Source organism: Brassica napus, chromosome C4 (assembly GCF_020379485.1).
Source record: "Brassica napus cultivar Da-Ae chromosome C4, Da-Ae, whole genome shotgun sequence".
NCBI classification, from domain to species: Eukaryota; Viridiplantae; Streptophyta; class Magnoliopsida; order Brassicales; family Brassicaceae; genus Brassica; species Brassica napus.
The window spans coordinates 41,763,529-41,835,617 of record NC_063447.1 but is presented as its reverse complement, the minus strand read 5'-3'; the positions used below and the strand labels follow the sequence as shown (position 1 = coordinate 41,835,617).

At 33.8% G+C, this 72,089-nt stretch overlaps 5 protein-coding genes, 1 long non-coding RNA gene and 1 pseudogene across 9 annotated transcripts; 4 read left to right on the top strand and 3 right to left on the bottom strand.

Moving 5' to 3' along the window:
* The first annotated feature begins 17,871 nt into the window (after positions 1-17,871).
* On the top strand, positions 17,872-26,872 carry LOC125585516 (annotated as a pseudogene).
* A 2,632-nt stretch (positions 26,873-29,504) lies between these two features.
* LOC106346577 (beta-glucosidase 42) lies at positions 29,505-33,325 on the top strand. 2 transcript variants are annotated; one of them, XM_013785949.3, is made up of 13 exons: positions 29,505-29,708; positions 29,998-30,064; positions 30,144-30,202; positions 30,282-30,357; positions 30,705-30,779; positions 30,857-30,944; positions 31,103-31,328; positions 31,505-31,620; positions 31,973-32,190; positions 32,286-32,320; positions 32,444-32,546; positions 32,744-32,852; positions 32,968-33,325. In XM_013785949.3, exons 1-13 carry the CDS (start codon positions 29,604-29,606, stop codon positions 33,161-33,163), a joined length of 1,473 nt encoding a protein of 490 aa, XP_013641403.2. In that variant the 5' UTR covers positions 29,505-29,603; the 3' UTR covers positions 33,164-33,325. The 2 variants fall into 2 exon arrangements, with proteins under 2 accessions (XP_013641403.2, XP_013641402.1); XM_013785948.3 differs by having other exon boundaries at positions 30,144-30,357.
* Positions 33,326-35,253: 1,928 nt separating this feature from the next.
* On the top strand, positions 35,254-36,078 carry BNAC04G30030D. Its single transcript, XM_013791106.3, has one exon. The coding sequence runs from the start codon at positions 35,356-35,358 to the stop codon at positions 35,905-35,907; it is 552 nt and encodes a 183-aa protein (XP_013646560.1). The 5' UTR covers positions 35,254-35,355; the 3' UTR covers positions 35,908-36,078.
* Positions 36,079-36,399: 321 nt separating this feature from the next.
* On the top strand, positions 36,400-39,628 carry LOC106346578 (phosphoglycolate phosphatase 1A, chloroplastic). Its single transcript, XM_048754747.1, has 11 exons — positions 36,400-36,750; positions 37,199-37,266; positions 37,456-37,548; positions 37,648-37,719; positions 37,896-37,967; positions 38,080-38,139; positions 38,263-38,315; positions 38,478-38,575; positions 38,824-38,923; positions 39,103-39,206; positions 39,301-39,628. The coding sequence occupies exons 1-11, from the start codon at positions 36,498-36,500 to the stop codon at positions 39,405-39,407; spliced, it is 1,080 nt and encodes a 359-aa protein (XP_048610704.1). The 5' UTR covers positions 36,400-36,497; the 3' UTR covers positions 39,408-39,628.
* A 2,222-nt stretch (positions 39,629-41,850) lies between these two features.
* LOC106351293 lies at positions 41,851-43,779 on the bottom strand. Its single transcript, XR_001271238.3, has 2 exons — positions 42,431-43,779; positions 41,851-42,245 (listed from the first exon to the last, which is right to left on the bottom strand). It is a non-coding gene; the product is annotated as an uncharacterized LOC106351293 (long non-coding RNA).
* Positions 43,780-52,799: 9,020 nt separating this feature from the next.
* On the bottom strand, positions 52,800-54,291 carry BNAC04G30010D (NOP protein chaperone 1). The gene has a single exon (XM_013791108.3). It carries the CDS (start codon positions 53,631-53,633, stop codon positions 53,136-53,138), a length of 498 nt encoding a protein of 165 aa, XP_013646562.1. The 5' UTR covers positions 53,634-54,291; the 3' UTR covers positions 52,800-53,135.
* An 11,313-nt stretch (positions 54,292-65,604) lies between these two features.
* LOC106346579 lies at positions 65,605-71,035 on the bottom strand. 3 transcript variants are annotated; one of them, XM_048754744.1, is made up of 9 exons: positions 70,779-71,035; positions 68,689-70,560; positions 68,477-68,603; positions 68,282-68,364; positions 67,621-67,859; positions 67,401-67,487; positions 67,018-67,117; positions 66,613-66,796; positions 65,605-66,533 (listed from the first exon to the last, which is right to left on the bottom strand). In XM_048754744.1, exons 2-9 carry the CDS (start codon positions 70,522-70,524, stop codon positions 65,917-65,919), a joined length of 3,273 nt encoding a protein of 1,090 aa, XP_048610701.1. In that variant the 5' UTR covers positions 70,525-70,560; positions 70,779-71,035; the 3' UTR covers positions 65,605-65,916. The 3 variants fall into 3 exon arrangements, with proteins under 3 accessions (XP_048610701.1, XP_048610703.1, XP_048610702.1); XM_048754746.1 differs by having other exon boundaries at positions 65,605-66,515; XM_048754745.1 differs by having other exon boundaries at positions 68,477-68,600.
* Between the last annotated feature and the right edge of the window lie 1,054 nt (positions 71,036-72,089).

Sequence of the window (72,089 nt, the reverse complement as noted above, 5' to 3'; positions counted from 1 at the left end):
TCTCTTTCTCGAAACAAACGAAAAGAAAAGAAAAGACGAAACATAAATCATGGATCAACTAAGCTCTCTCGGGGACTTGCTTAAGAATAAGAAAGAGAAATCCCATGTAAATACCATGGTATAAGGTTTTAACCTATTCATGGGGATTTCGTAAATATATTCTCTCATCATCACTTGTGGTATTTCCATTATAGTGTTCTGCAATCTTTTCCGAACTATCGGAGAAGTTATTTCTTGACCAATGCAACTGATACTGGAACCAATTCAACTTGTACTCCGACCACAACTACTTTCTAAGTTATTTACCCTTTGGACTTTGACTTCTCATTTTTGAACACTTCCCTTTCTATTTTGGCTTTCCGGTGCTTCATGAATATCCCAAGACTTTAAACATTGATACAGCCATTCAAATTTATGCACTATTTTCTTATGCCAACGACACTCTAATGCTTTATTCATCTTTATTTTACTTATTAGAACCTAAATTGTTCATCTAAACTTTCTTGGCTCGAATTTCCTTATTCGGTCATCCTTTGGCTATTTTCATGGTCATATAGCAACCATTTTCCGTTCAGCTGTTCTTTGGCTTCATCACGTCCTTATTATTATTCAGAGTTATTACAGTTCTGGTGGTTGCAAAGATGGTGAAAGTGAGAGCGAGTCAAGCTCTAAGTTCTCTTATCACGACGGTGTGGGGCAGTTTTCAACAGCGGCATGAGATAGCGGCGTAAGGAGGTGATCGACAGCAGTGTGAGACGACATTGTTTGGAAACAGCGTGAAGTGGTTTGAAATGATGAAGTATATAATAGTGTGAGGTTCGTGATCCACTACCAAGATTCCAAGAGATGGTGAGAAAAGATATGCATACTGCAGTAAGGAATTTCATAATAACGACAATGAGATTCATCAAACAGATTCCTTGAGGAGTCAAATCTCTTTGAAGACCGCTGAAAATTTTAGGTAACAATCTTCAAATTTTAGATCTAGATCTGAACAGGTGGAAATAAAGATAAGGGAGAAAACAGTGGTTAAAATTAAAGGATGATCAAGGATAAGGTAAGGTCAGGTGCCCGCCATCACGACTTCGAGCCCCGGCCACAGCGGATTTAACATCCCTTCCGCTGGGGCGCTGGACCCCCTACGGGGGGATAGTTGGGACTGTGGCTGCCCAAATACCAGAGTTATCAAAAAAAAAAAAAAAAAAAGGTAAGGTCAGGTGGGTTTGATGGGTCACACGGTTCCAGTAGGCGAACGCTGGTGACACTACAAGGGAAGTGGGAAAATATAGCATACGACAGTGGGCTTCAGAAATCAATGGACATAAACTATTCTCTCTCTCTCTTTTCTCTTCATATAAAGAAGAAATTTTATGCCATATCTAATTTTATTTTAAACATTTAAGAAGGATTGGCAGTGAAACTAAAATTTCTTACTTAGTTAAAAGAAAATGCAGATGAATTTTTTAACTCCATAACATCTATCTGAAAAATCAAAAGAAATAATAAATAAAAAAAAGAGATAAAATTTGCTTATAACAACTTTAAAGGTTATTTTAATTTGATCATGTTTTGGTTGAATGCATATTAAGTATGAGAGCTATCCAATTATCGGTGATACAATGTCCCGTTTGATAGGAGCACAAGGGAGATAAGTGAAATGCGAAAGGTCGAAAGTATTTGTTGCCCGGACTCTATCACCAATGATGAAAAAGTCGTTGTTTAAACATGATGATATTATTAATTGTGATACATTTGTTAGTAGTAGGACTAATCAATGTTTTATACAAAAGTATACATTAATTTGAGTTTTGTTAAATAAATCTAAAATCTATCTAAAAAAACTATGGAATTATATTCATCATATCTTACATTTCATCAATGTTGCGTCTCTAGAGTCCTATGAGACTGGTCTCTGGCGCCTATGATGTAGATTTGTGGCTTTTTCGTTGTGCCTCTCGGTTTGATCTTGTCGGAAGACTTTGGGTTTGTGTCTTGATTCATTTCTCGTGGTTAGCTCATGTGGTGCAGTAAGAGTATCTCCCAGTCTTGCCTTCAACATGGATTCACTATGACGACAGCCACAAAACTGTCCGGGCTGTTTTATTGTTTCACCTTGTAATCCTTCCAAGATATCTGGTGTGGCTTCTCAATATTTACTCTGATGCATGTTTGTTATTTCAAGCTTCGTTCGTTGGTTCTTGAAGTGGCACAAATATATGGTACGAGATGCTCCCGTTAAAGTTTTGTGGTAATTATGTGTCGAATAAAGGCAGTGGCACTAAACTCAGTTGGTTTGCAAGATGAGAATGGCAGTCAGAAGCACCTCTTTTGTTGTTTGAAGAGGTTTGTGTGCAACAGGATGTAGAGTGGAATGTTAGTATTTTTTATATTTTCAATATTTCTAATGAAAAACCATCCATATATGGTAAAATTTTATAAAGATATTTCATTCTTATATTTATACATTCATGATTATATTATTCTGTACTGTTTATGTTTTCGAATTTTTTCATATATAGTAAATACATGATACTAGTTTAGTATAATATCAATTTTAATGTTATGTTTATTTTTGTAGTTTGATAATAACGATCCATATTAATCTCCATGGTTTGATGAAGTTGTTCAAGGTCTGGTTGCAAGGATCACCACATCACCTATGTATTTCATACGAGGATTTACTTTGCATGCATATGAGTATGGAATATGCCAGGCAACAAGTAATTACGAAATATGTGCGAAAGATAAAACAGATTTCTACTGGATCTTGCAAGAGATTATTGAAGTGGAATTTTTGGGTTGGTGAAGATGAAATGCGTCCTCTTCAAATTTGAATGGTTTGGCCCTCTCATCAACGAAGGTGTTCGGTTTAAAAAAATTGGTGTTGTTGATGTCAATTTTGGACGAAGATACAACATATTCAAGATTTTCATATTAGCTTCGCAAACAGACAAATTAGCTTCATTCCGTACCTTTGGATCAAAGATTCGGGAATAACTTGGTTATCTGCTATCAAAGTTACACATCGTGGTCGAATAGTCGGCGGAGAAGAAACACCTTTACTAAAAGAATTGTGTATCAATGAAGTAGAGGTACCTGAATAAGAAACTGATTATGTCCTTCTTATTGAACCGCATAACTGTGAATATAAAGATAATTCTGAATAAATGACGGATGAAGCATGTGATGACGAGTTTGATGAAAGTAATGATCAGTGTAATGATGATGATAACTCGAATGATGAATCCGGATGACGTAATATGCTTAACCATTTTGCTGTCATATATAAATAAATTTCAGATTTATTTCATGTGTGTTTGTTTGATTATGATACATGTTCTCGAAATTTAAGGATTCATGAAATCATGTTAACAGGATAAGGCACTTATTTAGGGTTTAAGGGAAATTGGGGTTTAGGGGATAATATTAAGGGACTTGGGGTTTAGGGATTCAGATACAGTGCTCGTAGGGTCATCGTAATTCAGAAACACGGGATCTGGTAATTTTGTCATAACAGATATGTCGCAACGTCATCGTAGACTAGAAACGTGAGACATGGTAAATTCATCGTAACTCAAATTTCTCGCAACGTCGTCGTATTCTAGAAACGCGATATTGGACCACGATTTGTACCAAATATCTCCCACTACAATTATATGCTATTTATTATAGAGACTAGGTCAAAAGGGTTTGGTTTAATCTCCTAATATCTAGGCTTCATGAGATTACAATAATGGGTCAAAGCAATATTTGTGGAGCACGTGTAACAAACCACCAATCATCCTCAAATCATATAAAAGGACAAGGAGATGACTTTGGTATCTCCTCTCTCTCTCTCTCCGATCTGACATTTTTACAAGAAACAAGAGCAAGAGGAAAAGAGGCTCGCATCCACTCTTCCCCATTCTCTTAAAAGAGGAGCTCGTGTTCGTGAGCTCAAGGGCACGACTAACTCCACTGACGTTCTGTTAATTAAATATGTTCATGTATTCCGAAGCGCTGCGAATAATATTTCCTTTGATCTAGAGCAATGGCTGCTCACACGAAACCCGATCTTACGAGATCGTGATCAATCAATCCGAGATCACTATCTCATTATTCTTGTGAATAAACGACGTCCACCCCAAGACGAGAACCAACGAACCCGACCTCTCGTTTGAGGTAGGAATCGACAAGCCCGATGTCTCTCTCAAGATCTATTAACTCGATATCTCTTTTGAGTTCTTCACACGGCGTCCGATCCAATATGTAACCAGTCTGAGTCCGTAAAGACCCGTCAACCATTCATAAACGGTATGAGACAGACGATGCCGATCTTTCGCCCGAGACAGCCGAACCGATATCATGATAATGGCACGAGCTTCTATTCATACAATTCCATTTATGTCTCACTCAAGACAGATGAAACTGATCTCTCATTCGAGATGATTATAATCGAACTACGTTTAGACTTGATCCCTTGACGGGTACGTAGGCAGCTCGGCCCCGAGTTCAGTCACGATCTTTCTCTCCTCCGAGATCTCGATGTTATTCGACATAAGAATAAAGTCCATTCTTGTCAACTCGAATCCAATTATATCGTTGTGTTCTGAGGATATTGTCGCCTACGAAGTTCTTTCTTCCCTAGTTTTATATCTCAACCACTATCAAATACATAGTGTAGATTTTATGATATACACGCGGGACCTGCTAAATTCGTCGTATTCTAATAAACGAGTCATGGTATATTCATCATAAAATAAAAACACGGGTCCTAGTAAAATTGTCGTAAATTTATGAGGTCTTCTATTTCCCTATATAAACTCGACTCATTTCTCCCTCCCCTCCTCGTCTCTTCCTCTCTACTCTCTCTCTACTACCTCGTGCCAAAATGAAAAAGTTAGTTATTTATTTTAAATATTTAGATTTTATTATAGTTTAGGTTGTTAGTTTAGGTAATGAAACTAAATTAGGTTATGGCATTTATAGATTAGGTAATGAATTTAAAATTGTTAGGTAATGAATTTTCTGATTAGAATATTTTTTAGATGGTTCCTAGGAAATGGTTCCATTATAGCGAGATGTTCGAGACATGCCATGTTGGCACATCTAGTTCAGCCCCGAGACCTTCTTCAGTTCCAGAAATTAGTTCATGGCCTCTCAGTCGTCTCAGAGATCTTCCCAGACATTTCCTCCTGTTGCACCTCTGGTTGCTCCCGTTGCATCACCGGTGGCTCCTCCTATTGCTCCTTACGATGCGCCTTCTTCCCCTGCGGCCGGAGTTCATCCGGATGTTCTGGAGCCGCCATGTGCACCTTATGCTCAATATACCATCGAAGATCTTCTCTCCCAGCCAGAACGAGAAGGTTTAGATGTCTTGGACCCCTATTGATCGCCATGAACTTTATGGTATGCATTTTTCTTAATGATTTATAATTTATATATTTGGTTTTACAATATTAATTTCTCTAACAGGTTAATTACTTTTTTTTTGGTTTGGACTCGACGGCGGTGTGGGAATGAGCGTTACGCCGATTGGTTATTTTGTCAAGGCATATCCGAATTGAACTCTGACACCGAAGTACATTAGGACCACGTTGTTCAAATGTTTTATGGTAAGTTTCTATTTCAAAATAATTTATTTTATAAATTACTCTAATATTGTTTTTTATTTTGTTTTTTCAAGCAAAAATGAAAATTTTCCACAGCGATCAACGAGAAGGCGAAGACAGCGTTTGTTTCTAAGGCGAAGACAGCGTTTGTTTCTAAGGCAAAGACCTGTTTAACAAACACCGTCTTTGACTGGAATGATCTTTGGGAGTTCAAAGGTTATGAAGTGAAACCTAACTTCCTCATGAATGAGGCATGGGTTTCTAATTCTAATCAGTTTATAAGAGCCAAATTTAATCCTAATTGGTTTACACTTGAATAAAAACAGAAATAAAATATAGAATAAAGACCTAGTACATTAACTTAAGAATTTGGCCCATGCTTGACCAAATAGTCGAGATCTGCTTCCTTTTGGGCTAGTAAGGCCTCATGGTCGTCCATATCCAAGTTGGTTCATCCCACTCCAAGCCCAACCCGTACATTTAGCTCATGAATCTTATTCGTCAACGAAATGATTCTCCTATCATCCACCCACGCCCCCTTCAAGTGATCCAAGGAGAGAAAACCATTACAGAACTGTACCACCATCCTTATCACTTCGTTCTATCTCTACACCTTCCCTTTCTTTCTCAAAGTCATGAACATCCTGAGAAACTCTCGCAACACTATGTCTCATCCTAAGAAACTTTACCTCTCCTTCTAGAGTTGTTACCCGATTACCCAATGAATCAACCTTTTCGTTCAAATCGTTCATTCCCGCGACAAAAAACCTCTTTCATTTCATTTAAACGATATCTAAACTCATCCATCAAACAACACTCAAGTGCATTTAAATCCTTACTCCGGGAAAACTCAAAAAGAGTATCTTGAATAACAGAAACTGAAGAAGCTTCTACCCGAGTTGTACTGGCAGTGTAATTGATTCTGTAAAGTTCTTCAAAACAAATTTGTTTATACCCTTTACGCACAATCTCAGTCCAACCATCAGTAATTACATTATCGTTATCATCCCAACCACTCTCCTTGCTCACGATTCTTCGCAAAAGAGTTCTCTCAGTTGGTGTTGCTTGCAAAATACTTTCAATATCATGTCGATACAAATAACATAATTTAAAAACAAGTTCAAAGAAACGTAGTGATAATTAATTTACACGTACATGATATATAATCTTGGTTGTGATAAGTTTCCCATTTATTTCTTTGATATTGAAATGCTTGGTTCCACCTTTGGTTTTATACCTCATCTTGCTCATCTACGGGTTATTAGTCTTTGCACTATCCACATTTTCACAGTAATGGTTCATCAAGAGTCTTGATTCAAGACTGGAATTACCTAAAATGCCAAAAGCTACACAAAAAATATAATTAACAAATTTTACCTAAGTTGTACCAAGTTATACACATATAAATTGGAAATTAACTACCAGAAGAATATTGACATCTCCAAAGGAACAACAAAGCTTGGATGTATCCAAAACGATCCGAACTTCTCCAACAACCAAGAGACATCCTTCAAGTTTTCCTCGAATGCAAAACTTTCCCACGGGAATGTTTTGCACATCTATAGATCATCAATAACTCTTAAGAAGAAACTATCTACAGATGGCGCTCCTTCTCCAGAATTTTGGCTCAAAAGATGACGATGGATAAGAAATACATAACTGCCATCTTCGGATGCTCCCCAGATGACTCGCTATTATTGCCAACAGCTGGTTCTCAACTTGTTTGAATGTAATCTGCTTCCCTATATCAAAATACTTGCTGATGAAGGATGAACTACCAACCCTTTCTTAGTGGTTGGGATAAGAATGGCAATATAGTCCAGAAACGAGTCCAAGTTCTCTGAGAGAGTATCGGATTGCAACGCTATTGGCAAAAAACCATAACTCCATCTTGTTCTCTACATAAGCTGTCCGAAGAATGGGCATCAACATTTCAATCCACTTGTGCTTTGGATTTCTGAAATGGAAGAATTTGAAATGTGTGCTTTAAGAACCTGTCCAGCTCCTTAGGTTTCAGCATCTTATTAGTTATTGACTTCTCGATATAACACTTTGCTAAAGGCTTTATTACTTTTTGATACTCGCTCAGAGGAAAGAACATCTTCCGGGTTGCATGGTACAGTTTCGTTCTCTAGAAGCTACACTCCATCGAAAAACGAAACAAGTATATCAAATATAAATCACCATCATAATACTAAATTGTAAAAAGTTATACAGTCCAACAGTTGAAGTTTTACTAAGTTATACAATGTTATACAATCGAAATCAGTTAAACTTGTAAGAAGTTGTTCAAAGTTATATAATCAAAATCATTACATTTGCACCAAGTTTTACTATACGTCAGACAAACAAGACAAAGATTCACCAAACTTATTCAAGTTATACTAACTCCAACATAGTTATCCCTTCAGCTACATACAGATGCATGCGATTCTGTCTCATGTTACGACACTGACTCGGTTTCTTCTGAATCGTTGGAGGTTGTGTCTTCTACTTCTTCTTCATTTTCCGGATTCTCCTTTGTTCTCTTCTAATATTACGTGTATACGTACACCGATTAACCTAATGTGCACACTACCACAATCGAATGGTATGTCGATGTAGCACTTTAGGATCAAATCCACAGAGATCAACGATTACACTTTATTTCTATAGGATCAATATCAAGCTAAAACAATATGGGGGTTTTAAGATTTGAGGGTTTCGTGACAAGCGAATAACAAGATTAATTAAAGGTTTTCAGATGATTAAGAGAGCTAGGTTCAAGGTGATTCATCGGGATACTTAGGATCATAAGCCACACAACTATTCAGGAAGACAATACAAGCCAATCTAGAACTTGAACAACAAGATTAGATAAACCCACTGTCGTGGTGTCTACCAATTTATCAAGCAATCCTAATGCCTAAACTGTCGTTTGGATTAGAGAATGATGAAAATCATTAAATTTGCAGTCAATTGGTTCACGATTTGCCTTAACATCAGCTTTCTTTGGCTAAGAACAAATCGCCTATCTATGCTTTTTCTAGCAACCTAAAACACTTTTGATGATTATATTAAACCTATGATCAGATGATAAATGGCCAGTTTAACACAAGCATTAAGCATAACAATAGATAGAGATATCAAAGGAATAATCAATCCTATTTGTGTCTAGCTCATTGATCCATGATCCCTAACACCCTAAACCTAACAAGCGACTACTCAGACATGAACAGAGAAATCACAGAGACAATATATGAAGAAAACATGCTGAATCAATAAATAAATAAGATAAGGTCCAGGAATCTTCTCAAGGTGAGAGAGATGAAGCCTTTTCTCCTTCAAGGTAGCAAATCTTCAAGTACAAAAGTCTACAATGGTTTCTTGTGTAAAAACTAGCGTAGAATAATAATAGAAAATAAGAAAAGATATATATGCAAGTCTATGGCGGCCTAGGAGTAAAAGGGGGAAGCCCTAGGTAAAATCCCGAAATATTTGGAAACTTCCTTAAAAATCTCTGCCGCTGGAACAGACACTCGGGGTGTTCCGCGCGATCGGGAACAACCATCAAGACTGTTCTGCGTGAAAATCACCAAATTGCACTTTTTTCTACCTTTTTTCCTCCAACTGGTCTATCTCCCATCCAATGCAACTCCAGACCTGTAATGACTCGAAAAGTATTAGGAAAACTCGATAAAGAATTGAAAACCAATTAGAAAACATATATACAAGATGCCAAAAACACCATATATGATCTTTTCCTTCAGCCTCTTCTCTTTCTTCTTCTTCTTCTTCTCTTCCTTCTAGGTTTATGGCGGTGATAAAAATGATGTATGTAATTGAAGAATCCTTGCAAAAAGAAAAAAAAACGATAATGGTCAAGTTTAGGAAATGGGACGAATGAGTGAAACCTAAAAAGTAAAAACAATTGTTCGATACTAGAATTTTTATAATTGAACCCGGGTTTAATGGATCCGGGTTTGGATAATCTACTTGTTATAGTTTTATTTAATTAGATGTTCTTTGGTTTCGTAGTTTTTACTCTTTTTATAATTTAAATAAATCATAAATAAAAAATTGGAGAAAATATATGAAAGTAGAATTTTGGGAGAGGAGTGTTTGAGAGCATCTGCAACTTCATTCCATATTTGACTTCCAACTTTATTTTGCATTAAATCTTCTCCAACCCCACTCTATATTCAACTATTTAATGGTGGAGTTGAGCTTTTTTTATTTATAAAATGTTTATCTAAATGTAAATATTTTTGCTTTTAATTAAATATTATTACAAATTAGTTTATTAATATTATTTTATTATGTACATTATAAAGTTATTATTATTATTTCTTAAATATATAAATATTAATCTAATGAACTATTTTTATGCAACAAAATATATAAAATACCAAACATAAATATCATACATATAAAAATACAAAATAGGTATCATAAAGGAGAAGTAAGGTTAAATAGTTTCTACAAAGAAGATAATGGCTTAATAATCCGGTAAACTACTTCCGGATCCACCAAGATTGTCAAAATACTGTCCAAACGACGTAGATGGAGGAGAAGCTTTTTGATCTTGTTGTTGAAGACTTCAATTTTGTAAAATCTGTGCTTGTTGAGCTTGAATACATGCTCGAATATTTGGATCTCGTACGGAATTCAAATAAAAAATAATAATTTCCTCCCTTACTTCTTTGAATGCATATTTTTTTTTTAAAAGATCTCGAAATGATGTTCTCTTTGTGCATTTGTCTGCTTTGGTTACTCCAAATTTTTCCTTCTTCCAAACTGTCGATAACGCTGATGTTTGATCATCAAGTTTTCTTTTCAGTTTAGATTTCCTCTTGATCTTTGAGAGGAATATCCACCAATAATATCATCAACATGATTTGAATTCAAATCAAATGAAGGCAACCTGGAGATGCCATGGTAAGATTTTTGGTTTCCAAAGATATATACTCGGAACCGCATGAATCTGACACCTTCTTTTTTGATGTACCACCATTGAACTTTCGAAATTCTTAAGAAAATTCCAAACATGATCTAATTTCCAACCAGTTTTGAATTGTGGATCTTTCCTTACCATTAACTTTGCTTGATTGAATTACACACCATAAAAATAAATAAATTATTCAGACAAAAACAAGTATAATTGAAAAATTGTATAAAAATACTTACAATATCATCATTTGAAACACCACTTTGGTGTCCATTTTCACATTGTTTGATTCATGCTTGGAGCTTCTTTGTTGCTTTTTTAATAGTTTGAACTCGAGATCGTAGAGGATCTTTTCGTACGTTCAGCCCAACTTGTATCTTTTCCATTTTCATAAGCTTGCATCACACGAGACCAAAACTGATCGGATGATTGATAGATGCCTTGTATTGGATCTTGACCAAAACTGATATGTATCGTCGGTCAAGAATTTCAAACGTGTATTGAGCCTGATGTGTTATTAAGAGAGTAACTAATTGTTGAGCCATTTTTAATCGACACATCTAACATATCTATGATTTCTCTTTCCTTTATGTGGTCTCCCCCCTTCATCTCCCCTGCAGTTTCCTGAAAAGCAATTGCATATTTATCGCGGAATACGTTCCTATACTTTTAAAACCATTATCGCCATCTTCAACTCAATAAGAACACATGACGATTCCTCTTCAACTTCCACTCTATCTTTCTACACATGAAGAAATGAAGCCTCAGAGGAGACAATGGAGAAGGAGAATGGACGGGTCACTCGTCTCCTCCGCCAAGAAATCCGTCACATTAGGTGTGTTAGTTTGTGTACATATGTGTATTTCTGAGCAGATTGATTCAAAGATTCGAAATGCACTACTCAGGATCGCTTCTGGTCAGTTAAAAAATGATAACACGAAAATTGTTTTCATTTTTTTAATTCAGGCAAGTTTCATTTTTCTTTCACCAGTATTGTCTTGGGTTTTTTCTCAAACATGTGATAATAAACTTTACTAAAATCTTTGTTAGCTTTCAGCGTCGATAAGCACCACAGCAAATTCAGTCAGCAAAAGCTTGAAAACTGTAATCCAGAAGAAAAATCAGTTGTCTTTGGGAATGTTAAGTCTTACTCATGCTTCCAAGCTAATGACTGATGTGTTCGACAATTATTTCATCAAGAAGGTCTGTTCTTACTTGACTCTATGTGTTACAGTGCATTTCCCGCCAGACTATCCCTTTACTTGATTATTTGTGAAACTTGTTTCAGTTTTTTGAATAGGGGAACCCATCACAAAGAAAGGAAGTCGCAGATCAACTAATGTGAGATCAACTTTGTCAAAGCCTGAAAATTATAATGATGTGGCTTATTATGATAATGCATATATTGATCCTCTGTTTGTAGTAAAAGGGGCACAAGCAATGGTTAGCCGTGGAAACAACGGGTTGAGATCATGCTTGGTTCAGCTCATGGATTGGATTATTTGCAATCCAGGTGATTTTGTTCAGGTTTTAAAAACAGATTCTTTTGATTGTTTTAAAATTTTTATGCATTAAGCTAGATACATGTTTTATTTTTCAAGGTAATATATAGAGACTTCAAATCATCAAATGTGCTTTCCGACACAAGATTTTAGACGATCATTTAAATACGGAAATATCAGACTTTGGTATGGCTATAGAAGGTCCTAAGGAGATACTCATGTTACAACCACAATAAGTACCATTTCTCATCTCGCTTACACATTTGGTATTATTATTAGTGCTTTTTCAACAAGTAATAAACTCACATTGTTCATTTTCATGATTCTCTAAATAGAGAGTCGGGACCAACTGACATGCAGCTCCGGAGTACGTAGAAACCGGTCATCTCAGGAACCACAGTGATGCATATAGCTTTGGAGTTGTTCTGTACGAGATCATCATGGGTCGTCGCACAATCAAGCGAATGAAAATTTTGGCTGAATAAACTATATCATGTTGATAGCAAAAACCTTTAGAATGATAGTTGAGTTGAATCTATGAAGCTAGTTCCCTGTTTCTATGGTCAGAAGAGTGGCTAAAGTGGCTGATCAGTGTTTGAAGAAGAAAAATAAAGAGATACCCACCATGATTGTAGTCAAACCAAAGCTGGCCTCTAGAGAAGATCATCCCTGAAACCTAGAGCAAGGGTGAGAGAGAGCGCGACATTATACTCTGTGTTTTATTCAGCAAACGGTCTGTCTGACCACATATTGATGCAAGGTACATATTTTTGCCCATTGTCCTGAAACCAAAGGCAGAGAGTCATGTCAGTACATAGAACAAACCAAAGAATCCCACGATTGTTTTTTTATCTGTATTTGTTTCCTGAAACAGAAATGGGTAACTGTTATAAACTTATGATTGTGCACCCCTAAAAAAATCTGCATCAAGCCTTAATGAAAATAAAAAGAAAAAATACTTAGCCCATTTAATTAATTCCAAAACCCAATTATATTCTCTACACTTTTTTTGTTAAATCCTAACTATTCTTAGTTACTAGGGATTAACCCGGGCTACGCCCGGGATTTTTATTTTTTTCTAATTTAAGATGTTAAATTATTTATATTTAGGTTATGATATATATTTATATAAATGTTAAGATACATGTCATAATTAAAATTTATTTTTAAATTTTAACACGTTAAATTAACATATTTCTTACTATTTAAATTTTTTTTTTGTAATTTTGTTGGCTATCTAGTTATCATATTTAGCAAAACTATCTGTTGAGTGTTGAAATAAATGTTTTAGATATTTAATTAAACTGCAGAGTATTTTCGGATCGACCACATGCTCAACAATCGATCGATCCGTAAAAAGATGGTCGATCTCCTTGGCCAGGTAAGTACAATTTTAGCAAAAATATCTTTGATTTTCAAATATTAAGTATATATCTATTCTTTTGAATATTGTTTTTTTTGAATTGTATTTTTGATTAAATTATTGTATTATAATGTTTATGTAAATATTTTTTGTGATGTTTGAATTTTTGCTGTTAGTATACTTAACCTAGATGATATTGATGTTTAACAATTTTTTTTTCTGAAAATAGAAAATAATGATATATCAAAACGTATCTAATACTTGTTAAATGATAGTATAATGTAAATTACATCCATTATTTGAAAATAACCATTTGTTGTTTTTATTTTTTTTTTTAAATCAGAAATTATTTTTATTTAAAAACATTATTCATATATAATATAATAGTTTAAGTTTGGAATATTAATCTATATATATAAATTATGTATATTTTTAAAAAAATAATTAAAGATATTATATATTGAGTAACTGAATAAAAGCTGAATTTCTTATCTTGAAAATGAAATATTTATATTTTTTTCTTCATGTTATGCTCACCAATCCAGCATTGATATTTGTAACTCAGTATGTTTTTTAAAAAAACTTAGTTTTAAGTAATAAACGAATTTAATAAATTAAATTCATCACCTATAATGTTCTGTAAACTATATTTGAAAACTCTCTAAAATTATATTTTAAGCATAATATTACTATTATTTAATTTAAGTTATTTTAAGCATAATATTACTATTATTTAATTTAAGTTATTTTAAGCATAATATATGCTAAACCAACTTAAATTATATTTACAATAGGACCATCCAAACCAGTTAATAAACCAAAAACAATACTAAACCAACATGAACCAATACCTGATTCGGCGAGGAAATAAGTGTTTCGGGATAAACGCTTGAATGGTTATTAACTGTAATGGTTTGATCATGAAAGAGTTAGTATGAATATTAACAATAAAATTATGGATTAGATTAATTTAAATTTGTAAGAATACATTTGAGTCTATGAAAAGCAATTCAATTCTCATGAATAAGTTTGGCTTTTGGAAGTTGCGGGTTTCCCAACAATGAATCCACCTCACAAAAAGTTCGTTGTTATAAAAAATCTTCTTCAAGGTCATTAAAGGTTTTTGGGACGGCAAGAGTTGATGGTGGAACCATTTTCCTGATGTAAAACTATAGATTTTTATTTTTTTTGTTTAATGTGGTATTTCTATTTTTATATAATTTACTACCATTTAAAGATAGATGTACATTTTAAGATAGATGTTTAAATCTTAATGTACTTTTTCCATTTTTAGAATGTTTATTTCCATTTCTTATATTTTTTATTTACGTGATATCTATATTTTATATTTTCAAATAAATATTTAAATCTTAATGTACTTTTTCTATTTTTTTAAATTGTGTATTTACTTATATTATATATTTTACATTTTAAGATAGATGTTTAATGCTTAATGAACTTTTTCCATTCTTTTTAAAAAAATTGTGTATTTACTTATTATTATATATATAATTCATATATTATATATTTACATTATTTACTTATTATTTATTTTCCTGTATATGTATTTCCATTTCTTGTACTTTTTATATACTTAATATCTCTATTTTACATTTTAAGATAGATGTTTAAATCTTAATGTACATTTTCCATTTTCTTTAAATTGTATATTTCCATTTGTTATACTTTCTATTTACATAATATCTATATTTTAAATTTTAAAATATATTTTTAAATCTTAATGTAATTTTCCATTTTTAAATTGCGTATTTATTTATATTATATATTTACTTATTATTTATTTTTCTTTATATTGTGTATTTCTATTTCTTATACTTTCTATTTACTAATAATTTTATATTTTAGGATTGATTTACATTTTAAGATAGATGTTTAAACACTAATGTATTTTTTTCATTTTTTTTAAATTGTGTATTTCCTCTTCTTATACTTTCTATTTGCGTAATATCTATATTTTACATTTTAAGATAGATGTTTAAATATTAATATACTTTTTCCATTGTTTTTAAGTTGTGTATTTTTTTTTCTTATACTTTCTATTTACTTAATATCTGTATTTTATATTTTAAGATAGATGTTTAATATTTAATGTACTCTTTCCATATTTTAAAAATTGTGCATTTACTTATTATTGTATATATAATTCATATATTTATAATATTTACTTATTATTTATTTTTCTATATATTGAGTATTTCACTTTCTTATACTTTATATTTAGTTAATATATATATTTTATATTTTAAGATAGATATTTAAATCTTAATGTTTTTTTCTATGTTTAATAGAAAAACTTGGACAAATAGTCAAACAGTTATATTTATGTTTTTTTTTTTTTATAAAATGGTAATGTTACATTATGGAGATAAGCCTTTTGTTTAGTGAAAAACGGTAATCTTACATACGTTTAATGTAGTTTTTCCATTTTTTTATGTTGTATGTTTACATATTATTGTTATTTTTAAAAGTACAATGATAATCTTACATATGTTTAATGTAGTATTTCTATTTTTTATGTTGTATGTTTACATATTATTTATTATTTTCGAAATTATATATAATGTTTTTTTTACAAAATAGTAATGTTACATTATGGAGATAAGCCGTCTTTTTTTTAGTGAAAAATGGTAATCTTACATATGTTTAATGTAGCTTTTTCATTTCTTATGTTGTATGTTTACATATTATTTTCAAAAAATAAAAATGTAAAATGGTAATCTTACATATGTTTAATGTAGTATTTCCATTTTTTATGTTGTATGTTTACATATATTTATTGTTTTCGAAATTATATATAATGTTTTTTTGTTTTTTTTTATAAAACGGTAATGTTACATTATGGAGATAAGCCGTCTTTTTTCTAAGTGAAAAATAGTAATTTTACATATGTTTAATGTAGTTTTTCCATTTTTTTATGCTGTATGTTTACATATTATTTATAATTTTCGAAAATTAATAATATTAAAATGTAAAACTATATTTTATGCCACGTGTCATCTTTCGGGAGAAGTTTTTTTTGCTGATGTGGATGCTCTATGGAGCCTCAAAAGGTCTCTTTTATTAGTATAGATATCTATATTTTATATTTTAAGATAGATGTTTAAATCTTAATGTTTTTTTTCCATTTTAATGTAAAACGGCAATGTTTAATAGAAGAATTTGGACAAATTGTAAAATGGTAATCTTACATATGTTTAATGTAGTATTTCCATTTTTATGTTATATGTTTACATATATTTATTATTTTCAAAATTATATATAATGTTTTTTTTATAAAACGGTAATGTTACATTATGGAGATAAGCCGTCTTTTTTTTTTAAGTGAAAAATGGTAATTTTACATATGTTTAATGTAGGTTTTCCATTTTTTATGTTGTATGTTTACATCTTATTTATTTTTTTCGAAATTATATATAATGTTTTTTTTTTACAAAATAGTAATGTTACATTATGGAGATAAGCCGTCTTTTTTTTAGTGAAAAATGGTAATCTTACATTTGTTTAATGTAGTTTTTCCATTTTTATGTTGTATGTTTACATATTATTTTTAAAAAATAAAAATGTAAAATGGTAATCTTACATATGTTTAATGTAGTATTTCCATTTTTTATGTTGTATGTTTACATATATTTATAATTTTCGAAATTATATATAATGTTTTTTTTTTTTATAAAACGGTAATGTTACATTATGGAGATAAGTTGTCTTTTTTTTAAGTGAAAAATGGTAATCTTACATATGTTTAATGTAATTTTTCCATTTTTTATGCTGTATGTTTACATATTATTTTTAAAAAATAAAAATGTAAAATGGTAATCTTACATATGTTTAATGTAGTATTTCCATTTTTATGTTGTATGTTTACATATATTTATTATTTTCGAAATTATACATAATTTTTTTTGTTTTTTTTATAAAACGGTAATGTTACATTATGAAGATAAGCCGTCTTTTTTCTAAGTGAAAAATGGTTATTTTACATATGTTTAATGTAGTTTTTCCATTTTTTTATGCTGTATGTTTACATATTATTTATAATTTTCGAAAATTAGTAATATTAAAATATAAAACTATATTTTATGCCACGTGTCATCTTTCGGAAAAAGTTTTTTTTGCTGATGTGGACGCTCTACGGAGCCTCAAAAGGTTCCTTTTATTAGTATAGATGTCTACGAGCTAATACAAAATTTTAATCTTTCAAGCTTCTTCTTAAACGTGAAACTTGCAAGTGCAAATCATCAAATCAAAATGAGAGAGTTTTCTTCTCTTGTCTACCATACAAAACTGGTTACTAATTAAATATTATTTATGTTTATGCAATTATGCTTTGAATTGTTCAATTGTTCCAACAATGTCAATGTCTATGATTAGTAATTATTTAAATAGCATCTGAATTTTTTTTTTTTTTAGCATCTGAATTTTTGTTTCAGTCGTACAAGTCCAAGGTCAAAGATAGAGGCTTTACTCTTGATTAGAGTTGATCGTTTACAGGTCTTACTTACTTATAATTTTTATAGGTTTTATGAATAATATTTTTGCTAGACTGTACGTTTTTATTTATGTTATGTTTTTGGTTTTGTAGATTAATCAATAGAACGATACTACAAAAAAACATCAGTTTCACCATCTGATAACACCTTACCATCTAATAATACTGATGATTTGCCGTGGGATCCTGCTAAAAGAAAAAATGTCAAGGATTATAATGCAAATCAAGTCGATGAGGTAAGATGCAAGTACCTTCTTACAGGTCCGTGTCAACCACTTGGTCATAACTTTGAAAAGAGACTTATAGGTGGTAAAATGAAACGATTCAATCCAGCTTGGTTTGGTCTGTGTGGTAATTGGCTAGAGTATAGTGTATCGGAGGAAAAAGCTTATTGTTTGTGTTGCTACGTGTTTAGAGATGATGCGTATCCTGAATTTGTGAGGGATGGATTCTCGAATTGGCATAAGCCTGATAGGTTATCATTCCATGTAGGAGAACTTAACAGTTCTCACAATAATGTTGTCAAGAAGTGTGATGATTTGATGAATCAAGGTCAATCCATAGTACATGCTATGTATAAGAAGACTAATGCGATGAAAAATGAGTATCGAATCAGATTAAATGCTTCCGCTGATGTTTCTGGATACTTATTGCGACAAGGATTAGCTTTTCGAGGTCATAGAGAAGGATTCTTCTAACAAAGGCATACACAACTGATCACAATGATGTTATAAGAAAAGTTGTTTTGGAAAATGCTCCGGGAAATAACAAGATGGTTTCTTCAGAGATTCAAAAGGATATTGTAAACGCTTTTGCAGAAGAAGTGGTGAAATCTGTTAATAGAAGAAATTGATAACGGAGTGTTTGATCTATTAGTAGATGAATCTGCTGATGTGTCTGACAAAGAACAGATGGCTGTTGTTTTCCGATTTGTTGATAAGAAAGAAGCAGTCAAAGAAATGTTCGTTGGAGTTGTCCATGTGAAAGAGACTTCTTCTTTATCTTTGAAGCATGCTATTGATGAGTTGTTTGCTAAGTATGGACTGAGCTTGAAAAAAGTGAGAGGACAAGGTTATGTTGCAGGCTGGAAATCAGGGATGGCAAAATGGTTGATGGAAGCTTGATGGATCGACCAAAAATATGATCGGATGGGCGATATGATGGAATGCAAGTTATGATCCTGAAAACAAATGCAAAAACAAATGAGATATGATTTCTAATATGATAAAACAAGATAAATAAAGATAGATAGGATGGAATTAAGCTGCTGGTCGTGTGACACTCTCAGCCTAATCAGTTGATGATTGAAGTGGATTGAGATGGTGCTTTGCTTGCTGGATGTGTATCACTCTCAAGCTTGGCAAACGAATTGGAATGGAAGGATGGGGGATTGAGGACGCCACAAGACTCTATGGAAAGGAGCCTTGATAAGTCAAGGTGCTTTGGAGTTGCTTCACACAAACTCAAAAGACTTAGAACAATAGTTTTAAGAAAACTAGAAAAACTGAATAATTCTTATTACTTTCAAAATGGGGTGATTTACAATGAAGCAAAGACTAGAGCTTTATAGGCTCGACAAAGGACTCTCTAACAGTATGAAAATGACATAAGGAAAGAAAATAAATCGAAATAAAAGTCTTGGATGAGAAGGCTTTGATGGCTCCATGGAAACTAGCCGTTAGCTCGATTTGTGCCTTCAAAAGGGAATCTTGGATGATCTTGTATCTGGACAGCTTCTGGATGTAGCCACGGTCAAGAAGTCTTCCTGACATGTCTCTGAGTTGCCTTGATGAAGAATATGGCCGTTGGTCTTGAATAAATATCTGTAGAGACTTCTTCAAAGCATTTAGTGTAGTTGCTGCCAAATATGGAAGGTTGATGGGAAGAGAGATCCGCCTGATCTCTTGGGTGATGGTGCAGCTGAGGACTTCTTGGATGTCTTCTGGATGATTTAGATTATGTCCTGGCTTCCATAGATACGTTTGGGTCGAACCAAACTGAAGGAGTAGAAGACATTCCTTAAATAATATCGGTTTGGCCAATTGATGCAAACCGGCTTGATCTTTTGGTTTAATTGGGATCCACCTGATCCAGTGTGGCATGGTGCTTCCTAGGATGTTGTCGAGTGCCTCTGAATGACTTATAAGGTCTCCTGGCTGCCATTCTTGAGGTTGGTTTGATGTGAATCCCGGATCTTCCAAATAAGGTAAGTGTAGAGCTGGTTTGGCCGGTTTTGGGAAATTGATCATATCTTCCAATTTCCTCGGCCATTTCTCGAGATCTTGGACTTTATTGAAAGATAATAAACTCCTCTTTACTCCTATGATCAGTTTTGGTTCAGGCCACTTCTTCTTTGGGCTTGAATCCTCTTCTAAAGTCGCATACTCGCAGATGGACGGGCTGAGAAACCTCTGACTTCTAAAATTCATAACTTCTTTCTCTGTCAATATTTTGGCCCAATTCCAATTGTAATGGACTCCTTCTTGAGTGTAGAATCCATAAAAATTAGCCTCATCATTTAAACCCTCCTGGTTTGTAAGATATGGCATTTTTAGTCCACGTATGTCCTGGTTGGCGCCATGGCTGGTTAAGTAGGGCTTTGGGTTGACCTCTGGTTCAGTTGCTGATCTGATGGCCGCATCATACCCTCCCCCTTGAAAAATTTTCGACCTCGAAACTGGATAACCTGTACCAAGATAGAGCAAGTCAGCTTTCATATTCTTTTGAGATTCTAAGGTCTTACCTTGATATTGTTTCGGTTTGAGGATGGATTGTGCACCAGGTGGCTCTTCTTTCAGCAAATAGGATATGATCACGCCTCTGCTATGGACTTTGGCATTGCCTCTCTTCTTCAGTGTATGGTCCTTCATACTCCTAGTAGGCTCGGTTCTGACCATCTTTGGGGTGGATCCTCCTCGCAACAAAAGATTATCTAGTAGGATTTCTTTGAAGCTTTCTTCTTTGCAACCTGAAATTTTTTCAACATTTTGGACAAAGAACAAGTGAATTATATCTGATACATGAGTTTTATGAACTGAATGTGTTATGACCGGATTTACCTTGGGTGCATCTGCATGATGAAGAATGATATTCTTCTTTGGACAGATTTGGTTAGATGGCCGCCTTTCTTGCAACTGTTTACCTTGGTTGGTATGACCATCTTTTTGTGATAGCTCAGCTCGGTTTTTATGTTCTTCTTGACTTATACCTAGATCAAAACATCTTGGCAATGACAAGTATATTATACCAAAATAAAGGGATTTATAAAATGACATAAACATAGAACAATTAACCCTTAAATCAGTTGTGGCAGCAAGAACTTCTTGTTCTTTCTTTGCCTTGTACTCACCTTGGTTTCCTGTAATAATTTCACTTTTCTTTGGACAAGACAAGTGCATTAATTTTGTCATGGAATTAATAATATCATGATGATCTAGAGTGAAATTTACCTCAGGTTTTGGCACTTGAACAATCTTTTGTTCAATTTTCGGTTTCCACTTGTGGTGTGGATTTTGATTGAGCTCATGTTCTGGTTCGGTAAGAATGTGGCTCTCATCTGGTATTTCTGTACCAAGAATACAAATGTTTAAACCAGTATCTAAAGGTGTTGTTTGACACTTACCTTGGTTTGATACTATGATCACTGGTTTTGGTTTATTAAGCAACTTTGATTGTTTTGTGCTTTGAGCTTCCTTCTGGTCCGTGGGAAGGCTTGTGCCTGGCGTATCTTCTTCTATGTACCTAGGCTCCTTTAGACCTGTAATAACACTCTTGGACAAATACAAGTGCATCATACAAGTGGTAGATGATTTATGAAAAGATTTATCAAGTATAGGACTTACCTTAGCCTTTACTTGGACAATAGCTTGCTCTGGTTTGTCTTTGGACCTGATCAAAGTGTTTTGGCCGACACATGTACTCATATTCCTGACCTTTGGGATGTCACTCTTCTGGTCTAAGCAATGGACAATGGCGTGCCCCTGGTTTGGCTGAAAGTTATCTTGTTGAGACAAGACTCTTTGACCCTCTTGTGCCACTAATCTTCTTGCTTCTTTGGAACCATAAATTGGATACCTCCTTGGATATAGTTCTTGGATTTCAGAACTTGTAAAATCTGGTGCAAATCTATCTCTCATGACTTCCTTAAGAGCTCTCCACGTTTTGATAGTTGGCTCATTGTAAAACCGCCTATCATCTTCTTCTTGTACCCACCATTTAAAGGCTTCTTCTCTAAGTTGATCAATAGCATAAGCTAGCCTTTCTTTCCTCAGGATGTTGTTGAAGTGAAACCATTCATCAAGATTCCTCTCCCATATAAGATAACCTCTTTTTCCTAAAAATTTAAAGAGTTCAATTTTATCAGCAAAAGAGTTATAATCAAACCGAGAATTAACAACATGATTGTTGTGGGTTTTAGAAGTTGGAGTTTGATTGATCCTTGAAGGATCTGGTGGCTTGGGCTTGACATATACAGCCCCTGGTACATCTCCAAATCTCATTTCTCCTTCAAGTGGACGTTGGCCTTGTGCCTGATTTCTTTTCTTCAACTGCGCAATCTTAAGTTGGAGCTTTTGTAGAGCTGCGGACTGTTGGCTGAAGGTGGCCCTTAGGTTTTGGCCGTGGCTCTCCTCCTCCATTGCTTCCTGAAAACAATCTCAAAGAACAAGTGAAGGCATGGAAAGTTTTGGTCAAACCAAAATAAAACAAATGCAAGAATGCAATTTAACTAAACCGAGAAAAATATGCAATTATGAACCGAAATGAAGTAACTATACTAAAATGATTTTTCTTTTGGTTTTCTGAATGTAAATTCGAAATAAAACTATATGATATGATAAGAAACACAAATGGAAAGAAAATATGAAAAGCAAACTAGCAATGAAGTTTTTTTTTTTTTTTTTTTGAATTGTTCTCTTAAGATGAAACAATTAAACCAACAATATGCAAATGATCTAAACTATGGTTTTAAATATATATATTTTTTTTTTCTTTTCTTTTCTGATGCAAGCACGAAACAAATCAGTATGGGATGCTATGAAAAATAAATGGAAAGAAAATATGGAAACAAACTAACAAGGATATTTTTTTTGAATTTTCTTACGATGAAATGCAAAAAAACCGGAAATGGAAACTAAAATGTATGCTTGGACCAAAATAATATAAACTAAGCTGAATGATTTTTTTTTAATGAAAATAAGAGTCTTATGAAAAAAACTATGGTATGCACGAAATTAAAAAAAATGCTATGCCTTTTTATTTTTATTTTTATGCAAGATTCAAACAAGAAACAAATATGGGATGTAGAAATTTTTATTTTTTTTAAATGAATGCACAAAATCTAAAAATGGAAAGTGGAGCTGGGAGGAATGAATGCAAACAACTAGACAAGTATTTCAAAAGAATTTCGTGGATCAAACTAGACAACTCCTTCTTCTTTAATTTTTTTTTTAAGAACAATAACAATGCAAAAACTTTTTTTTTTTTAAATTAAAAACAAATGCAAACAAATATGAATGATGCAAGGATAGATGGACCTGATTCAGGAGCTTGAGCTCTGATACCAAATGTTGCAGGCTGGAAATCAGGGATGGCAAAATGGTTGATGGAAGCTTGATGGATCGACCAAAAATATGATCGGATGGGCGATATGATGGAATGCAAGTTATGATCCTAAAAACAAATGCAAAAACAAATGAGATATGATTTCTAATATGATAAAACAAGATAAATAAAGATAGATAGGATGGAATTAGGCTGCTGGTCGTGTGACACTCTCAGCCTAATCAGTTGATGATTGAAGTGGATTGAGATGGTGCTTTGCTTGCTGGATGTGTATCACTCTCAAGCTTGGCAAACGAATTGGAATGGAAATATGGGGGATTGAGGACGCCACAAGACTCTATGGAAAGGAGCCTTGATAAGTCAAGGTGCTTTGGAGTTGCTTCACACAAACTCAAAAGACTTAGGACAATAGTTTTAAGAAAGCTAGAAAAACTGAATAATTCTTATTACTTTCAAAATGGGGTGATTTACAATGAAGCAAAGACTAGAGCTTTATAGGCTTGACAAAGGACTCTCTAACAGTATGAAAATTACATAAGGAAAGAAAATAAATCGAAATAAAAGTCTTGGATGAGAAGGCTTTGATGGCTCCATGGAAACTAGCCGTTAGCTCGATTTGTGCCTTCAAAAGGGAATCTTGGATGATCTTGTATCTGGACAGCTTCTGGATGTAGCCACGGTCAAGAAGTCTTCCTGAAATGTCTCTGAGTTGCCTTAATGGAGAATATGGCCGTTGGTCTTGAATAAATATCTGTAGAGACTTCTTCAAAGCATTTAGTGTAGTTTCTGCCAATTATGGAAGGTTGATGGGAAGAGAGATCCGCCTGATCTCTTGGGTGCTGGTGCAGCTGAGGACTTCTTGGATGTCTTCTGGATGATTTAGATTATGTCCTGGCTTCCATAGATACGTTTGGGTCGAACCAAACTGAAGGAGTAGAAGACATTCCTTACATAATATCGGTTTGGCCAATTGATGCAAACCGGCTTGATCTTTTGGTTTAATTGGGATCCACCTGATCCAGTGTGGCATGGTGCTTCCTAGGATGTTGTGGAGTGCCTCTGAATGACTTAGAAGGTCTCCTGGATGCCATTCTTGAGGTTGGTTTGATGTGAATCCCGGATCTTCCAAATAAGGTAAGTGTAGAGCTGGTTTGGCCGGTTTTGGGAAATTGATCATATCTTACAATTTCCTTGGCCATTTCTTGAGATCTTGGGATTTATGGAAAGCTAATAAACTCCTCTTGACTCCTATGATCAGTTTTGGTTCAGGCCGCTTCTTCTTTGGGCTTGAATCCTCTTCTAAAGTCGCATACTCGCAGATGGACGGGCTGAGAAACCTCTGACTTCTAAAATTCATAACTTCTTTCTCTGTCAATATTTTGGCCCAATTCCAATTGGAATGGACTCCTTCTTGAGTGTAGAATCCATAAACATTAGCCTCGTCATTTAAACCCTCCTGGTTTGTAAGATATGACATTTTTAGTGCACGTATGTCCTGGTTAGCGCCTTGGCTGGTTAAGTAGGGCTTTGGGTTGACCTCTGGTTCAGTTGCTGATCTGATGGCCGCATCAGGTTATGACGGAGCTAGTAATATGAAAGGGGAGTTCAATGGGCTGCGATCATTGATTTCTAAAGAAAACAGCTCTCCATATTATGTTCATTGCTTTGCTCATCAACTTCAGTTGGTTGTAGTGGCTGTTGCGAAAAAGATATTTGAGATTGCTGATTTCTTAGATATGGTTTCTATGTTACTGAATGTGGTTGGAGCTTCTTGCAAACGAAAAGATAAAGTCCGTGAACATTATCGAGACGAGATAAATGTTGGAATTGCTAGTGGTGACATTAACACAGGGAAAGGACAGAATCAAGGTGGGGTTCTCATTATAAAACGTTGTTGCGTTTGGTTGGGTTGTTTTCTACTATTATTAAAGTTCTTGAATATATCGAAGAGGAAGGCGCAGATGATTCTAAGAGATGCCAGGCATATGGTCTTCTCAAGTATGTTCAGACATTTGATTGTGTGTTCTATATGCATCTGATGTTACTTATTTTGGGAATATGTGAGAATCTATAGAATCTATAGATGGCTTTGCAAAGGAAAAATCAAGATATTTTGAATGCTATGTCACTAGTAGAATCTACTAAGCGGGAATTACAGAGAGTAAGAGATGATGGATGGGATTCACTTATGTTGACAGTTTCTTCTTTTTGTGAGAAACATGATACTCAGATGCTCGATATGGAATAAGGATTTATCGATTCTCGGAGGCCAAGGAAAAAACCAACATCACTAATTTGCATCACTATAAGGTTAATTGCTTTAATGCAACTTTGGATTTGCAACTTCAAGAATTCAACGATCGTTTTACTGAGGTAAACACTGAGCTGCTTATTTATATGGCTTCCTTAAATCCTATTGGTGCTTTTCGTGGATTTGACAAGTCAAAGTTGGTGAAGTTGGCTAAGTTCTATCCAGATGACTTCAGTTTTATGGACTGTTTATCGCTTGAGCAACAACTTGGTATTTTCATCGAAAATGTACGACATGATCAACGATTTAAAAATCTGAAGAGTCTTGAATATCTTTCTCTTCTGATGGTAGAAACACAAAATCATATTGCACATCCTTTGGTTTATAGGCTTTTGAAGTTGGTTTTGACTTTGCCGGTTGCTACTGCATGTGTTGAAAGATGCTTCTCAGCAATGAAACTAGTGAAGACAGCTCTACGAAATCAAATGGGAGATCATTTTTTAAGTGATTATCTCATTTGTTTTATCGAAAAGGAATTGCTTGATGATGTCACAAACGAAGAAGTGTTGATCCGATTTCAAGCCATGAGTGAAAGAAGAATGCTTTTGTAAAATGTTGTTTTTATAACACAAAAATGTTGTTTTAAATATTTTTAAATATTTTAATAATTTATTTAATATTTTTTACTTTAATATTAGTGCACCCGTGATAAGAACTTCATGGCTTCTCCCCTGCATGTGTGCTTGGGAAAGCAGAAGTTCTGAGAGTCGCTTGGGTTTCATCGTTTATATTTCGTTTAGGTATACTCAATATGAGAGCTGCTTGACCAGCTGTTGCAGCCATTGATGTTATCATGTATCCATTCACCTTCGGTGGATTCCTTAACTTGGGTACAAAAAGTCAAGGTCCACCACCTTAATAATAAATCGATGCTAATCTAAAAATTAAAAAATGTGTAATACATTTTCTAATATATATTTCACTAATAAAATAATTTTTCTAGTCGTTCAAAAAAAAAATCTTAAATACACACCCCCATATTTACTAATATAAACTACCTTACCATATAAATCACTGACCTTAGCTTCTAATATTTCTTTAGTATATCTCACTATAGTCTTCTCTATAAGAGTAGGAAAACATAAACCAAAATCAAAACCCCGCGCAGCCACTAGTATCTATAAAAATTTGACATAGTAATTTATCTTCTTCTTGAGAATAGCTTTGAGAACGAATAGACATTTTTCTAAAGTCTAGAGTGTAAAATGATGAAATGGTTGATGTTTTGAATGAAAATAGAACTACATATTTATAGATATGTAAAACTATTATCTCACTCGTTCACTAACACATAAATGCTTTTACAATATTTATTGTTTTGGTTGAGTTAGCATGCATTTATTCTAAATTAACAATTACACATTTGTGTCCACTATTTTCATTGGTAATTTTGTTTTAGCTGCTAGACTTGTTCTCTATTTACACATTTGTGTTCACTTTTTATCTGATCAAATTTATTAATCGGAAGTGATAGTTGACAAGATTACTTATTGGCCGTAACATTTACACATTTTTCTCAATCACTCTCACTCTCACTCGTTAACTCTTTCCATTAGTTGAATAACTATTGCACACACATAAATTATCTTACAATATTTAATATGTTTGTTGGGTGAACATGCATTCAAGGTAAATTATTAGTTACACGTTTGTGTCCACTAATTATATTGGTAACTTTTTTAGATGTTATACGTCTATCAGTTTTGTCTGATGAAAATTTTATTACTCACAACTAATACTAACCATTTAAATGCAATAAAGTCACACCTACATTTTTTTATTAATAAGTCCATACACACAAATTCATTTTATTGGCTTAAATATTTTAAATTTTAAATAAAATGTCTTCATATATCTAGAAATACCACTGGATTTTAATGGTGGTCATCACAATTTCAAAACACACATATCCCTTGTTGTTTCTAAATTTCTTTTCTAAAATGAATTTTAATTTCAGAAATATAGCAAATTTATTTGGTTCGTAATCATAATCATCATCTTTTCAGAACATGATGAAATTATCAATAATCTTGATTGTCAAGAAGAAGCGATACATCTTGTTATTGCTAATAACAATTCGGTGCTTCGTTTTTTTCTTCATCGACAACACAACCAAGTGATTCATGGTGGCTCAGTTTTAGGATGTTCTTTCATCCACCGTAATCGAGAAAGTGCACATTGTAGATTGTTCAACGATTATTTTGCAGAAAATCCAAACTACAATGATATTATATTTCGCCGAAGATATCATATGTTTCGTCCTTTATTTCGTTGTATTATTGATACAGTTGAAACTCATGACATTTCCTTCACACAATGAAGGGATACAATGGGTAGATTTGGATTATCATCCCTTTAAAAAATAACTGCGTTGTTTTGGATGCTAGCATACGGCATTCCGGCGGATGACACAGAAGAGTACACATAAATAGGTGAATCAACAGCAATTGACAGCATGAAGAGATTTTGTCGAGCAGTAGTGGAAATATATTCATCATAATATTTACAGTCACCAACATCTAACGGTGTTGCTAGATTTTTTCGCATTGGTGAAAAGTGAGGCTTTTCCGGAATGCTTGGTAACTTAGACTGTATGCATTGGCAATGGAAGGATTGTCCCACCGCTTGGACGGGGCAATATGAAAGTCGCAGTGGATCACCGACGATAATTTTTGAAGTTGTCGCTGATTGTGATCTTTGGATATGATATGCATATTTCGGAATGCTGAGCACCAACAACGATATCAATGTGTTAGAGTGTTCCCAACTTTTCTCTAATCTTGCTCAAGGTATTGCTCCTCATGTTCATTATAACATAAAAATAGTTGAATATAACATGGACTATTATTTAGCTGATGGTATATATCCAAAGTGGTCCACTATAATACAAACTATTCGTGAGCCAATAGGTCGAAAGAACAAATATTTATCTATGCAGCAAGAAGCATGTAGGAAATATGTAAAACACGCATTTGGAGTTCTTCAGTCTTGTTTCATTATTATGAAAGGACCTGTTCGTTTCCGGAAGAAAAATGTACTCCATGATATTTTGACTACATGCATTACATTACATGATAATCGAGGATGATGTGATTTCGATGCACCAATTGAAGTTGAAAGAGAAGTTCTGTCTGCAGAGGTCGAAGTTGTAGGAAATAATAATACGAGATTCCAAGAGTTTTTTTCTCATTTCAGAGATATCAAAGTTAAAGAAGCTCATTCTTTACTGATCATTTGTAATAAAAAAAATATGCTAATGCTAATGAATAACTTAAATTGATGTATTATTGTTTTGGAGTAAAGTAATGTAATTTTTAATGTAATAAATATATTCCTTTTAAGCAATGTTATGTAAAAAAAATCTATATTAAATATATAATTTTAGTTAATATTAATTTTATACAAATATTAAAAATAGAAAATGGACTACTTTCCAAATTGTATAAATTAAAGATAATATTATTAATTATCGAATAAATATAAAAAAAAAATGGAATATTTTTTAGAGTTAAAAATAGAATAATATATTGGAGTAAAATTCAGCTTTATTTTGGTGTTACTCCATTTAGATGCTCTGAGGATTTGATCCGTAGCTTAGCGGTTCACCAACTTGAGCGGGTTCATATGTTTTTATTTTAGTCGGGCAGGTTTAAGGGTTTTTCATACCGGATTTCAATGGTAAATCAAACCGGATAACATATTGAATTGCGGTCAAATAGGTTCGGTTCGATCGGAAGCCCGGTTACTTGGTTCAGAGTTGTTTTGTGTCCCCGCATCTTTTGGCATCTTGCTTCACACTTGTGCTGCGTTCTACCAGATCCCATTCTAATCGAGAAAATGGCGCAGAAGCTTAACTTGCCCAATCTCACCATCCCTCCGAATGTTAACCGCTCTGGCTTCCCCTCCACCTTCACCTTCGGCGTCGCCACTTCCGCTTACCAGGTCTCCCCGATCATCTTTTGATTCACTTGGCTTTTCTAGAAACGTTGACTCACGAAAAAAAAAATTCGAATCTTTTAGCTTCATTTAGAGTCGGAAACTGGATTTGGGTTTGTCGTTATTCTTCTGGAAATGTTGATCTTGGCAAAGATGAAACTTTTGTCTAAGTGGTGCATCATTGTCTTGTCCTTCATGTAGCATTTGTAGTGAATGTGGTTTGAAGTTTTTACAGCAAAGGCTTAGCTTTTGAACTTTTTTTTGTCAAAACTAGCATCATTTGATTGATTTATAGATCGAAGGAGGCTGGAATGAAGGTAAAAAAGGGCCAAATATATGGGACAAGTTCACTCATCTTGAAGGTTTGTTCTTCCTTTCTTGCTTCTTATCACAACGAGAGAAGACTATGTATATTCACACTGTTTGTTCCTTGTTATTTAGGAAAAGTTCTTGATGGAAGTAATGGCGATGTGGCTGTGGATCATTACCACAGATATAAGGTTAAGAAAAGAGACTTCTTTTTCCTTTTCTGTTCTTTTTTTCCTTATTTCTTCACATTGTTATTTCAATCATTTGCAGGAGGACGTTGAACTTATAGGGACGTTAGGATTCAGCGCTTACAGATTTTCCATATCTTGGTCTCGCATTTTCCCCGGTATACTCTTTATTAGCTTTCCTACTTTATCTCTGGCTTATATCCATTTTAAAGTGGAATATAGGTATTCTTATACAATTATCTGTCTCTTCATCCGTCTTTTCTTACGACTTGGTTTATTGTCCTCTTCTTCTTCTTTTTTTTTGCCTTTCCTACGAGTTTTTTTCATCTCTGTCTTTGTACTTAAGTCTCCATAGCTGCGTGGTGGTGACTTCTTTTATATTTGATAGCATTTATGCTTAGGGCCCCCGTTGCAGTGTTTGTACTTGTCTTCCGGGCTTCTTGAAAAAACAAATATAGGTTTGTTCATCGAAGGGCTTATTTTCTTTGAATTACATTTGTTCTAGATGGCTTGGGAACTGAAGTCAATGAAGAAGGGGTTGCCTTCTACAATAATCTAATCAATTCACTTCTTGAAAAGGGTATTTTCTCTACCCCCTAAACGATCCTTTTCCTATCTGTTTACATGATCGTTTTCACAAGATGATTACTATTTCAGGTATTGAGCCGTTTGTAACTCTGTACCATTGGGATCTCCCCTCACATCTCCAGGAATCCATCGGGGGTTGGACAAATAGGAAAATTGTGTAAGTAGTAAATCGTACTAGACCGTTTTAATTTCTACATATTATCTTGGCGAAAGCAGAAATACATTTATTTTGTAGGTCTTGTCTTGTGTATGATCCATATCTTGTGAAATTTAAGTTTGATTGTGTTGACACTAAATCTATTTCCTTATGTGCAGAGATTATTTTGGGCTCTATGCAGATGCTTGTTTTGCCAGTTTTGGTGATAGAGTGAAGCACTGGATCACATTGAACGAACCACTTCAGACCTCGGTGAATGGACACTGTATTGGGATATTCGCACCTGGGAGAAATGAAAAGCCATTGATCGAACCATATTTGGTATCACATCATCAAGTTTTGGCCCATGCAACTGCCGTTTCCATATATAGAAGCAAGTACAAGGTATAATCATTTACCTATTCTCGGACCATTGTCTATTCTAGTTTTTTTTTTTTTATCGTGGATCTTTGGTTATGGGAAGATGCGTCGTCAAGGGTTTTGTTGCTGAGATCTAGTGCCTTTATCCATGCATCTCAGTTGCTTATTATTTATCACTATGCTTTTTGGTTTACATATAGGAAAGTCAAGGCGGACAAATCGGTTTGTCGGTTGATTGTGAGTGGGCAGAGGCAAATTCAGAGAAAATGGAGGACAAGGTTGCTGCTGGTAGGCGAATTGACTTTCAACTTGGATGGTAAGTAAGCTGTGCATTGAGTGTGCTCTTAAGCATGAAGATAGAATTGTATTGCTGATGTGGCGTCTCTGGTAAATGGGTTTCTAAATTTTTTGAATTTTAGGAATAGCTTTTTTTGCAGCTATGTCTCATTTTGTAATGGTAGATATTCTAGAGCATATACTTCACTTACACTGCTGTTTCCCATGATTGTCTTGTTGTAATTAGTGAGTAACCTACCTATCGAAATAAGCTTTTTATCCTTTTTGTTTAAGAAAGTTATAATATCAAACTATCATAAACTTTGCTAGTGAGAGTAAAACATTATTACTTCCGTGAGATCCTTGAAATAACGAATTGAAATCCTTTGCAGGTTCCTGGATCCTTTGTTTTATGGAGACTATCCTGCAAGTATGCGCCAGAAACTTGGAGATAATCTTCCTACGTTTACTCCGGAAGAACGGGAGTTTATGCTTCAGAACTCATGGGACTTTCTTGGCGTAAACCACTACACTTCGAGGTTAATTGCTCATGTCTCAAATAAAGAAGCTGAGAGTGACTTTTACCAAGCACAAGAACTGGAGAGGCTTGGTAACAAACACAAACGCTGAAATATCTTGTAACCACTCGCATCTTCTCACTTACTTCCTTCATAGTACTCATCTCTTTTTATTTTCTGTGCATAGTTGAATGGGAAGATGGAGAGCCAATAGGTGAAAGGGTAAGAACTACTCTCTTCTTAGTCTCCGGTCAATCTAATGACTCTATTAACATTCCAGGACATATGCTAAAGGCAAGTATGCATGAGCCAATAATCAACTAAACAAATCTGTGACAATTACAGGCTGCTTCAGATTGGCTTTATATTGTACCCTGGGGAATCCGGAGGACTTTAAATTACATCAGCGAAAAATACAACCACCCTCCAATATTTATTACTGAGAATGGTATGTACTTTTCCTTGTAACTCTGGTGTTCAGTTTAATATGGTACAGTGCAGAGTCATTTAAGAAGAGCAGAATAGGTTTGTTGTCCATGTTATGTTGAAATACGTTTCTCAAGTTAAGTGAACACTTAGTTTACGTTATATCGCACTTCATTTATATGCGTCCTGAGCTTTGGTTCTCTTGGTGCAACACGACAGGCATGGATGATGAAGATGACGGATCTGCTTCTATGCATGAGATGCTAGACGATAAGCGTAGAGTTGCCTACTTCAAGAGTTACCTTGCCAATGTCGCTGAGGCTATCAAGTGAGCCAACGTGTCTCTTTATTTGTATATTTATTTACTAGAAGTTTGTCAAGTCAATGTACATTTTACAAGAAGTTGAGATTGAGTTTTGTTAATTTGAAAAAAATTGAAACAGAGACGGAGTGGACATAAAGGGATACTTTGCATGGTCTTTGCTGGACAACTTCGAGTGGGCGCAAGGGTTCACCAAAAGGTTCGGTTTGGTATATGTGGACTACAAGAACGGTTTGTCTCGTCACCCAAAATCTTCTGCTTATTGGTTCATGAAATTCCTGAAGGGTGATGAAGACAACAAAGGTAAAAAAGATTGAAAAAACAGGAAAAGTAAAGCCAAAGCTATGTCTACATTTACATGATTTGCGTTGTGTTGTTATAAATTTGTACCAAATAGATTATCATGATGGATGGTATAGAGCCATAACAAACCAAATTACTTGGGTTCTTCTTTGGTTTGAAACTCATATTCTGACTAAGTTTATCTTCTTCTTTAGATACCCCAAACAAGTGACATAACTGTGTTGTGATGAAACATATGATTATTATAAGGACTAGAAACGGGTGCATTTGATAAAACATATATAAGTATTTATTAGGTACACACACACACATATATATATATATATATATATATATATATATATTTAAAACTGATGGTCTAATAGTAGTGTTATAAATGATAATTGTGACTTAAATTGTAAGACATGCAATGTAAAAGTCTTTGATCGATGTGAATGTAATATGTGATTAGTCCATGGCTAATAGCTATGGCTAGGTCATGCAATTACCACAATAGTCATTGCCCAATTTCATGCAACGACGTGACTAGTCCATGGCTAATAGCTATGGCTAGGTCATGCAATTACCACAATAGTCATTGCCCAATTTTCTCAGATTATTACAAAAATTAATTAAAGGCTTAATAATTTTTTTAATATATATTTATACAGCATAATAGACCTATAATAATAATAAATAAACCAATATGAATTTTATGGTTAATATTATTAGAATAGTTTAATTTATTTTCTACATCAAAAGTATAAATTTTGCTAGAATTTAAAAAACAATATATTATTTTGTAAATATTAATATCCGTTCATGAGTTTTCAAAATTTTATTTCATTTATAAATTTTCTACTAATCATCATTTTAGTTTTTTCTACTATTTTTACAAATCCACAGATATCAAATTATACAAAAGAATTTACGAAAGTATATATGCATATATTTTAGATGAAGAACTGAACTAATGCAATAACTAAAACTTATCAATCATAATTTAGAATATTTTTAATTGATTTTAGTTTATAAAAATTTGTACTAATCATCATTTTAGTTTCTCTATTGTTTTTACATATCTACAAATATCAAATTATACAAAAGAATTTATGAACGTATCTATGTCAACAAAAATATTATGGTTAAATTCGGGAAACAAGCATGCAGTGTTAGGAAACAACCGTCTTTCGTCGTTCACATGGATGCAGAGTTACCGGTTTGGTTTACAGAGTCAATATGAGTTTTTAGATGTTTGATGTCAAAAAAAAAATCGGGAAACAAAATACAATTCAATATACCCAAGTAATAACAAAAAAAAACTAGATATATATATATATGTATATATATATATATATTTTATATATTCAAAGTACATGTCTAATTAAAATGATATAACATTATTTAAATTAAATCATACATATAAATTATAAAATAATTAAATTAAATTAGAATATCAATAAAAAATATCTATTTTGTAAATATTTCTATCCGCACGAGAAAATCAACTAGTTATTATTAAAAAGTTTAGAAGTTTAAAAGTGTAAATGACTGTTACATTGATGATTTTTATGCATTTCCCTTATATAATATCATCAAATAAGTTACTATAATATCTTATAAAAAAACATATCATTGAACATCAAATAAGGTAGAGCCTTTCATCGAATTTTGTTGTTGGTTGTTCTATTATTCAAATTATCTGTAGTTTGAGTAAATATAATAGTTTTTAATGTAAATTGAACAAAATACAGATATTATTAACTTTAAACATAACATATTTTATAATGGCTTCCTAATTTCTAACCTTTGTATATCTAACAATTCAACTCTCAAAATCTCAGATCAGTAAACAGTGTGTTATCTCCTTAGTAGGTAGCATTAGTTAGACTTTTACAAAACTTGTAAAAGAAAAACAATCGTACAATTAACGAAACATTTTAAAAGTAAAAGAGCCGTTGCACCTTAATCGACAGTTCGACACATTAGTCATTCTTCCTTTAAGCCATATAACGGTCATATTTTCAAATAGAAAAACAAATTCGACCGTTAATCCCAACAAATTATCAGCTTTATCGCTTCTCAATTTTATTCCGTATGCAATGTCAATGTCTATATAAAATCCTAAAACCAAGTGAATTGATACGAACAGAAAACAGCTTACATAAAAAAAAAAAGGGAATATCTTTCCTCTCGTCAAAGTTTGTAAAACAGTTAAACAATAAAAATGGGAATCTCAAGATCTAAAGGAAACACACACAACATCTTCCTACTCTGCAACTACATCCTCTTAGGCTCGGCTTCAAGTTGCATCTTCCTCACAATCTCCCTCCGTCTCTTCCCTTCTCTCTCCGGACTCTCTCTCATCTTCCTCCACACTCTCACCATAGCCACTGCTGTCACCGGCTGCTCCGTTTTCGCCTCTTCAACCGCCGCAACCACAAGCGACAGATTGTACGGTGCACACATGGTGGCCACAGTCCTCGCTGCCATATTCCAAGGGGCAGTCTCTGTTCTGATATTCACGAGAACAGGGGATTTCCTCAGGGTTCTGAAATCTTATGTTCTGGTAGAAGACGGAGCGGTGATTCTTAAACTCGCAGGTGGTTTGTGTATACTGATGTTCTGCTTAGAGTGGGTTGTTCTTGTGTTAGCGTTCTTGTTGAAGTACAGTGATTATTTGGATGAGAGCGTTGTGGATGATGATGGTAGTAAGTTCCAGAGGCAAAAAGAAGATCTCAAGGATTGGCCTTCTTACCCATTTCAACTCAAGCTTTGATTTCAATTCAATGTGTTTCTATTTTTGGTACTTTGGATTCATTCTTTGGTTGATTTTATTTATATATTTATGTTTGTGAAATTGGCAAAAACTATATATCATCATGTATGGTTTCACGCTTGTTATTTGATAATTTTGTCATAAATAAGATCAGTGTGTATATTTTGAACTCATATATTTTCAAAAAAAAAAAACAGTCACTTCTCCGTTCTCTTCTGAACTTGTGAATCATCAAAGGATGAGATTTACGAGATTGGCAAAAAAAATTTGAAAGGGAATAACCGTAATTAATCAAAATTATTATCAGTCATATTTTGCAAATCGAATTTTACCGGTCCTGAGATTTAAACCGAGTGAATGGCAAAGACATGGTGCTTTATCAGTTATATAATGGGGAGTGTGTCGGATAAGCGTTGATCCAATGTATAAGGCTAAGAAACGTTTGGGAATGATGATATCTTCGTCTACAACGTCCACCCAAATTGCCATGTCAGCACCATCCACAGTCGCAATAACCAATTATAATTAATTTAAAAAAACAAATATTCCAAAAGAAACGGAAACAGAAAAAAGGAAGAAGAGAAGAAAAGATGCTGAACAGAACAACACTTGTTTCTTCTTCCTCAGTTTCTCTCTTACCAAACTCCAAACCTTTCTTCTCCGTCAAGGCTTTCTCAGGATTTCGTTCTTCCTCCTTCTCCGGTGGCATCATTCGCAGAATCGATCATAAGCCTCTCCGCGTGATGACTCCCAATATGACACCGAGAGCTATGGCGGCACAGCAGCTCGAGAACGCCGATCAGCTCATCGATTCCGTTGAAACTTTTATCTTCGACTGTGACGGTGAGTGTCATCAAACCACAGAATGTTAATTTGGTAATTCTTATTGTGTACATACATACTGGGAGAAATAGATGATTATGATGGAGTTTCTCGATTAGACATACGACCTGTGTGTTTTGCTTCTAAACTACTATGCCTCTTTCGTTCAAAACATGTTGAGCTTACAACAGTAGTGTTACAGGTTTGATATAATGTCATTTGATAATCACTTAGTTGAGATAGATAATCCCTAGAGGAATGTTAGTGTGTTACACTGGGGAGAGAAGGAGATGCTGTTATGATTGTTTTAAACTCTATATATATATGCTGCGGTACATAGTACACACTGTAGTTCAAAATAGACTGCTACAGGTTTTGGGATCAGAAGAAATCGTTATAATGAGGATACTTTGATATCTATCCTCTAGGCGAAAAGTGGTGAACCCATTTATTAATTGTGTTTTTGTAGGAGTCATTTGGAAGGGAGATAAATTGATTGAGGGAGTTCCAGAGACTCTTGATATGCTCCGTGCCAAGGTTGGTAAGCAAAAATCTCAATTGATAAAAAAATTGACTAGTTTGAAATTGTTTTCTGGGCTCTCTTTTCAACTGATTAATGTTTTAGCTTTTGGATTTTTGAGTCCGACTATTTTAAGAAGTTTCTTCCAGTACATCAAATTGTTTTTCTTGGTATAAACCTGACCATACGTATTCTCAACATTCCAGGGAAAGAGGTTGGTTTTTGTGACAAACAACTCAACAAAATCTAGGAAACAATATGGCAAAAAGTTTGAGACTCTTGGCCTGAATGTTAACGAGGTTAGTAATTTAGTTCACAGTCTAGCTAAAGGAGTTGCCCTTAAGATAAATGTTTTTTATTTATTTATTTAAATTTTAAAGTACTCTTCTTCTTTACAGGAGGAAATATTTGCTTCTTCTTTTGCTGCAGCTGCATACTTGCAGTCTATTAATTTCCCCAAAGATAAGAAGGTAAGCCCATCATCTTTCAATCAAATCTTGTCAGCCAAGAGTCAAAATATAACTTTTAGTGTTTCCTTGTCAGTAAGCATCGTCTAATAAAACATGACTCAGTCTCATATGCCAATCAAATGATTATAAGAGTATGGCGCTTCCTTTTGCAAGTTTTGATGTATGTGTTTATTCAGGTCTATGTGATTGGTGAGGAGGGTATCTTGAAGGAGCTCGACCTTGCTGGTTTCCAGTATCTTGGAGGTCCGGTACGTATCGTATAACCTTCCTTTCTAATTTTCCCGTTTTGGTTCTCGGTGATCTACTTTTACTTTGTGCAAAACTGTCATTATTCTGAACAGTCAATTCTTTCAATACCAGGATGATGGTAAAAAACAGATTGAACTGAAGCCAGGGTTTCTAATGGAGCATGATAATGATGTATGCAATCCTTCCTATACTTTGCTATTTTCTTTCTCCTTTTCTCCTTCAACCTTTAGAAAGCATGAAATATTTGTCATTGTGATTAAAATTGAGTAAAGTTTCACTGAAAATGCGTTCCAGGTGGGAGCTGTGGTGGTTGGATTTGACCGCTATTTCAACTACTACAAAATTCAGTAAGATCCTGAAATTATGTGTGTTTCCCTTACATGTACCATCAAAAAAAGTAGCACTTCAGGACTGATATACTTACTGCTCTATTGACGAGCTATGTTGTTATAGATCATTGTTAAATTTTATCCGAGTTTGGCGAACTAACAGCTTCATTTCAATGGAAGGTATGGAACTCTCTGTATCCGCGAAAACCCGGGCTGTCTGTTCATTGCTACAAACCGAGATGCTGTCACCCACCTTACCGATGCTCAAGAATGGGCAGGTTGGCTTTCTTGTATCTCTTTTGTACTGTCCTTATTATTCTGTAGTTTAATCGTTAGGATTACAATTTTATCCTCTTAAAGAAAAAAATGCATGTTAATTTCAAGTCTAGTCACGATAATATAATGTAGTGCTTAGGTAAATTTGGTTATGAACCACTCCCTACTATACATGAAAAGTTCTTTATTTGTCTATGGTTACCACTTTCTATCATCCATGAACGACCACTATGCAATTACTGGGTCTCAGGTGGTGGCTCTATGGTTGGTGCTCTTGTTGGATCCTGTCAACGTGAACCTCTTGTAGTTGGAAAACCCTCAACTTTTATGATGGACTATTTGGCAGACAAGTAAGACTAAATTCTCATATTCTGTCTTTCTGTTTCGTAAACATAGTTTTTTCTACAAGCCACAAGTGCATAAAGGTGTGTTTGTAATGTCCATCCGTAGTACAAAAGAGATTTGCCAAGTAACGAGAATGTTGATCACTAATATTGTGCATTGCCATTTAAAAAAAAAAAATGTGCAGATTTGGAATCGAAAAGTCACAGATATGCATGGTGGGTGATAGATTGGACACTGATATTTTGTTTGGGCAGAATGGTGGTTGTAAAACTCTGCTTGTCCTCTCGGGTATGACTAATCATATCCATAAACCGTTACTCTCTTTTCACAGTCTCGATTTCAACCATCTAAGATTTATTCACATTGTTTTGTTGACTTAAAGGTGTTACTTCAATCTCGATGTTGGAAAGCCCTGAGAACAAGATACAACCAGATTTCTACACCAGCAAGATTTCTGATTTTCTTTCCCTCAAAGCAGCTAATGTATGAAAGCACTTGCCGCGTCAATCGCTCTGTAGAACTCAGCAAATTCAGAGTCAGTCCACACGTTTATCTATTGTATAAGCTTTTTCTTGGCAAGCTTCATCTATCTGTAGCCTCTTCCTTGAGCCAACGAGTATTGTGTATCACCGTCTCATCCTCTCTCGAAGTGACACTCTAATCATGTTTATCTCACATAACACTAAATTTGAAAGAACCGTATTATTAAAGGCAATTCTCCTAAATAGACCTATTTAAGTTTCTCTCAAACTAAAAATCAGATTAATAGCCTTCATTAATAGATCAAAAGTCTAAACTACCATTTCATAATAAAGCTTAAAAAATAGAAAAGAGAGTCGAGGAACAACAGAGGAACGACGACGAATTTCTTCGACGTCTCCACCATCATCGCCTTCTTCTCTCGACGACGTCGGAGATAAACAACGGTGAATCTACAACCGTCGACACTTTTATCGGTCGAAAATCAAACTAAGCCATGTAAGTATTAAACATTTCCAATTCAAAAATCAAAATTAGAGTTCTTAATTGAAAAATTGGGTGTTTCGCAAATGGATATATAATGTTTACCTTGTTTACTTTGAATTTTCGAACAGATAAACACTTATCTCAAAGAGATTAGTAACTAAGCAACTCTCTTCTCCCTCGAAGAGTTCTTTCTGTCTTTCCGCCAAGCCTGAGCTTCCATTTTTCTCCAAGGTACTCGCTTTCTTCCCAGTATCTCAAAGGATTGCTCTTTTGTGTGTTTATGTATTGTATTTGATCTTGTCTAATAGTTTTATGCTAAGCTTGTTTGTGGGATATACCAATGAAAGCATCTCAGTTGCAAGGTCTTAATCATGTTTAGTCTCATGTCTAAGCATTTGATACGATTTGATGTTAACTTTTGGCATTTGAAAATCACAGCTTAATCGTGGTAGCTGCAACCTTGTGGTGAAAGGCCTATCTAACAAGACAAGATCCTTAGTTACTAATATCATTGAGATAAGTGTTTATTCATTTCTCTGAGAAGATTTTTCTTTATTTTACTTGTTTGATTTCAGGAAGGATCAAAAAACAAGTATCAGAGTTTAAACCAACTACAAAAAATCTTGTGACCATCTACAAAATTTGGTAAGAAATTTTGAACACGCAATGACACAAAAAAATTTTGGTAAGATTGTTCTTTATTTTACTTATTTGGCTTACGCATGTTGATATCTTTGGTAGGCTCGTGAATTTGCTTATGACATTGTTAGTCTCTTGTGCGCTTGTGCTTGTGAAACAGTGTAGTATTTTTTAAATTTCAGGAAGAATTTGTGTAGTTTCAGGAAAGCTTTCCAGAAAATTCGATGTTAACAAATTTTGAAAAACTTTTTGATTGGTGTCTTCTTGTTTGGCTTACGCATGTTGATATATTTGGTAGGCTCGTGAATTTGCTTATGACATTGTTAGTCTCTTGCTTGTGCTTGTGTTTGTGCTTGTGAAACTGTGTAGTGTTTTTAAAATTTCAGGAAAGATTTGTATAGTTTCAGGAAATATTTCCAGAAAATCTGATGTTAACAAATTTGAAAAACGTTTTGTTTGGTTACTTGTTTGGCTTACGCATATTGATATTTTGGTAGGATCGTGAATTTTCTTATGACATTTCTAGACGATTGTTTGTGCCAGTGAAATGTGTGTTTTTTTTCAAGAAGGATTTGTATAGTTTCAAGAAAGTTTTCCAGAAAATTCGGTGTTAACAAATTTTGAAATATTTTTTACTTGGTTATGCAGGATAGTAATATGATGGGAGTTTTATTACCTCTTAGACAAACACTGTCTGAGCTGAAGTATCAGATTGGTTCAGAGTCAAGGCAAAACAGTTGGAGATTTATGTTGATTATTGAAAATATAACAAGAAAGCATTGTACATATTCTTGACGATTTTACAAAAAAAAAAAAAATGTTGTAGCCATTGGAAAGCATTTGGTAGTTTTTGGATGGGCTTCCAGAAATAATATTTTAGTGTGTTTCTATCTAGCAACGTTTAAACTAAAAATGAAATGAAATCAGGAACTAAAGATTTGATATTTGCATGTTTGGTAAGTTTCAAATTGTGATGTAGAATTCTGAGAAAAAAAACAAGGAAAAAATTTATATCTCCCACTAGTCGAACCCAAGAACTCAAAGAAAGAGCATTATATTGAGCGACAACAACGTTTTATCCAATTAAAAAAATATTAAACGTCTGGATTCCATTGGGAGTCAAACACGGGGGCATGTGACTTTCAAATTTAGTAAGAGTTGTGGTTTAGACACCAGGCTGAAGAGAATCATTTGTTTTAATCAAATATATAAATTTATTTAAACCAAAATTATATATTATAAAGTTGGAAAACATTTGACAATTTTTAGATGGGCTTCTACAAAGAAAGAAGAAAATCATATAAAACAAAACAAAACAAAACAAAAGAAGACATGAAACTATTTACCTTTTGTTTTTCATACACGATATGTCTAACTACTATGTTGGTTGGTAAAATCATACAAAACAAAACAAAAGGAGACATGAAACGATATACCTATAGTTTTATGGCTCTCAAGCACCATATGAAACCATATTTCTCACATATAAGATAAAAAGGGAGACAAAACATCTTGTCGAAGAATCAAAAGAGATAAGAAAGCAACATGAAAGAAACTGTGGCATCCTTTCTAATAGAAATGCCACATAGAATTGTGGCTCCTGTCACTCCTTCTAAGCGTATAGATAACTCTTCTTCCAGACCAACAAGCATCCTTTTAGATCAAAGATCACAAAAGGTGTATTTGCTCCCACTTGCGAAACAAATCAAGGCCGGATATAAACTGCAACAATCAAATCATAAACGATAGTTGTTATGAATAAGAACACAAAGAAAAGTTCAGTGCAAAATGCATGCAAGTCAATGAAGTAATCCCCATAACCAAAGACTGAAACTTGTAAGCGAAATCCCTAATTCTAGCTGTTTGATACAACAAAATCTCGTCAGCATCAGTCACCACAGTTTCACCTCCACTGAAAAATTCATCTTTTAAGAAATTCACAACACCCAGAGTCACATCCTCCCTTGTAGAACCCTAGTTAATACTTATCACAAGCGTCGTCGTATTCCCAGGTGGACACCTCAAACTCAAACGTTTGATTGATGGCTGAGAATTTCACAGATCTAGAGAAAGCACAGTGGATAATCTGATTTTCTTAGCAATCTCTGGTGAATCTACGTAGCTTCCTCGAGGTATATCAGGTGAAACACCAGAATTGACTAGATCGGGAAATGTTAGATTAACCCTAGCACTATGAGATCATAAGATGAAGGACAACGGTGGATGAGATGACCGCGGAATAAGAACAGTGGAGTTGAGAGGATGACGACAGCGAATCTGAGAGGATGACGGCGACGACATAGCTAAGAGGATGACGACAATGGTAGAGCTGAGAGAATGACGACGACGACAGAGCTGAGAAGATGATGACGACAGAGGGCTGAGAAGATGACGACGATGGAAAATCAGATAATTTTTTTTAAATTGATTATAATTATTAGAGAATAAGGGTAATATGGTCATTGTCCATCTTTAAATGAAATATTTTTGTGATATTTAGTTTCGAGGTCTAGATTGGAAAGAAAAACTTGATCTAGAGCTATCTAAGGCTATTTCTCTATTATTAATATTAGGATGTGGACCCTCCGTGAGATCGCGGAAGGAAAATAAATGTTAATTTTTCAATATTATTTTAAAATGATTATACATCAAATGTTTAAAATAAATTAAAATTATATTTTTAATTGATATAATTTAAAAAACTAAAGATAAAAAATAATATTCTAAATACTGTATTATAAAAAATATTGAAAATTCTAATTCTAAAGTGACGCAACGCTTCAAAAGTATTAGGTTTAATAATCAATATTACTTTTAAATATTATTTTAGAAATGATTATATATTAAATGTTTTAAAATGATAATATATAAATATTTGTTAATATATATATATATATATAATGATATAGTTAAAAATTAAAAAGATTGAAGATGAAAAATGAGATTATACGAATTTGATTTTAGATAAAATATATTAACTAATGTCAAAGTGGCAATTGGTGTGATTTCTTTAGTCAAACAATTGTTGTATATAAATGATTTATTAAAGTGATGTCATTGGTGTATATATAAATATACTAAAATACTAATGTCAAGGTGATGCCTTTTTTTAAAGATATTAATATACTAATGTTAAAGTGGCGCCATTGGTGTATATTATATATTTAATATATAAAAAATGTTACTTTTATTGCATTTGACACTCTATGTCCACCTGCTAGTAAAACATTGCAACACGTGCATGTCTAATAAAGTTTTACAACAATATTAATATTCTCAAAACTTTTATAGTATTTTATATAACTGACTTTTATTTTTTGGCAATATTTTTATAATTGATTAATATTCAAAGATTAAATAACTGGAAGCGTGAATTTGTTGGTTAATGAGTAATAAACATTTTCTGAGTATTTTCACCATTGTAAATCATTGAGCTATACAAATCCTCTTGGAACCAAAAATCCATTGCCCCACGTGAAACCATTAGCCTTTGTTTCATTCCAGTCATCTCATTTCACCCAAAACGTTTGTTTATGTTTAATGCTAATACAGACTTCACCATCGCTCTCTCCTCTCTACTCTTCATCTATTGGCTTTTATTTGGTTGAGGAAGAACAACCGTTGTTGTCGTCACCGGACACAACTACCGGAAGAAGCAGCCGTGCCATCAAAATCCAACGAAATGGATCCAAATGATGGAGACGTGAGGAGACAACACGGAAATCAAAATGAGACCTGCAATCTGATTTTAGAATCCTAACGTCCTGGCGACAACAACAAAGGTCGCTTGCGATAGTTTATGCAATAGTGGTTTTGTATTAACTGATCTTAAACAAATGGAATGAAAGGCTCTGAAGAAAAAACAAATGAATCAGATATTTCTTTCATACAACACGGAAATTAAATGTATAAATCGCAAGTTACATCGTTAATTATTCAGTCAAATATCTCTCAAATCCCTGATTTCCACTCACTGTCTGACCCCTATATTTAGTGACTTTATAATGAGTGTCGTCTTGTGTATTTTCTTATACAAATACTAATGATTTCTGTAATACAAACTTCCCCATGCGAAACTCGTGATACGTTAACGATATTTATTTAAAAGTAGTAAGGCTTTGATCTCTACTTCTTAAAAACCATCAAAACCTAGTGATAAATCTCACCGTAAACAGATCAACTATTCAATAATGACTATGTGACTTAAAAAGAAGGAGAAGATGACATACCTTGACAGAGATCAAAAACAAATACAGAAAATGAATAACCAAGTATATTTTTAATAGATTTTTGCTGTAAAAAGTTCAATATATAAATCATGAAAAGGTACATTAAGGACAACTCTAGAAGGTGTGTGTTTTTTCAGATGAAAACTCTTCAGAAAAAGTTGTGATACGACTTAAGAAATACACCAAAATAATTTTGGACCATTAGATAATTAAACAAACAATTACGGCCGTCTGATTGTATCTCTTCAGATTTTTTTGAAAAAATATTTTAATTAGGAAAATTTATGTTGCTAAGGGATGCATTGTTTTAAATAATAATGAAAACATATGTTTGTTAAGGGATGTATTGCTTCGATATATAAAAAATACTTAAAATTAGGAAAATGTATGTTTGTGAAAGGATGCATTGTTTAAATAAATAAAGAAAGTTTTGTCAAATATAATTTTTTGGCTGACAAAAGTGAATTCAACGAAAGTGTTTTATGTCTTTTAGATGATAAAAACAAATAATTCTGACCATTGGGTTGAATGTTTAAATAAATTATGAAAATGTATGTTGGTTAAAGGATGTGTTGTTTAGATGAAAATGTATGATTTGGGTCTTTTAAAAACATGTGTTGTTTCAAATAGACGACGGTTGAAAGAAGAGTTGCCATTGTGTCTCTTAAAAAGATGTGTTGTTTAAAATAGATGTCTGTTGATAGAAGAGTTGCCAAAAAAATTGATGACATCATCATCTATAGAAAGAGTGTTTTATATCCATTAGATCATAAAATATGAAAAATGTTGACCATTGGATCAAACTTTTTTTTTCCTATAAAAAATGATGATGTCATAGGAGGATAAAATCAGGTTTGCTATTATATATAGATTTAAATAATGTTTTCAAGTATCAATTTTTTTTTTATTTTTTTATCTCAATGATAATTATCATTAGGTAAGTGGAATCAAAGTTTCAAACCAAAAAAAACATTAGGTAAGTGTTGCATCTATAACAATAAAGGAGAATTGTCTCTCTCCTTATCAAAAACCACATCAGCAATGTGCAAATGGCAAATTTGGACCCCTGTCCATATCTAATTTCCGTGAGCCACCTCTCTTGATTTCAATTTGGGCTGTCTATGTTTGGTTGAGATGACGAGACCCAAACTCTCTTTTGAACAGAAAATCCCTAGCTAACTTCTCTCCTCCTTTGACGGTTGTCTCCCTTTTCGATTCCTCTGTAACGCTTTTCTTCGACATTGAAACTTATCATTATGATTTGCCATTAAATTTCTCATTCCAGCTCTCCCACTACGTTGAATTTTATTACACCTTTCCTAACCTCTATCGCTAATCTTTAATTTGTTCCACTACAAATAGAGATGCAGCAAACTCAGAATCTCACAGGGTCACCTGGTTGGACCCTTCTCCTTCCTCACAAAACAACCTGCAAAAATGGTTCCATCCCATACATTTATTACTGATTTGAAGTCCGGTCATTGTTCTCAAACGGTAGTAACTTTCTTCTGTGTTTCTCTGTAGATCGGAACGTCGAGCAATGAGGGGGAGCTTATGGAAGTTGACATTCTTCTGATTGATGAGAAGGTTAGGCTCATATTTTCTCATTGATTACGCATTATCGTTTTCCTATTCGTCAACATATACTTACAGAGGCGTTTGATGTTATAACTTACAAGAGTCACATCGACTGCAAGCTGTCAGATTCCCTGTCGTCATTCGCTTCAAAAATCGTACCGAGTTTGTTGAAATCACAACTCCTCCTGCAATACCTCTTGAGCTCTTTAGGTTCTATGACTACGGACAGCTCATTGCATTACTCAATACTAACCATCAGTTTCCAGGTGAATCAGTTTACTTTCATTAACTCAAAAAGTATGAGATTTAGCATACAGCCATACAGCGTTAACCAACTCAACCACTTGCTTCCTAGACGTCTTAAGGTTTGTTGGTGTGATCAATTCTACGTTTAGTGACCATGAGCAGAGTGCTCGACCCATTATGGTTGACCTCCAGGTTGACAGGTGAGAACCCTATTTCATTTACACTGCTTTTTTTTTCCTATTCCATCCTTTTGTTTTAAATCTGCATCTACACTTCAATACAGTTTGACAGTTGTGTGTCTTAAGTGATTTTGGCATACACTTTCCAGCTTAATCTTACTAATTTCAATTTCTACACGAGGCATCGGACCTGTGTCCCACATCTTTTATCGCCATCACTGTCCAGCTGCAGCAACTTTTGCAATTCATGGAATGCTTATTTTTCCCATAGTTTCCGCTCTTCCATATTAACATGAAAGTAACATGTTTAGGTTGCAATGGACGTGGAGGGAACGACTACCTTGGAGATGATATTCCTTGTGTACATGTGTCTCCTGCAAATGCTCTAATGGACAAAGGTTAAGTGGTGATGAGCAGAGCAACGAGATTGATGAACCTCAAACCAGACACCCCCATCCGGTGGCTGCACAGCACAACTGTGAGGGGAGCAGTCCAGGGGAAGACCAAGTTTAAGTTGCAAGAAACACCCCCAACAAGAGGCACATAGAGCAATCGACATGGAGCCGATACTATTTCTCTTTGGTTCATTGCAATGTTCTTTCCCCAAATATTCTCAGTATTTTGTTTCTTTAACCATGTTTGCATCTTCAGCTATTAACAATACGTAATATATTCTCAGTTTGGTTTCATTTGTAAACTATTTCTTTGGAGCTTAACTATAATGTTTTTTTTTCTAAAAAATAAACATATGGTTTGCTTGACCTGGTTTTAAACTTCAAACATAACTCAAATAGCGTTTACAATCTGCTTTATAAACAATTCGAGACGTGGAGACACTAGTATATTTCTCTTTAGTTCGTTGCAGTGTTCCATGTTTGCATCATTTCAGCTATTCATACAGGAGAACTGTTTGGTTTACTGTCTTATTTGATAGCTACTTCCCGTTTCTTGATATGGATGCAGTTAAACGAGATGTGAGCCAATCATATGGAAACCTTGTCGAAAGAAGCGGGAGATTTGTCCCCAACAGAAACGTAATATATTTAAGGGAAAAGCTGATTACGTTTATGGCACTCATATCTACCCAATGGAAAGAGAGTTCTCCAAACTTGCACAATCAGACTGGTGATTGACCGCTCACCCGGAGGAGGAATGGTTAAAGAAGACAAAGATAGAAGGCATATGGAATTTTATTTATTCATATATGTATGTTGCTCTCTACAAATGTGTATTTCTGTTACGGTAATGTACTTATGGCTTCTTGGTTCTTGCATGTGAGAATAAAAATAATTTATCGACCAATTCTTTTTGGTCAATTTTTTGGTGAGGTCCTCATGGGTTTTACATTTGTGGATCATGGGTCGTTTCGTTCAAGCTCCAAAAGTATTTAACTATGGGGCAGCCTATTTTGTAGTTGGTGCAACGTCTGGCTGTCGTTGGGGAACAAAAAATACAGACATTTAGTAGAGTTCGTTGTGGGAACCGAAATTCGCACTGTCAATTTCCGTTTAAATTAGGAAAGTAGGAGAACCCTAATTTCCCAGAGGTCCCGGATATCTGCTAATACCACACGCCAAGCAATCAGAACACGAAACGAGAACAGTAATAAAATAAGAAATCGAAAAAAGAGAGCAAGATAGTTCTTATTCCGAATCTGCGTTTGAGCGTTTACAACAAGGTAAGTGTCTGGGTTACGAGAGCTGTCGGCGAGATTCCTAGTTCTAAAACCTTAAGACGGCAAAAACCAAATCGAGTCGCAGCTCGAATAACAAAAACGGAAAATTGCCTAAAATCGCTCTAAGTGCTAAGTTTACTGTGAAAAAGTCCTCCTCCATGCCTCTCGCCTAGGACTCCTTATATACTGGCTCCAAGGTCGGTTTACGCTTTTCCCCTTCTGCCCTTAAGCCACCATAGCATAAAAATGGAGACCAAGCTGTGTGAAGGCTTAGCGACCGAGCTGTGTGCGTGCTCGGTCGCTACGTAGCGACCAAGCTGTGTGCGTGCTCGGTCGCTACGTAGCGACCAAGCTGTGTGCGTGCTCGGTCGCTACGTAGCGACCGAGCTGTGTGCGTGCTCGGTCGCTACGTAGCGACCGAGCTGTGTGCGTGCTCGGTCGCTACGTAGCGACCGAGCTGTGTGCGTTTTTGGTCGCTACGTAGCGACCGAGCTTGGCTAGAGCTCGATCGCTACGTAGCGACCGAGCTGTGTAATCGATTTGCTCGCTTCCTTTTTCCGTGATTAACCTAGGGGTTTTCTGCGGTTTTTGGGAGAACAAGTTCTACCCTTCCGAAAAGTTTTTGGAAAACGTGTTTTGGTAAAACCCTTACGCATTGAAACTTCTTTAGCTCGGAAATGAGCCAAACTTACGGGATTTGTCAAAATTTATCATTTCACTTTATGTTTAAAAAGAGAAATCGCGAGCTCGTTTCATTGCACTTCCTGTGCCAAAAAGTCGCGGCTAGGTTTTTTCGATTTTTTTTTATGCATTATGGCGTTTGCGTAAGCGTTGGCCATAGGCGCAGTGGCGGCTGGGGTTGTCTTACCAGCGTTGTTGCGAACTGCAATTTTGTAATTCGTACTTCCAGACATTGTTTTGATCAAGCGTTTTGTGGCTGAGAGTAAGATTGATCCGTACCCCCCCCCCCCTCCTTCTAGCGCCAAACTGTGGGAACTGAAATTCGCACTGTCGATTTCCGTTTAAATTAGGAAAGTAGGAGAACCCTAATTTTCCAGAGGTCCCAGATATCTGCTAATACCACACGCCAAGCAATTAGAACACGAAACGAGAACAGTAATAAAATAAGAAATCGGAAAAAGAGAGCAAGATAGTTCTTATTCCGAATCTGCGTTTGAGCGTTTACAACAAGGTAAGTGCCTGGGCTACGAGAGCTGTCGGCGAGATTCCTAGTTCTAAAACCCTAAGACGGCAAAAACTTAATTGAGTCGCAGCTCGAATAACAAAAACAGAAAATTGCCTAAAATCGCTCTAAGTGCTAAGTTTGCTGTGAAAAAGTCCTCCTCCATGTCTCTCGCCTAGGACTCCTTACATACTGACTCCAAGGTCGGTTTACGCTTTTCCCCTTCTGCCCTTAAGCCGTCATAGCATAAAAATGGAGATATTCCATTTTTTCCGATCTTCGTAATTATCTTCAAAATTTCGTATTTATCCGCGGAAACTTGACATTTATATTTCCTTGCAAACCAAGCGTAAACCATCATGCGGCTTACGGACTGTTGGTTAAGAAATCATAAGTTGGACCTCGAGTCATGTCTTAGGTCCCTTTGGGCCGTCTTCCGACTCGAAGCGTTTATTACGGCTTCTTTCGATAAAGAACGAACTTTCCGCGGTTTTTACGGTAAAGTTTGATCGATAACTTAGAATAGCGGGGAATCGTGAAATGGGTTCGCTACGGTCTTCGGGAGATAGCATCAAAGGGTAGACGAGAATGCATGGACTAATGTCATATCAACGTTTCGGAAGAGCTCGGTCGCTACATAGCGACCGGGCTTTGGCTCGAGCTCGGTCGCTACGTAGCGACCGGGCTTTGGCTCGAGCTCGGTCGCTACGTAGCGACCGAGCTTTGGCTCGAGCTCGGTCACTACGTAGCGACCGAGCTTTGGCTCGAGCTCGGTCGCTACGTAGCGACCGAGCTTTGGCTCGAGCTCGGTCGCTACTTAGCGACCGAGCTTTGGCTCGAGCTCGGTCGCTACGTAGCGACCGAGCGAAACATGCGTTCGGTTGCTGCGTAGCGACCCTCGTCGAGCTCTTGTCCGATGACTCGCGTTTCTTCCGCAAAGCTTTTCGTAAAGAAGAATCTATTTCAACAAAGTATTTGTCGAAGAAGGTTTCTACGTTTTCTTCTTCGGGGATTTTGATGTTAACTTCGTTGCAACCGTTTTCGACCCCAACATTAACTTCGTCGTAACCGTTTTCGACCCGAACAGCGACCGAGCTTCGGGGAGAGCTCGGTCGCTACGTAGCGACCAGCTTTTGCGCTGGTTGCTACGCGGCAACCTTGTTCGAGTCTTTCTCCGATTTTTTGTGAATGTGTTTCACCGCAAGATTGTTCGTAAAAATAAATCTTTTTCTAAGATTTATTTTTCGTAAAAACGTTCATGCCGATTTTTACGGACTTTCAGACATTGATTCTGTCGTGACCGATTTTGACCCCAACATTCGTCTGGTCAATGTTTTGAAAACCGACCGGACATTGACTCGGCGTTGTAGCTCGGTCAATGATTAGACCGGTCCAACCAATTCAACCGAGTTTTAAATTTTAGTCTAAATTTAAATTATATATATATGTATAATCATAAAATTAGTTTTTAAAAAATTTTATATCATTATCAGAATTTAACTAACAATGATAAAATAGTATATCATTATTAAAATTTTATATCAATTATTAGAATTTAACTAACAATGATATAATGAAAAGTGATTTTTAATGAAATGTTCTTAAATTTGTAGTTTAAGATAATTTTATTTTGAAAGATAATTTTAACTTGAAAACTAATTATTTTAAGACCCAGTTTTACCGAGTTTGACTGGTTCTTAACCGGGTTTGCCGGTTTAACTCAAATCTGACTTTGATCACAACTTAGCACCGGTTAGAAGATAGAGTCACGATCCGATTTTTAAAGCATTGGGTCCGGTTCAAAGTCTCTATGAGCCATGTTATTATATTAAAATAATTTAAATTTTAAAATAATGAATAAACGAATAAAAATCCAGTTAAAATGTCATAATGTGTTAAAATATGTGGACTGAGAAATATCAAATGAAGCTTAAAAATATAATCTTATTCTACAATTTAAGGTAACACCATGTGTTTATGTTTTTCTTTCTCAATGCTATACATTTATCTGTATATTTTCTCCAGACTCCATATATATGTTGGAAAAACATTTTCTAAAAATATAAGGCCCTAGATCTCTAAAAAATGTAAGAAAATAAAATTATGGGTTACTACTATTGGCACACCCTTAGAGCCAGGTCCAATGGAGTCATAGTATCTATGTTTAATAGATATAGTCAGCAGTGTGGTACTTATTAAATATAACTAAACCATGACTTGGTTGAATGAAACAAAACTATATCAGTTTAGGAACACGTGAGTATCCACAAATGACGCAGCAGTTAACAATCAACAAAGTATTAAAATTTTTAAACCGGCTGAATGAAATAAATTTGAACAAACATGAGTGAACCAATGATATCGGCAGAGAAGCACCAACCCGTTGGCGACACCACACAAATATAAGACACTGTAACCACAAATATTCACAAGGTGAAGGAGAGATACACAATAACACTAACTCATCGAGCAGGCAAGGTGCAATTTGCATAATTTGATTAATTATGTGAACGTTGTTGGAATATTGTATCCCAATCAAATATCTAAAACACAAACTTCAATATTCAATGAACAAAGAGAAACAATTTCTCCAGTCACATTTATATGTAACTAACATCAGCTAAAAAAAATTAGGAGAAACACAAGTAGTATAAAACCGTATGAGGAAGAAATGACAAGAGTTTTTCAAGAAAAAATGACGAGAGTACAAGATAAACAAAATGGACATTACTTCCACTACAACTTATCTGCAGGATAAAAATCCAAATCCAACCACATCCGATAAATTACCTAGCTAAAATGGGACATTGTGAACAAATGTTTGACAAAAAGAAATTAAACAAAACAGCTGGACATAAAAACAATTTTTAAACGATAATATCTTTTACCACCTTAAACAGCTGAACAAATGTTTCCTCCTAATACCTCCATCGGTTTAACATTATCATTGCCCTAGCTAAATCTAGACTTTACCACCCTTCTAAATCCGACTTTGTTATGCCTTAGATCTTCATTCAATTGACGTAATTCAAATTGCCATTAAAGTTCTTTAAACCAATCATCCCACTATGAAAAAGAGAAAAATACACTAAGTGATTATAAATGATTAAACAAAGTACACATTACTTCTATTCAACTTTTATGTAGGATAAAGTCACCCACATTAAACTATGAGAATTGTTTGTATAAAACAAAAAAAACTCATCACTATGAAATTAAAATAGCTAAAATAAACATCCTGAGGCCAAAATGTTTAAACATAAATTTTTTAAAAATTTGAAAAAAATACCCCACGCAAAACAATGACAAACTCCTAAACGCAAAAATAATTTACTCAATGGACTATGGATTCCAAACTTAAACAACCAACAACACAAAATCTTTGAAAACCCACAGAATTTTAAATGTTCTAGAAAGTTAAAATATATTTTAATATAAAATATTTTATTGTAAACCTATTCGTCCTCAGGGCAGGCCAACCCCTGGTATAAAATAAAGAACGTGAGAAGCGAAAACATGATCTTAAGAGAGCTCCATTATCTTGGTTCGTTTTCTGCTGCTTTCTTCACTCAAAGAGCTCATCTTATCATCACCTTCGTCGTCACCATCACTCTCATCGCTGCTTGAATCTCCTCCACTTCCATAAACCACACCATTACCGGCAATAGCTGCTTCAGCCGTATTGACTGCTTCAGGTGTGTTGAGATCAGCAACACCAAGCATCAAATCCATCTCAATAACTTGAGATTCAATTCCAGTAAGTGCTTCGATATCAAAAGCCTCAGAGTTTCCTTCCTCTGTTTCTTGCTCCAGCTTTTTGTTAGCTTCCGCCATGATCCCCAGAAAGCCTTTGACTTTGTCAAGAAACTCGCTTTTGGGAAGTGGAATTATCGTTGGCTTCGATGGAGTAGCCACCCTCTTGGTCTCCTTGCGGATCAAAAGTGCTGAATCGATAGCAGAGGAAGGAGGATTCTTGTGTTCTAATTCAAGAAGATCTCGGCTAGTTCCTTTCCCTTCCATGATTTTCGAACCTTTGGAGAAGAAGAGAACTGTACCTAGAAACGAGTTTGCGTCGCCTGTGAAATCGCCGCTCTCGCTTTAGGGTTTTTTCATCAAAAAATTTATAACGTAATAACTGGAATAAACTAATTCTTCTTTTTTTTGTGCAACGAATAAACTATTTTTTTTAAAAAGAAAGAAACTGAAAAAACTGAATTAATCGTATATCAAAGTCGTAACAATCTCAAGAGCATTGATCCTTACAAATATTCATCGGTTTGTCAGTTTCATCTAAAAAGCGAAATGAGAAACATGAAAATAGTCAACGAAGATGAGATGCTAAACCCGCAAAGTTAAAGACTCACTAGATTTTTTGACCCATACGTTGAAAGCACGAGATTATTTTTGGTTAAGGAAAACAGTGTAATAATTTATACAATGTATATGTTAAATCCGTGTACATAATTTATTCCAATTATTTTCGTGTGCTAAATTCTTGGATTTTGAAAAAAAATATTTTTAGCAACACGCTAAAGTTTTCATTAATATTTAAAAGATTATGAGTTCGCTTTTTCTATCTTGTCATTTTTAATTTCAATTTGGTGTTTCCATGCTCCATCAAGATCTGCAATCAAATCAATAAACCATGTAACCCGTATATAATCTGGTTCAGATTTAATGAAAAACTTATTAATTAAAAACCTGATAAAACTTGGTAAAAACTCAAAACTCCACATTACCCAGTTATCATACACCATTTGACTCGGAAAATCCCAAAACAAAAACTGATAATATTTCAAATTTTTGAATAAAAATCTCATATACTTTTGATATTATATAAAATTTGATAAATAAATTAATTTGTGATTTTTTAAACTTTGATTAAATTTTTATTATGTCAGTCCTTGAAACCGAAGAAAATGAAAAACCTAAGAAAAATTGATATAACATCATTAGTTTATTTTTTTACTGATACTCTACTGTAAGTTTGTATTTTTATTGAATTTAGTATTTAAATTTAATTTTATGATAATTTTGTGTAGTTATTTATTTTCTTAACATTTTGCCAAATTTCTAATTTAATATTACAGATTTTTAAAATAATATTTTTCATCACAAATAAAAATGAAAATGAAAATAACTTATAATAGTTAGTTATATTTTGTAAATAAAGCATGAATTTTTGATATTATCTTAAATTTTAAATTGGTAAGGATATTAAATTCTAATATAACTATATATTATAATTTATTAATATATTGATATGCGGTTCGACCACGGTCACCCAATGATCTGGTAGCACAAAGAATAGTTCGTTTTAGCATTTCAGTCTTAAATTTATGGATATAAGTTAATATGTTATAAATACAATAATTTTATGCTTATGTTTGGTTATAACCCATCATATTTTTTAATATATATATATATATATATATTGTTTTAAATGAAAATGAAAATATATTATAGATTTGATATAATATTCTACCACCTAAAGCTTGATAAATCTAACATAGATTTCAAGTAGGACCAAAGTATTGTTTTGACGTTCATTATAGTCTATATAAATATATAATGATTATACATTGTTAGAATCTCCAATTATTATAATAGGTGGTATACGTTACATATTCCCTATATATTATTTGTGAAACATTGCAACTTTTTTTTGTAGACACATGTCATCAATAGGATGATTCTTAGAATTATTAGAGAAATATGTTGGTTCATCTAATTATATAATAAGCTTTTTATTAAACTAACCATAAATTTATTATTAATGTCATTTATTATTTCCTTAAATAAAGATAACGGAATTGCCTAATGTGGCTAAAATATATATGACAATTAATGATTTTGAATAATAAAGATCTGATAAAAAAATGTATCTTCTATCAAATTTTTTTAATTTTAAACTATTAAAATAATTTAAAAAAATCACAATAACCATATTATAAAAATTTAGATTTTTCTGTATATGTTATATTTTGAATTTAAAAAAAAACGACTATAAATTACTAAAACTGTTAAAAGTCTCACATTCAAATTTTGCGATCTATGGTTTAAAAATTTTATTATGACAAAATACAAATGATTACAAAATCATATAAATAAAAGTCTAATTTAATTAATCATTAAGATTTAAAATATATATGTATATATATCATTCTAAATTAAACTATAAACCATATTGAATAAATAAATATTTTAATTTCAAAATTTACTTTGAATGATAATAGTTTTGAACTAACATTGATAATTTTTTTAAATTATAAATTACTAAAATTATTAATCCTACAATGAAAATTTTGTTATCAATAATTTAAAGTTTTTGCCATTAAAGATACACATGATCAGAAAAACATATGAGTAGAAAACATTATTTAATAGACATTAATATTAAAAATATACTATGTATGTTAATATCATTTAAATTTAATTATATATCCTATCAAATTTTTTTGAAAAATGTTTAGATTAATAAAATTGATTTATACGTTCGCACCAATTATATTATATATGTAATAGTTACTGACTTTTAATTATTCAATATATATTTATTATTTCATAATATGTAAGAACATATAATACATAAAATAATTTATATATATAGTGTTTATCCCGCGCAAGGCGCGAGTCTTAATATAGTATACTATTAAATTACAACCTAAACTATAAATTTTTTATTTCATATTATCGTATTATTATAAAAGTTGAACTTAGTTTTGTATATATAACATAACTATATACACAAAGAAGTTATTAAATAATACAACTATGTATACAACAATAAAGTTGATATTTTATTTCTAACAGAAAGATATTATATGATGGAAATTTTGAATTCCATAAATTAAATTAAACTAGATTTTGGATCCGTGCGCCCGCGCGGGTGTATGTTATAAATTATTATATGTTTCACATTTATTTTACACTTTTATATTTTTTTGAGTTTTGAGAGTTATGTATTTTGTTCAGTTTGTTCAATTTCCAATTATAAAGTATGATGCTGTAAAACTTTTCATTTTATTTGGTAATGTAAACAGTAAAATGTTGAAAAATTTGACTGTTAAGATAATATAGTGGGTGTTTTATTAAATTTTACTAAAACATTGTGATTTTAAGTATTTTTAAAAGTTATAATTAAATATTTTTTAAACAGTAATAATAAAAACTATTTCGAAAGTACACAAAGATATATATATATATATATATATATATATATAGTTATGGTAGTTAAATTTTGGAAGCCCAACATAACTTAGTTGACTAATTGGGCCACTTTGTCCTAATATTAAAATTTGTTCATCATATTTAAAAAAAGAAAAACGTGGACCATCTGTAAAACATAGTCTGTTTTTTTTTCCGAGTATATATTCATGGAAATACATGAGTTGACAAATCCATCTTCTAAATCATTTTATTCCCAAATTTATGAGTTTGTTTAAAAATTAACGTAATAAGAGGAATATATGCTTTTAATGATTTGATTTTGGCGTGCTTTGCAAGATAAAATCAAAAATGAATCTTGTGCTAGTAATGTGAATGGTTAGGATGATTCACTATAATATAGGAATTAATTGTGGGAGGTCACTTATTTTAGGAAATTCATAAATATTCAAATTATGATTTCGAACCAAATAGATGTTATTGGTTTACTCGTGGTTTGATGGTTTTGCGGTGAAAGAATCATATTGTTAAGCTTTATTAACCACAGCTCCATATCTAATTTGATGGTTTTGATTCTACGGACAAATGATAACCGGAAGTACATCATGGAAATTCGAGGTAGACGTAGAGGAAGGAAGGCAATATCACATTTGTAAACAATGTTTGGTTTAGTGATGGTTTAATAATTAGAGAACAAAGAGGGTTTAGGGATGGATTTGTAATTAAGAGGATCGATGATAACCTATGTGAATCAAAACTCGTGTTGGTTTATTAATTAAAAGAATAGTAAGTGTTTTAAAGGCAGTGGCATAATGATGTAATATTTGTGGAAAATTCAGGGCTATTTCTAAAATGTACTCCTGTTTTAATAGATTAGATAGATTCCACAAATCGTTTATTGTATTATTATTATTTTATTTTTTTGACGTCAAAAAGCCATTCTATTATTCAAGCTTGAGGTGGTCTGGGTAACCAGACCGGAATAGAACAACCGATAAATTGTAACTCCCTATGGAAGGATCTAGCAGTCTTAGCTAAAAAATCTAAAAAGTGATTGCACGCTCGTGGAACATAAATGATGTTGAAATCCGGGTAGCATATTTGTAGTGTCTCTATCCTCTTCAATTCAGTCGCAAAGCTTGGCCAAGTATGAGATTCCTTTATCATTACAATCAACTCCTTACAGTCTGTCCCAAAGCTCTGGCATGTTGAATGTTGAAGTATATTCTCAATTGCCTACCGCAGTGCTTCTACTTCCGAATGCAAGGCTGATTCGCGTCGAGTGAAATTTCTTGTCCCCATAAGTTGAATGTTCCCACCACTGTCCATCCAAACTCATCCACATCCACTAAAGTGAGTAGAGGCTGTCCAAGATTTATCTAACAAGCAAATATTACCCAAGCTTATGACTTGGGGTTCTTCGGTATTGTTAACTTGTACCAGTGGTTGTACCACCTCGTTCGCATCAAACCAGGCTTGGCATTCACTCTCTGCATATCGAACTAGCTCCAAAGGATCTCTGGCTATCCCCCTGAAAAGTTTGTCATTCCTAGCATTCCAGATATACCAGATTATCCAGGGATAAGGATCCTTGTCATGTTCTGGCTCGATAATACTGTTTTTCCTCCATATTTGTGTAGACGCTTGGTACTGGAAATATATATGGGCTTGTTGGAGTCGATGATAAGGACCAAACTTGTAGAGCTGGCGGACATTCGAATATGGCATGGGTTACACATTCTTCAAGCTCTCTACACCTTGGGCAGTAGTTATCACACCTCATATTGCGTCTTGCTAAGTTCCTTGTTACTGCCACATGACCAGTTAACAATTGCTATATAAGATGACATATCTTCTCAGGCGCCTTTAATTTCCAAGCAAAGGCTTGAAACTCAGTGATACTCGGCTCCAAGACTTCCTTCTTTTCCTCTGTCTTTAATAAATTCTGAGCCACTCAATATCCAGATTTTACCGTGTATTGGCCATTCCTTGCGTAGTTCCAGCAGAATGTATGACGACGATGAGTTGAGCTTATGGCCAAACTCCTTATGAGTGGTATGTCATCAAGATTGACATAGTGCTCCAATAAACCAACATCCCAATCCTTTGATACCTGATTAATGATGTCGCTGACTCTCATATTAGGATGCATAACTTACGCTACAGGGATAGCTGGTCTCGCAGGGGTCGTTGTAATCCACGGATCCTCCCACACCTTGACTTCATAACCTGAATGTATCTTATGTCTGATTCCCAGTAATAACAACTTCATTGCAGCAGAAATGCTAGTCCACACATAGGATGGGCTTCTAGCAGAGTTTATTCTTAATGGTGAACTCAATTTGTAGTATCTTCCCCTCAAGACCCGGGCAATCAAAGAGTTAGGAAATTGAATTAGCCTCCATAATTGTTTTGCCAATAGTGCTAGATTAAACTCATGGATCATATGGAAACCAATCTCACTCTCCTCTTTTGGTAAACAAACTTTTTTCCATTTCGCCCAGTGTATTCCTCTTTTTGGTGGATTTGAACTCCACCAGAATTGAGCAATGACACTTGCTAGGTTTTCACATATCTCCAATGGGAGCAAGAAAGTAGACATAACTTAAGTCGAAAGGGCTAGACGAATGGATTTAGTCAGCACTTCCTTCCCTCGTTTTGAGAGCCATCGACCTATCCATCCATTCATTCTATGCATCAACTTATCCTTGAGAAATGCAAAAAGTTTGCACTTAGAACCACTTATGTCTTCCGGGATACCTAAGTAAGTTCTCATTCCTCCTTCGTTTAGTATTCCAAGTGCATCTTTAATCTCTTGTCTAGTAGTTGCATTAACCCACTTACCAAAGAGTAAGGACGATTTATCAAAGTTCATACATTGACCTAATGCTTTGCCATATTTCCTAAGTTTATTGTATTATTGATTGATTGCATCTATACTATTAAAATAGAAGTCATGACTCAATTCATGTGTGATTTTTTAAAAAATAGACCTAATGGACATATTTCTCAAAAGTCATGTTACATTTAATTTCTAATCTTATCATTTAAATTTTGGGCCTATCAGAAATTTTTATTGGGCTATCAATAATTGGATTTAAACAATAGATGATCCATTGAATTTATAGATAGTATAAATTAAATATATATAATTTAATGTTGTAATATTATACCTCCATATGTTAAATATTTAAATATTTGTCGATGTTAACTTTTGAAATTATTTTTTAAATAACAAAAATCATATTATCTAACAATGATTAATTTTTACTACCTTAAACCAATGAAAACAAATTTTAAACTATATAGTTTATTTTAAAAATTAAACAAAAATTAAATGTTTAATTATTTGCTCGATAATATAAATCTATGAAGCGAAAAGTTTATTTTTTAAAAAACTTTCTAAATTTGTGAAATGTTACAATATCTTTGAATATGACAATAAAAAAATATTTTGCTAATCTTTATATATATAGTTACGATTTTAATAATGAAATAATAATCCAAATATATATATATATAGAAGATACAAATACATGTGAAAGTTTGAAACAATTTATTCAATGAAAAAAATATAGCGTAAATTTATTATGTTTTAAAAATTGATAGACACATATATTATAATATATACCAATTTAGTATTGAAAACAAAATATTTATATAAAAATAAATAAAAACAAAAATCCGCGCGGTTACGCGGATCGAGATATAGTTAGTTATATTATAATTTGTTCGTGATTACATTAAAGAAAATTCTATAACTTAATCAATGATCGACATGTTACATATTTAATTAATAAAGACAAATGTAACATGTTGTTCAATTTTTTTAAGTGCCATTTTACTAGGAAAGTAGAATCAAGTTGTGTACTAGATTTTCCATGTTACTAGGAAATATTTGTTGTCTAATTCAAATAATTTTCATAATATTTTTTATTTATTAAAACAGAAGTCACAACCTTGATTTATGTGTGATTTTTTAAAAAATAGACCTAATGGATCTATTCGTAGAAAGTCATATTACATTTAATCTATAATCTTATCATTTAAATTTTGGGTCTACCAGAAATTTTTATTGGGCTATCAATAATTGGATTTAAACAATAGATGATCCATTGGATTTATAGATAATATAAATTAAATAGATATAATTTAATGTTGTAATACTATACTTCCATATGTTATATATTTAAATATTTATTGATGTTAACTTTTAAAATTATAAAAAAAAATTTAAATAACAAAAATCATATTATCTGTATGTTTTAATAAATGTTTGGGTCGTACCAGTCTAAGATTTTATGTATCTAAAATTCTTAAAAAAATATTTTGTTGTATAAGTGGTGGAATACTTTCTATAATCAAACATTACAAAATTAGAATATCAAAGAAAAAAAGCAAATTTTGACAATGACTTATAGTAGTCCCGCCAAAGTCAAACTTTACACAAATGTTTTCCACCAACCACACAACACAATTAATATAAAAACCGAACTTCGATTTCATCGCAGAAAGACTCACCACTTTCTGAGTCTTACATCACTCAGTCATGGGGAATATCTGTTGTTGCTGGTGCACGAGAGGAATGGGAAGCAATGTTCCTCCGGTGACAGAAACAACTATTGTTCAATCACATTCACATTCACATTCACAGAGTCTAGTTAATCAATCTGTATCCAAAGCTTCAAAGTCGTTTTCAAACCATTCTTCGCCCAGAACTATGGCAGAGCCGTATCGCAGCGGAAGAAAGTGAGATTAAGACAAGTGTAATGGAAGAGTTACTATTGGTGAATGGGACAAGATATAAGTTGTACAATATTTAATAATAATAATAATAATAATATCCAACTTTATGACATGTAATAATAATATGCAACTTTATGATCTTACACGTAATCCTTCTTCAATATATAAATACATATATATAGATATGTCCTCTCTCTAAGTGCATTGCTTCTTATTTTTTAGTAGACATAAGACAGGGAAGAAAATAAGACAAAGGCAAAGGTTACATTCATCATCTCGGGCCGCTTAAACACCAAATTGTTTTTTTTTTTTTTGAACTTAACTTTTACATATTGCGACCCATCACCCACCTATAGAGATATAGCACAGATCGATCCGCGCACCCGTGCAGATATTAGTTTTTACATTTTTATATATTACTATTTGTTTTTCATAATTAGTGTCATATATTTTAGATGTGTTGTAATATAACTAATTATATTCAAAAGACCTAGACCGAATCAGATAATATGGTTATTTTTGGTACAAATATCCGAACCCATTTCAAATGCATTTGTTCTTTAGATATTTTTAAATTCCTATACATGAGAACCGAACTCATCCAGATCCAGAATGACTCAACTCAAAACCCACACATAAATTTATAATATTCAAGCGGATCCTAATTTCGAAAAAAGGTTACCCGAAAAGAACAACCCGTACCTAAATGGATAACCAATGTTCATGCCTAACTGATTTTATAAACTAATAAAAATGACTATTTCTATGTGTTTGGCTAAATTAAGTTAAACCGAAAGAGTTTTTTATTTAGTAAACTAATTATACGGGGTAAAAATTAAGTGAAAATAAATATAATACATTTTTATTATTTTGATTTATGGTATTATTTTATTCACAAAAACAAGTCTTTGAATTATGTTTTTGGCTACATAATTTTTCACCGATTGAAACTAAAATAAATAAAAAATTTAGTAAAACAAACTAAACAAAACATTTAACCATATACAAAACTCAATTATTTTTTTTTTTTATTTTATAATTGACACAAAGTTAATGTTGATTAACTAATAAATAAAAATATGCACTACTATTATGGGGAAATTCCACTTCTACACTTTTTTTGGTACCACTTTTCATATATACACTTAGAAGGAGGACATTTTCAGAAAAACATAAATCATTAATAGGCAAAGGAAAAAAATAACCCTCTCACAATTCTAATCAAGGGACGGTGACGGCAATGAGATCGAGCGACGATGGCGATGAGATCGAGCAACGATGGCGATGAGATCGAGCGACGATGGCGATGAGATCGAGCTACGACGACGACGGCAACGAGATCAAGCGACGGCGAGATCGAGCGACGGCAACGAGATCGAGCGACGGCGACGAGATCGAGTGTATTCTCTCTCACGAAGCAGACGAGATCCAGACTCGAAACCTCAAAATGTCGAATCCTCAGCAAGAAGCACAAGTTGTAAGTAATTTTCTCGGATTTTGTTGTTTCGATCTAAGAGAAAGAGTTACCTATTAATAGTCGGATCTAAGAGAAAGAGTTTCGATAGTGAACATTAAGTTTTTGAAAATTTATAACCCTTTGTAAATCTAGGTTTCAAGTAATTTTAGGATTTTATTACGAATACCACATAGAGTTGATTTTGACTTGATCTTTGAGTAGATGCATATAAAAAAAAAGAGTTTCTGATAGTGAACATTGCAATAAAAAATTATAATCCCTTATAAATTTGGGTTTCAGTTACAGTCAATTTCGATTTTTTCCGATGCGGCGATCATGATGATCCTCCTCTACTGTAAAATTGATTCGTGGTGGAGTTTATTTGCGACATTACGAAGAATGGCTATAAGTTGAAGCTATAGATTCTCTTCCTCTAGCATCAGATCATCTTTGATCACTTCACAGGTTTGAGGAGATTGTAGAATATGAGTTTTTACCATTGAAATCTATTATGGTTTAGAGATTACGATTTGTTGCAACATTGAGATTCAAAATATTTATCAATCTGAAGAAGGTAAACGATTGATTAGAGATGGGTATGCAATTTGATTTTGTGTTTTGAAATTTTAGGAATTGAGTTTACAAATTAATTAAAGACTATGGGTATTGAGACTTTAGTATTGAAATTATTTATAAGGATTTATTAAATAATTATAAGGGTTTGTAAATTCAGTTGTTATTTAGGGTATGTAGAGTGTAAGCTTAGTCTAAGTACTTGTCAAGAGTGAAGACATAGTGATGGCAATTGCTAGAGAATTGTATTGTCTACCCATTTGGGTTCGATTAAGATCTATTCAGATTTCGGGTTTTCGGGATTAATGATTTCAGCCCCATTCTGATTTTAATAAATTTTGGTCGGGTTTGGGTTCGTTCGGGTTCGGATAACCCGTTTAAATTATTTTTAAAATTTTTATATTCATTATATACTTTAAATTTCTGAAAATCTAAAAATATAATAATATACTACATATAAATTTGAATAATATATGCCAAAATACCTAAACTTAACATATAAATTGATTTGACTTGAATATTTGGATAGAGAATCAGTAGATATTTCAAGTATTTTTTGGTGTTTAAGTATTGTTAAATATTATAGACATTTACTTTTGACTATTTATATATATTTATAAGTATTTTGGATAACTTCAAAATATCTTATATATTTTGAAGATTTTTAATATATAAAATCTAAAAATATTAATATATTTAAGTATCTAAATCTATTTCGGATAGATTCGGGTACCTGAAATTTTTTGGTTCGGATTGAATTCGGTTACGGTTCTCTAGATACCAAAACCCGTACGGATATTTAATCAATTTTGGTTCGGTTAATTTTTTCGGATCTTCCGGTTTTTTTGTGCAGCCGTATTTGATGCATCAAATTGTGCAGAGACCAACCAAGAATTGCATCAACAGCAAGTATCAGCATTACATATGATATTTTTAAAGAAAATGACTATGATAGCACTAAAAAAGTTTTTGTCACAAATATAGCTTTTAAGAATAAAAATGACCAAAATAACACTTAATGTTTTATCAAAAGAGTTAAATATACACTTATACCCCAATGGTAAATTAATTTAGACATTAGGGTTTAGAGTTAAGGAGTGGGGTTTAGGATTTAGGGTTTAGGGTTTAGGGTTTAGAGTTTAGAGTTTAGAGTTTAGGGGTGGGGTTTAGGGTTTAGAGTTTAGGATTTAGGGTTTAGGGTTTAGAGTTTAGGGTTTAGAGTTGGGGAGTGAGGTTTTGGGATAAGATTTCAAATTTTGAAAAATAAAAAAAAATTAAATTTTCAAAAGATAAAATGCTATTTTAGTCATTTTAGTTTTTGAGAGCTATTTTATTGACATAAACTTAGAAATGTGCTATTTTGGAGATTTGCCCTATTTTTATCGTTGGTAAATAAGTATTGATGCAGTCTAGGACTTTTTTTTGTGTAAAGCCTTTGGCTACTAATTGAGCACAATATCTTTTAACTGTATCATCAACCAAGTATTTGACTTTGTAGACCTATTTAAACTTACAGTTTCTTTGTCAGGGGTAAATGACAAACATACTATGTATGAGTAACTTTCGTGTTTGTTCTCTCCTCGTACATTCCCCATTCCAATACTCAAAACTTCTTTGCTTGGGTATAGGTTGTAGGACCATGTCACTTTGGTTATAGGTTGATGTACGCCCCCATAAGGCTATGACAACCTCGTAGCAGTTATAAATTGCAATATGGGATAAGGAGTTGTACCTCTGAGAGTAACAATGAGTCAATGATAAATTTTGAAGATGGCTTAAATAGTTTAATTTTTCTTGAAGTTGTTCAACCTCGCATTAGAGCTTATTATAAATAGATTTTATATTAGCTTGTGACATAAATGTGTTGAGCTGATTTTCAAAAAAAAAAAGAGGCATAGGTATTTTTTTTTGTTTTCTTAAAATTAGTATTTTAGATCGAGAAACGAACATATCTTCACTCTGTAGAAAATTAATTTAATCTCAGGGAGAAGACAAAATACAGTTTCCGATTTCGTCACGAAGTCATGAAAGAGTGAGAGAGATCATACAAGCCAGAAGATGTTTCCACATTAGATAAATAAGATGAAGAAGCAGCTCAATGTTTGATATTACAAAATGCCCATGAAATAAATAAATTGGTCTGCTACCTAAAATTATTAGAAAAAATCTAATAAGCACTGAGCAGTGCAAGGTTTTACTTGACCTATGGCTCTGAGTTATAAAAAAGCTACTAAAGCAATGCAATTAGAATAATAGTCTAACTACTTTTCTTTCACCTGCGCCTTATCGTTTGTCATGAAAATAGACAAAAGTGCGTTAGTTCTGGTCATATGCACATACAAACAAAAGCTGCAATGCACCTCAAACACACCTGCCATGTGAAGAGCCGATCAACACGGCATTGGTACCTGTGTACCTTTTGTTCACCCTCGACGTTCCCCATGATCCTTGAATCAGTCGAGGTGATACTCTCAATCTGGAAGCCACTCCTTTCTTCAGCGATAAAGCTTTGTTGCCACTCTTTTTCTCTGTACCACCATTACCAAGTGGCTGAGAATTTTCTATTATGTAACAGTCGGATTCTTCATCTGGCTCCTCTGTACCCTCAGCTTTAGCTCCAGAGCTTTTTAGATCACCACTTTGCTGTCTTTTTCTATCAGTTTGATCCTCATGAGAATCATCATTAACTCCCGAGTTAGATTCTCTCTGGTTATCAACTACAACAACAGGAAGAAGATCGACCTCTTCATCTGTCAGTTTCCCAGTCCCAGTCTCTTCTTTCTCCTCCAAGGACTTCAGATTCAGGTCTGTATCATTAACTCCCTTGACTACATCCATCGACTTCATGCAGCTATCAACTTGGTAAGAAGGAGATTCGGCATCAGCAGTTCCACAATCTAGCTCGTCTTTACACTCCTCAGGTTTGGTTTCCTCAACATCTGCAGGCAGGCTCATCTCAGCTGCCAACAGCAGTTCACCTGAAGTAGGTTTAGTCAGTCCATGAAAGTGAACATAACATGAGCATATTAACAAATCAGATACCAATGCAACTAATACCGTTGTCCTTGGCCAATGATTTCTCCAGCATGTCTACACCAGGGAACACCACCAAGTTCAGATTCTTAATTGTTTTTCTCGCTGATTCACTAACAGGCGTGAAGCCAAAGCCTTTAGTCCACGTATCCATCAGTTCTGGCACTGCTGGTATGACTAATTTGTCTACTTTGAGAGAGCTAAGCGCCTGATAACAAAGCACATGTAAATATGGATCTTCAGAACAAAAGAGTCTACTTGATTACTTAGAATCAAGTGATAATAAAGGGTAACAAAAGAGTATAAGATCTTTGTCAGTAGGTAACAAAACCTCACATATAGCATGCAAGAACTTGAAAAATATATAAACCGACAAACTGAAATAGTGAAAGAAAGAAGTTAGGATAGGACAAGGTGTGGAAAACCTACAGATTCAATGCCGTTCATTAGTCGACGACACATCCCTTTACGCCTGTACATGTAGCGGGTTCCTATAAACGGCATTTCTGCCAGTTGATTGCCGTGGATCCTAAATAAAATAAAATTCATCTTACGTTCCCAATATTCACTTGCATGCGCACTCACGCAAAGGAAAGCTCATTCATAATTTACTATCAATTTAATGAGAAACAAGCAATATAGTTTCCAATAATATCATTAAGATCATCTGGAGGCATATACTGAGGGAATTTTTCTGACCAAGACGTAAACTGCTAATAACATGTAGTGCATTCTATCCAACGTTAAGAACTCCCTAAATCTACAATCAAGTATTAATCCGTACAATAAAGTTCATGATACCACAGACTCACCTGATAGATGCCACACCAATGATTTCATCACCCCTCTCCAAAACAGCCGTTAGAAAATTGCTGTAATTTAGCCGATGGAAGTTCGACCTACAAAACAATAGGAAAAAGGTTCAAACATAATCTAGTAGAGTATATGGACTGTTAACAGTCAATATAGTCAGTTAAGTACTAACTAAACCAGACAAAACTATGTAAGAACAGGTTTCGAGGATGAGCTTACCCAAAATTGTAGACGATGTTTTCAAGCAGGTTGACACCACTCCTGTGATCAACTAAAGGTGAAAAGCACTCATCCATAACAGAAAATGCAACAGCCAGTTTGGCATTATATGCAATCTTCTCAGATATGTCACTATCTGAAACCTCACGAGGCATCTCAAAGCGGCGAAGGAATGTCCAGGAGAAGCCCTCAGGCAATGAATGTTTTACTCCAACGAGTAACTGTAGTCCGTCGAATAACTAAGAGAAAATAACAAACAAATGAAATACTCAGTTTCCAATGTAGTACTATATTCGTAAACCACAATCATATAATTCTAAAAAGAAAGCTAAAATTACCACAGTATTAAAGCTTCCGACTTTCATTAAGCCACAAGATTAAAAATTTTTTTGAAGGAAATCAAAACTAAAATTTAAGAATCAAGTGAAAATATTTTTCCGATAATATTGCAATTTGTTATCTCTGGTAAATTCAAATTCCATAGTTCTATAGGCCAAAAACTAAACCTGATTTTCTGTCAACTCTATAAAAGATTTACAAACGTTAGCACAACAAGCACTTTTTCATTCAGAGTTGCAAGAAAATATATTTGCAATGCACCCAACAGTTCAAGTAATACAGCTCTTTGATTAAAACAAAAATAATGATAAAGGAAGGCTACCTCTTGACAATACTTTCCACAAAATGGAAGAGTACTACTTTCAACAGGTACAGTGCCATCTTGCTTGATGCATGCTTGGTGATCTGCAAAAGTGTGGGAATGTAATGTTTTGAGCTCAAAACCCCATATTTAAGTATTTTAACAGAAGAAAATAAACAAATATAGTTGATGGATGGATGGATACGCAATTCATACATTTTTCTTCACATAGGTGGCACTTCAGCAAGGGGGAAAGAGTTGTAGTGCCATGATTAGCTGCCTCCACTTTCTCGCAAAATTTGCATGAGCAGTTGCAACAAAACCAGGAACCAGCTGGGAACTTCTGCAGTTTGTAGAACAAACAGAATCAATACGCTGCAACAACATAGCTAATTCAAAATCTTAAATGGTCAATCATCATATCTTACTTTAATGCCCAGGCAGCTCTGATGGAAAGTTGAAGGGCAACCATCACAGCAGGTAAGATCTCCCCCATCCCCGCATATAGCACATGTATCATCATTGTGATCTCCACCACCAAAATCCACAACATGGAACCCTTTAAGCACTGCTTCGCTTTGTTTATTCCAAGACTCAAGAAAGCACTGCAAGAGAGAGTTCCCACCCTCTAAATACAGACTTTTGAATGGCTTCCCTCCTCCAGAATGAACTTCAAAGTCGAGAAGAGAGAATACTTCGTCACAGCAGTTGCATCGAATACCTTCTTTTGTAATTATTCCTTCTGTGTTTTTGCACTGAACTTTCCCGTTAAGTGGCACAATGGCTGAATCAATCATCCATCCCAGCATGGTGCGTTTTCCTTCGAATAAAATGTACCCATTCTCGTTGGACTCCGCATCCGACAAAGAACTGCGAGCCGACAAAGCACCACGCTTTCTATTATGTTTTTCTTCCCTCTTTATTTTCCGGACTGACACCGAACTTCTTTCAAATTTGTGAGAAACTTTTCGTTTCTTCTGCGCTTTTTCTCCTACTCCCTTTCTCGAGACCACCGTATCTTCATTAGTAGTATCTGTGTCCTTCCCGTTTGACCTTGGCTTACCTGTATCGCTCCGTTTCTTGTGAACTTTTCTCCTTAAAAGGTGAAGGTCCTCTTCTGGAAGCAAGCCAAGACCAGAGTCTACTTGATCCGTCATGCTGCGTTCCAGATTTGTTTTATAGACTTCATAAGCTTTGGTTACTGACCAGTGAGTCTTTCCCTCAGGATTCACATAAACAGCAGCGTTGTATGCCTTCCCTTTTCGCGGCCTGTATTCAACTGTCCAACCAGCAGCTAGAAGTAGCTGAAGAATACGGTCACTCAGCTTTTTCTTAGATTGTAATTTGGATCGTCTTCCATCATCATTTTGCGTTTCTCCATTCCTCATTTCGCCATCACCTAAGGGTTTGTTGTGCCGTGAATTCTCACAAGGCTTTAGTCTCATCGCTGCTTTAGAATCTGATTCATCAGTCTCCCCAGGTTTCTTCTTCGTCTTTGGTCTTCCACGCTTAGGTCCCATCCTGCCTCCACAGTTACGCTTTGGTCTCCTGGAATCATCAATAGAGTCACCCATATCTGGAGTAGAGTTTGTGTCGATCGGAAGCTTTCTAGGCCTTCCCCGCTTACGTTTGACTTTTAACTCTTCAGCCAGACTCGTAGAATCAGCTCCAGGACTTGCTTCTTTTTTCTCCTCGATAGCAACGCAAATAACTTGGTCCTCATTACCATCAGACTGGCTGCTGCTGATCTGCAGCTTCCGAGGGCGTCCTCTTTTGCGTTTAACTTGAGCTTCTTTTCCATGAGTCTCCTTAGGCACAGGAGATTCCACAAGCTCACGTTTCGCCTCTTCTTTCACCTCATCAACAGAAAATCCAACACTAGTTTTGCCAATGTTGTCAACATCCTCCTCCACAGCCAGATTGTCACTCTTTTCTGTATCCTTTGCCACAGACAGAAGAGCCTTCCCTTCTTCCACCTCATCAACATAACAATCGCCCATGTTGTCGACCTCACTCAGATCTCCCTTCTCTTCCACAGCCACATCATGTTTGTCCGTATCAATTGCCACAGACCCTGAGCGAAGAACCTTCCGGGTAATGTTCACCTCACGATCAATCGGCTTAACCACCTTTACCGTTTTCTTGTTCTTCATCTCGGTTTCACTCTCAGCCTCTAGACCAGGTTCGCTGCAACTTCCGTTTAGAGTTGCACAACACCCCTGTAACTGAAAGCCCTCTTCTTTGGATCCGTTACGCTCCCGCATAATGTTGTCTTCTCTTCGCTGAGATTAACAGAGATCCTAATGCCAAAAATTCGGTGAGAGAACGACAAACAATCAAAATCAAATTCAAAAAAAAAAAAAACTGATGAAAAAAAAAATCAGGTACAATAAAACGCGCACTCATAACATCATAACCTCAAACAAAACAAAAGCAGATCAAGAGACAGGTTTTAAGAAGAAGAAGAAAATCGAAATTCTAATAAGAAGAAAAGAAACGGAACACATGATGGCCTTACCTGGAACTTTAGATGTTAAGACAGAAAAAAAAAGCCTGGCTGGATCGGACGGAGAAACGAATGAATATAACGGAAAAATCGGGAGAGACGCCGGGAAATCAACGACTCCGCTTCACAGATTCGCCGGAGATTAGCATTGTGGAATCGATAGAGGGCAAAACGAAGAGACACAAAGAGTGAAACAAGGGTTTAGTTTTGATGTGAAAGTGGTGGAGACAAGACCAAAGAGGTTTTTTATTTTGGGGGGCATTACTCTAAAAGCACATGAGGCATGCCCGTATCGAGACAATTAATATTTTTTTCCGGGTAATGACGATCTGTGAGGGTCAAGTCTGTCATTTACTAATATTATTCCATATTATTATTACATCGTAGCCATTTCCCTCCATTTTAGCTTTGGATTTTCTTCCTTTTTTATATATTGAAAATCGGAGAGACCAAGTATTTTCTTTGCTTTGGATTTGACTTTTGAGCTTCCCTAAACGGACTCTCTAGCCATATAGAATCGTGTTCAAAAGTTTCCGGCTGTAGAAGTACAAATCAAAATAAGTATAGATATTTTTTTTATTTTAATAAATGTTATTTCTGCTGAGTTTATATATATTTATTGATCACTAAAAATTAAAATTTTAATGAATTTCTGTAATTTAATATGCTTCCGAATTAATAGATATAAATTAATGAGAAAATTCCATTAAAACTAAATTTTGTTAAGTTTTTTTATATATAAACTTTTTCGCTATTCAATTTAATATCTTAATATTTTTTTTAATTTTAATACATAAACTTTTAAAATTGTGTCTACTTTAATACTCAAAATTCATATATCTTAATCAAAATATTAATAAGTTTCAAAAAAAATTAAAGATATTTTTAAAATCTAAGATTTTCTACTTTTATTTGAAGTTTTAGGAAGGAAAGTACTAAATTATGGAGAAAATTTTAAATTTAGAAAACTTAATTTTGAAGGAAAAAAATATTTTTTAGTTTTATTCAGAAAACTAAATAAATTTCATATTTAAAAGATAAAACTTTGATGGCACAATTTAAGATTATCCTAGATTAGTTAATTTATTCCTATAACTTAAAGTAAAATTAGAATTTTTTAAAATTGTTTTTTGAATTTTATAGATTTTTCAAATTTCTTCTGAAAGTTATTAATATTTTATCACAGTTTGGGAATTAAAATGGTCACAGTTATAAAAACATTATTCTAAAATGAAAAAAAAAATTATTTAAGGTGTTAACTGAATAGTAAAAAAAATTAGATATTAAAATGCGTAACAAAATTTAAGATATTATTATGATTTT

Coding starts and splice junctions, on each gene's coding strand:
- BNAC04G30010D (XM_013791108.3), bottom strand. CDS start 53,633: ATGGAAGGGAAAGGAACTAGCCGAGATCTTCTTGAATTAGAACACAAG.
- LOC106346579 (XM_048754744.1), bottom strand. CDS start 70,524: ATGCGGGAGCGTAACGGATCCAAAGAAGAGGGCTTTCAGTTACAGGGG. Junction 68,604..68,688: donor AGAGCTGCCTGGGCATTAAA/GTAAGATATGAT, acceptor TACAAACTGCAG/AAGTTCCCAGCTGGTTCCTG. Junction 67,118..67,400: donor ATTGGTGTGGCATCTATCAG/GTGAGTCTGTGG, acceptor TATTTTATTTAG/GATCCACGGCAATCAACTGG.
- LOC106346577 (XM_013785948.3), top strand. CDS start 29,647: ATGTTAACCGCTCTGGCTTCCCCTCCACCTTCACCTTCGGCGTCGCCA. Junction 32,191..32,285: donor ACAAGAACTGGAGAGGCTTG/GTAACAAACACA, acceptor TTCTGTGCATAG/TTGAATGGGAAGATGGAGAG. Junction 32,853..32,967: donor AATGTCGCTGAGGCTATCAA/GTGAGCCAACGT, acceptor AAATTGAAACAG/AGACGGAGTGGACATAAAGG.
- BNAC04G30030D (XM_013791106.3), top strand. CDS start 35,356: ATGGGAATCTCAAGATCTAAAGGAAACACACACAACATCTTCCTACTC.
- LOC106346578 (XM_048754747.1), top strand. CDS start 36,498: ATGCTGAACAGAACAACACTTGTTTCTTCTTCCTCAGTTTCTCTCTTA. Junction 36,751..37,198: donor TTTTATCTTCGACTGTGACG/GTGAGTGTCATC, acceptor GTGTTTTTGTAG/GAGTCATTTGGAAGGGAGAT. Junction 38,576..38,823: donor CGATGCTCAAGAATGGGCAG/GTTGGCTTTCTT, acceptor ACTGGGTCTCAG/GTGGTGGCTCTATGGTTGGT.